Source organism: Anas acuta, chromosome 18, assembly GCF_963932015.1.
Source record: "Anas acuta chromosome 18, bAnaAcu1.1, whole genome shotgun sequence".
NCBI lineage: Eukaryota > Metazoa > Chordata > Aves > Anseriformes > Anatidae > Anas > Anas acuta.
Window position 1 is genome coordinate 1,150,006 of NC_088996.1, and position 70,231 is coordinate 1,220,236.

Consider the following 70,231-nt stretch of genomic DNA (forward strand, 5'->3'; position numbering starts at 1 on the left):
ATTTTGGGAATTTTGGTCTGACTTCCTGAATCAAACAGGTGGCAGGATAACCCTTGGTTCATCCCTGAGTGCAGCATGCCCAGAAGAAGGCGAGGCCTGCTGACACGGGAATGAACCACATGGTCAAGACTGTTGTGTCTTTGGAGTTACTTTCATGCCTCTTTCCTTGTATTCGTGCTCATCTCAATGAGTGTGCTGCTCCAACGGAAGGGTGCACATGGCCATTCTCCAAGCAATACTTACAGCCTCCTCAGCTTGTCTCTTGTAGGATTTCACCTTCATCTGCAGCTTGTCCACCAGATCCTGGAGCCTGAGAATGTTCTTCCGGTCTTCCTCAGACTACAGTGGTTGGTAAGAAGGAAAGACAGAGAGTTGGTTTCCCCACACCTCCAGAAAACATGTCCTCTTGGAGTTCATGGGAAAATGCTTTGGCTTTCTGTGAGAAGGGTGTGTCAGCACAAAGATGCCTCTTGCCTTACCTGGTAGGTCAGCTCCTTCACCCTCCTCTCGTACTTGCGCACACCCTTCACGGCTTCAGCACTGCGCTTCTGCTCAGCATCTACCTCCCCTTCCAGCTCCCGCACCTGCAATGAGAAGCTCATGTTTGGAGATTTCCAGGTGGCTCCCTTCATGACATGCTCCCTTGTGCACAAATACCAGCCCTACGCACCCTGGCCTCCAGCTTCTGGATTTGCTTCTTGCCTCCCTTCAGTGCCAGCTGCTCAGCCTCATCCAGACGGTGCTGCAAGTCTTTCACCGTCTGGTCCAGGTTCTTCTTCATTCTCTCTAGGTGGGCACTGGTGTCCTGCTCCTTCTTCAGCTCTTCCGCCATCATGGCCGCCTGGAGAGGCAAAGCAGCAAAGCCAAGGTGGGGCCAAAGATATTTTGGGAAGAATGCATCCATCACCCTCAGTGACAGAGTTCCCCAACTCACATCTGTGATGGCCTTCTTGGCCTTCTCTTCAGCATTGCGGGCTTCCTGGATGGTGTCTTCCATTTCACTCTGAATTTGGGCAATGTCTGTTTCCAGCTTCTTCTTGGTGTTGATCAAGCTGGTGTTCTGTGCAAACAGAGATTGTAAGACTTGTATTCTGAGGCCTGAAATACCAAAGCTACAGCCTGAGCCAACTCTTTCCTCTTCAACCTTTAAATTCAGTGTTTGGAATTCTTTATTAGAGAATTGTTTACCAAATATCAGTGGTGCACTTAGGTGATGGGCTGTGACCCTGTTTCCATTGTGGACAGCAGTATAGAGGCCATTGTAGACCATTGTCCCGCGTCACTCTCTACTACTATAACAGTCATCTGTGTTAAATGTCTAAACAACTGGTTTGGGCAACAAAGCCTTTACCTGGGTATGGAGGAGCTGCACACGCTCGCTTGCATCCAGAAGCTCCTGCTCAGCCACTTTCCTTGACCGCTCCGTCTGCTCCAGGGCTGCCCGCAGCTCCTCAATCTCAGCCTGTAAGAGGTTTGCTCTGCGTTCCACCATGGCCACCTGCTCCTTCAGGTCTTCCTGCGTCCTGAGTGCATCATCCAAATGTATCTGGGTATCCTGTAAAAGAGGCAAGAGAAATGACAAGGCAGCACAGCACACTAGGGTGCCAAAAATGTTAGAGAAGCCTTTCTTGTATGTGTAGCTTTGCTGAATTGACCTTGAGCACTGCCTGTGTGTTTCTCAGGTTCTTTTGTGCCTCTGCAGCCACACGGTTGGCATGGCTCAGCTGGATCTCCATTTCATTCAGGTCTCCCTCCATCTTCTTCTTCAGCCGCAGGGCTTCGTTCCTGCTCCTGATCTCAGCATCCAGACTGCTCTGCAAGGACTCCACAATTCTGAGGTGATTTCTCTTCAGCTGGTCGATTTCCTCATCTTTCTCTGCGATCTTCCTGTCAATCTCAGACTTGACCTGGTTGAGCTCCAGCTGGAGGCGCAGGATTTTCCCCTCTTCATGTTCTAGGGAGGCCTGGGCAAATGGTCACAAACATGTATAACATGGGTAGAGCTACTTCTTGTTTGCTTGATAATTACAGAATTTTTCAGAGAACCTGGTGTGGATGTGCTCCACAGCTAGAACAGAAGGGGGACCGTCCACTACTTAGCCACGTTTCCCCACTGCTAACGTTTCTAGTGTGGACAGCAGTGACTATGGGCACATACCTCAGCTTCCTCCAAGGCAGCCTGGATTTCAGATTTCTCCTGCTCAATCTGCTTCTTGACTTTCTCCAGCTCGTGGATCGCCTTTCCTCCCTCTGCAATTTGCTCCGTGAGGTCAGAAATCTCCTCTGTAAGGAAGGGTGAAACAAGGCATGGTCAGACATAGGGCATAAAGGGAAAGGCCCTGACGCACCAGGCTGACAGGTCTCTTCTCATCACTGCGGGCACTCACGTGTGTGGAGTGGTGGGTAGACAAGCTTGGGGGAAAGCCTGGCCAGCAGCAGAGGGCTAGGGACTTACGCTGCAAGTTCTTGTTCTCACGCTTCAGCGTTTCCAGGTGGTCCAAGGACTCCTCATAGGCATTCTTCATCTTAAACAGCTCCGTGCTGAGAGAGCGAGACTCCTTCTGGGAAGCTTCCAGCTCAGCCTGTGTTTCCTCGTACTTCTGCTTCCACTCTGCCAGGATCTGAGGAGCAACAGAGTGTGAGTATGGATGTGGCAATTGTGAGGAGATGCCCTGCCCGTGAAGCACAGGGCCAGAGGCCAGAATACCTTGTCAAAGTTCTTCTGCTTCTTGTCCAGAGCTGCGCAGGCAGCATTTGCTCGCTCTACGTCAATCATCAGGTCTTCCACCTCGTTCTGCAGCCTCTGCTTTGTCTTTTCCAGGGAAGCACATTTGGCGTTGACAGCTTCAACGTGTTCCTCTGCATCCTGCAGGCGCTGTGCCAGCTTCTTCCTGGGAGGTAATAAAAAGCTCGTAGTTAGTGATCAAAGAGGAATGAGTATGCTCTTTACAATTGCACGCTTAGTCATTTTGCAGTCTGTGGACTCCAATCCACAAGGTCCATAGATAAAGTTTACCACATCTGTCATCCTTCCCTAAAGCAACCCCATGACTTATTTCTTTGAATATCTTGCTCTTTGTTTCCAAGGTCCTTTCTGAATTTTTATTGCCCCTCCTGCTTGTTTGCATCCTGTCACCACCTACTTGGCCTCCTCCAGCTCTTCTGTGCGCTGAATAGCGTCTGTCTCATATTTGGTTCTCCACTGGGCCACTTCGCTGTTGGCTTTGGACAGGGCACGCTGCAGCTCACCCTTGGCTTCCTGCTCCTCCTCATATTGTTCCCGGAGCAAGTCACAGTCGTGACGAGCAGACTGCAAGCCATGGGCCAGGGCATTCTTAGCCTGTGAAGATAATTAGATTGGGACAATGACTACCTGTGATACAGTGTAATTGTAATAAATGGAAAATTACTGAATGCAGTTTGAATTCAAAAGTCAAAGTCATCCCAGTGAGAAAAGGTACTTGTAAAATATAGATTGAAAAGGATCTTAAGGGTTCATTTATCAGAATTTCTAATATTACCTCACTAGATATGGTGAGTAAATTCCAAATGACAAATATAGTGCTGGGAATTATTGAATCCTTTAAAATCTGTTATAAATATCATACTGCATTTGAGAAAAACAGGATTAGAAACTCAGTTTTCATAGCTATGTCTCAGCCTTGCTTATACATCATTGTTAATCCTAGTGAAGACCTAATGATGTTCCTTCTTTCTCAGTATCCAGGCTGGACATTATGCCTTCCTTTCCTTTCTTCCCATACTAGAGAGGAAAATGTCAAGATTGTCCAGCTAGTTTGTAATCTGGAAAATTAACATGATATCCTGTTTCTTTGTAAGATCAAGAAATTTCTAAATCAACAAACAAACAAAAAAACCACCATGATCTGGATCAAAAATCTACCTTACTACAGCAAGTAACTACCTTTATTTCTTCCTCTAGATGTCTCTTTAATTCTTCAATCTGTTGAGTAAATGCCTGCTTGCCTCTTGATAGCTGAGATATTAAAGCATCTTTTTCTTCCACTTGGCGTGAATATTCCCCTGAGAACATTTACATATAGACTATAATTTAAAAAGCAACACTAAAACAAGGTGTCTCAATATCACTGCATATCAGCTTAGAGAGGATAGGCCAATCTGAATAAAACATCTTTTTCTTTGCAGCATTGGTTTCATTTTTATTTATTTGTTTATTTATTCACATTCCATAGGAGTGTGGGGGTACTTCACCTGCTTCCGTCTGAAGACGAGCTCTTTGAGTGTTAAGGTCATTGATCATGCGCTGATGCTCCTCCTCCTTTGTCTTGATCTCACTCAGCTGGTCTTCTAGAGTACGACACATTTTCTCCAGGTTTGCCTGTGCAGATGATGAGGTATGAAAGACGATAAGTATGTAGACTCCTCCTCATTCGGAACAACAGGATTCTCAAAAGAAAATTGCAGCCAAAAGTAAAAGCTATATCATGCTCATTGTTGCCCTCAGATTAGAAATACAGTCCTATACACAGACTTATATGCAACCTGGCCATATTTTGAAAAAGATATAATTCCACAATATTTATTTTCCAGTAGTCTACAATATGTTCTGTACCTTGGCTTTGGAGACAGACTCCATGTTACTGGCCAAGTCATCTATCTCCATCTTCAGCTCACTCTTCTCCTTCTCCAGCTTCTGCTTGACTCGTTGCAGGTTGTCGATCTGCTCCCCAAGCTCAGCTGTGCTGTCTGCGTGCTTCTTCCGCAGGGCGGCAGCTGTGGCTTCGTGCTGCAGTGTGGCCTCTTCGAGGTCGCGGCGCATCTTCTGAAATTCTGCCTCACGCTTCTTGTTCATATCGATCTGAGCTGCCGTAGCCCCTCCAGCTTCTTCCAGGCGCTCGCTGATCTCCTCCAGCTCTCTGGAGAGGTCAGCACGGTGCTTCTCTGCTTTTGCCCGAGAGGTTCGCTCTGCCTCAATTTCCTCCTCCAGTTCCTCGATACGGGCCTGGGGAAAATGCGAGACCCTTCACACCCATGCCTTCCTTGTACTGATGTCCTTCTGAAGGGTGGAGGGGAAGGACCAGAGACTTGCCTGCAGCTCCTTGATCTTCTTCTGTAATTGCATACCCAGGGCTTGCTCATCTTCAATTTTGCTCTGGATCTGGCTGATTTCAAAGTCTTTCCTTTGCACAAAGCATACAGTATCACACTCTTAACATCTGAATAAAACTACCTAATAAATGCACCTGACCTGCACTCAGGTGTCCCACAACCACACTTACTTCTTCAGTTTCTCATCCAGCTGCTGCTTATCATTTTCCAAATCCATTATGCTATCGTGGGCCAGCTTCAGGTCTCCCTCAAGTTTCCTCTTAGCCCTTTCAAGGTCCATGCGCAGTTTCTTCTCTTGCTCCAGGGACCCTTCCAGCTAAACACAACAACACCATTAATGCCAGGCAGGTTGAACTCCATACCTGTCCTGTCTCGCTGGAGGCACATGTGCTTACATCATCCACTTGCTGCTCCAGCTTGGTTTTTGCTTTGGTCAATGTATTGACTTTGTCCTCTTCAGCCTGCAGGTCGTCCAGTGTCTGCTGGTGGGCCTCTTGGAGGGCTTTCTTCTCTTTTGTCAGTTTCACAATGGTCTCATCCAGAGCTGCCATCTCCTCTGTAAGGTTTTTCACCTTTGACAAGAAGGGAGCAAGCGTAGATAAAAAATGTGGTTTAAAACTTCATGCTGTGTAACAGACTACAATTCTTTCTCGAGTGTGAGTGATGTCTTCTGAGTCTTACCTTGTTTTCGGTAGCATGTTTTTCTTTCTCAACCTTGGCCAAGGTTAACTCCAGGTCATCAATGTCTTTCTTCAGCTCTGAACATTCATCCTCCAGTTTCCTCTTCTTGGCTGTCAGCTCAGCATTAATTTCCTCCTCATCCTCAGCCCTCTCAGTCACCTCCTTTACTTTGGCTTCCAGCTGGATTTTGGTTTTGATGAGCTGGTCACACCTTTCCTCAGCATCAGCCAAGCTGTCTGCTTCCTGATGGGAAGAGACAGATTTTCTTGGTTTATATTATAAAGTTTTCAAAGTATCTGTTAAAATGCAGACTGAAATTTTCCTGCAATCAAGCAACTCATTAACCTTGAGAGGATTTTTTTTCTGGGAAGGGCTATACTGTTTCTCTCTGGAAATAATATGGCTTCCTAATTTTGTTTTTCCTCTCCTAAATGTCTTGAATGTAATAGGTGTGTGAAATTTACTGTCACCTACCAAGAGCGGAAAGGGGTTACAGACATTTTTCTTCAGAAATGCAGTATTCAATACCTTCCTTGTAACTGAATCCTGCTGAACACCTTATTATATGGGGAGTAATGGCTTTGATAGTCTCAGGAACAGTTTAATGGATAAAGATGGTTCTTTCTCTAAATTTAATATTTTAGATAATAAAGACTGCTCCTTTTGCAAGTGGTCTCTCACTATTGCATATCATCTACCTATTTCTCACCTTCCCTCAGTATATCTGGTTTCACACATGACAATACCAGGTAATCACTATATCTTCTTACTCTGGTGGGCTTTTTGGTATCGTGAATGTGCTTTTTCCTAAATAAGTATGATAGGAAAATATAGGAAAATAGAATGGGATATTTATTTTTCTTCACATACTGGATAAAAGAGGTAACAAAGGTTTCCCATTTTCTATGGAATGCTCAAGTAACTGGGTAATTAAGTACTGTCTATTGTTTTTAGTTTCTAGTCTGTGTGATCTAATGAGTAATTTAAGATGATTTTTAAAGTGATACTTGAATACCAAGTACTTTTGTGATTATTTTTAAGTAACATTCTATTTTGTGAAGTGTTGTGTGTCTACAGGGTGCTGTTTAAAATAAGTTACCATACAACCCATACCAGAAAATCCAAGTTAAAGTTGAAAACACTGCAATGTTCAAAAAAAAATTATTTTTCATTATAAATTTAATTTATGAAATTGATTCATAATAGTTAAGTCTAAAGCATAAAGAGCTCTTTTGTTTAATTAACAGTGGAGGGAAGAAGAAACACCCCTGCTTGGTGTGACTATTTTTCAGAAACAGGAACTGTGTTTCTGTATCTTCTCAGCCTAGAAAAATTTTTGAAGATGTATTTCCCAGTTTCTGAGTAAATGATAACCTTTAGTTATTAAGAAAATGGTGGATGTATTTTCCTGCAACTGAATTTACACTAGTTTCAACTCTGGCTTGCATTTACCCTCCAGAATGAATTCTTTTGCACCTTGGTGCTATGGAGATAGTTTTGCCCCTGCAGAACTCATAGAATCATAGAATATTTTGGGCTGAAAAGGACTTTAAATATCATCCAGTTCCAACCCCCTGCCATGGGAAGGGACACCTTCCCCTAGACCAGGTTGCGCAAAGCCAATCTGGCCTTGAACACTTCCAGGGGAAATCACCTGCTCAGGGGAATTTAGGGTTCAGGCATAACTCTGAGTATTTCATGTTCCCTAGCTGTAGATGTCTTATTCATCTGAAAGCAAAAGCACTGACTCCAATTTGATGTTCCCTCTCTTTGCACTGACTTTTGGCAGTGCTTACTATATAACTTGCAGACACCTGATTCTTCAACTTTGCATTTCTGAATTTTGCTCTTCTATAATCTGACCTTTTGCTTGGTAAAGAACAATCTGAATGTACAAAATCATTTTCTCAACGATAAACGAATGTTGATAAACTCACAGCCTGCACTTGGAGCTGCAGATCATTTTTCTCCTGCACAAGCTTCACCATTTTCTCCTCCAACTCCTTCCTCTTTGCCTCAGACTTTGCAAGTTCTTCCTTGGTTTTCTCAAATTCTTCCTTCATGTTGGCCATCTCCTTCTCAGATTCTGCACTCTTCAGCAAGGGCTTGATTTTAAAGAACAGCTTCATCCAGGGCCAGTGCTTGACATTCATGAATGCACGAATGTTGTACTGGATGCAGAAGATGGACTCCCTGAAGCGTAATTAAAATGTACATAGATTATTTTGAATGTGATGATTGATGACACTTTCCCCACACAGGAAAATGACTCTAACTGAAGATGAGCAATGTCTACCTCCTCTCCACCATTCTCTGGTACTCCACTCTCATCAGGAAGCCCCTGCACCTGGCCTGTGTGCGAGTGATGAGCTGTGCCAGCTTCTCATCCCTCATTTCCTCCAGGAGTCCCAGCAGCCCAGCTTTGAAGAACACCTTGAGAAAGGGAATGTTGCAACACATCACTGCCAGGTAGAACAAAGCAAAGGCACATAGTGATTGAGTCAGGAAGAGTTTGTACCTTGGTGTGACCAAATTTGTACTGGGTGTGATCCACATCAATAGATGCAAGGAGTTTCTCGGAAGCTTTCTTGCTATCAATGAACTGTCCCTCTGGTATGGCACTGGCATTAAGCACCTTGTATCTGCATTAAAAACAGATAAGGATGTATTCAACAAGCAGACTACTGTTTTTATTGAATGCCTTGATATTTTTATGGAAGAAATGATAGTTTTATAGAAACTATTTTAATGCTAATGAGCTGTCACTCCTTCATTTGGATGAAACAGCATGTATGCATGTATACTAGTAAAGCTGATGTTTATGGAAATACATCCATTCCATTAGTCTTCTTGTTGAAAAAAATAAAGAACTGGATAGTGTAAGTTTTAATTGGTTGGATGTACAAGGTGCTCAGCACAGATAAAATTAGTAGGAAAAATGAGCCTTCTTACCTCTGTTTAAAGTCTGCATAGAGGACTCTGCTGGGGAAACCTTTCCTGCAAATTCTGATCCCTTCCAGCACACCGTTACACCGCAGTTGGTGCAGTACTAGTTCATGCTCCATGGCACCTAAAAATTCATTGCACAAGTGAATACCATTTTTCAGCACAGAGAAGAATGGCTATTTCAGAGGAAAATCTATTTTTACTTGAGCTTCTTACCAGGTGTTTTCGTTTCATTTGGGATAATGCAGCGGACAAAATGGGGGTGAGTACTCCGTAGATTGGTCATGAGCTTGTTTAAGTTCTCCTAGAGGGATCAGTAAATAATGTGTGTTTGAATGTCTGGTGTTCAATGCATCAAACACATGGCAATAAGTTTATAACTTATCAAGATTAGCTAGGTTTCAGAACACTTAGGTAAAGCCACAGAAATCAAAGATTTATTCTATTTGTAGATATTGAATATGATTATTAAAGACTGAAAGACTGTGCTAAAATAAATAGCTTAAAGGTCTTTCATGTTCTACCTACTAAAGTCAATCTATTTGAGTAAAAATCTGTTTTGTTATGGTTTGGCTTGGTTTTTGAATAAGTCAAGTAACTTATTGGAGAATACTTCTAAGGAGACATTCAATTCACCAAAATACCAGGCTCATAGGAATGCAAGGATACTAAAATTATAGCTGAAGACTGACCCAAAAAAGGTAGAAAACTAAAGATCTATTATCATCTTCTCCAAACATTAATAAATATTAAAAAAGAAAATATATCGATTTTCAATATAATTAAAACCTGATTACTTATTCCAGAGAAGTACATATAAACAATTGATTTAAGATAAATTAGAAAATGATCTTAAAAAACAGGTCATGAGATTTCCAAATAATGTTATCAACTTCACAGTAATACAAAAGTAGCCATTTCATATTTAATATTACCTTTCTCCCTTTCTTCATATTACAAAGAGATAAGGAAAAAAGTACTATACCCGGAAAAGAGCTGAAACAGTCTGGAAGGAAGAACCCTTCTTCTTGCCACCCTTCTTACCACCACCACCAGCCTCTGCAAATGAAAGAAAAATACTGTTAAATATGGATGCCACATAATGGAGAGTGCAGAACATAAATAGCATTAAATGTTTAGTATTTTCTTCTTTAATTCCCTTTGAATGTGACTAAAATACAGAATTTACAGAACTGACCTGCATCTGCTCCACCATAGTTAGCAAAGAGTAAGGCCAGTGTCTTCACTGATGATTTCTGGTACAACCCAATGACAGTTTCATTCAGGGGGTCCTTGTTCTTCTCAAGCCAGCCAGTGATGTTGTAGTCCACTGTGCCAGCATAGTGCACCAGGGAGAAGTGGGCCTCGGCCTTGCCTTTGGCAGGCTTGGGCTTCTGGAAATTGCTGGACTTGCCCAGATGCTGGTCATAGAGCTTGTTCTTGAAAGAGGTGTCAGTTGCCTTGGGGAACATGCACTCCTCTTCCAGAATGGAAAAGATGCCCATGGGCTGGAAGATTTTACAACAAAGAGGAGGAAGAAAGAGAAGAGAAGACATCACTTGATTAAAAAGAGGGTAGAGTCAAAAGAGAAGTTTGATTCTGTGCCTTTCATGACCTTAATCAGAGAAAATTAAGCAAGGCTTGTCTTTTTTTCAGCATTTTTGTAAACGTCTTTGCTTACAGAAAAAATGGTAAATACAACATTGCTAAATACCATATTCCCCATAGAATGTCTTTACTGGTAGCTACATGACCGTATTTATTTAACTTTATTTTGTAATCTGGAAGTACTTTCAGGAAAAGTTCTGAAATCTCAGTGGGGTCTTTAAAAACACTTCTACCCTATTGCCACTTTCACAGGGTATGTATTTGAAAACCAAACCAAAACAAAACAAAAAAAACGTGGAAGATCCAGCATTAATGCACATAAGCAGGAAGGATACCTTCTCAATCAGCTCAATACAGGCAGCCAGGTCCATCCCAAAGTCAATGAATGTCCATTCAATCCCTTCCTTCTTGTACTCCTCCTGCTCCAGCACAAACATGTGGTGGTTGAAGAACTGCTGCAGTTTCTCATTGGTGAAGTTGATGCACAGCTGCTCAAAGCTGTTGAACTGTCAAATGCAAAAAAAAAAAAAAAAAAAAAAAGAAGGGATACAAAATGTTCTTCATGGGTGATAGTTTAAGTACAAGGTCTCTTCCTGTTTGCTTTCCCTTTGTTCTCTTGTTGGAAAAACTTTGCATTTAGCAAATTCAGTGTAATTAGGTTATTGGGGGAGGAAGGGGTGAGAATTTCAGTTCAGCGAGTAATTGTAGGAGGATAATAACTTTTCTCAATTGTGGCTCAGAAGTCCCTTTACTCTCAACTGTCCTATTAAGAAACTGCTAGAAAAAACATCCTTACATCAAAGATCTCAAAGCCAGCAATGTCCAAGACACCAATGAAGTACTGCCTGGGCTGCTTTGTATCCAGCTGCTGGTTGATACGAATAACCATCCACAAGAACATCTTCTCATAGACAGCCTTTGCTAGAGCACCAACTGAATTTTGCACCTAAAGCAAAAAGAGAGGCTTGGAGTATAGAACAGAGGAGGATTAAAGGGACCTTAATTCAAAACATGGTTATGTATTACCACACTTCTTACCTGCTGCACAGTTTGACCCTTGGTCACATATTCATTTCCAACCTTAACTCGGGGGTAACAGAGTGCTTTGAGCAGGTCTGCTGAGTTCAGACCCATCAGGTATGCAGCCTTGTCAGCAACTAAACACAAAGAAAGAGTGAGAGGAAAAATAGATGATGGACAGTGCCTAAAATGTTGTTCTTGAGGTATCATCTCAAAAATAACAGCAGTGTTCACTTTAAGGAGTTCACAAAAATATCTGTCAAAGCCATGAAGCTACTGTCTCTGTCATTAGGATGGAGAGTATACAACTCTTTTTGAGCTTTGGTTTCTACAAATGTTATTAAGGTTAACTCACTGCTTTCATCCTTTTTCAGACATTACTATGGTGCTTCATGCTTTCTAGTCCTGAAGCAAGAGGAGTTATCACTCAGGGAGTTGAAGGAATGGATTTTAGCTCTTCCTGTACCTGAGAGGAATCAACTACACAAATCACATCAGCGTTCTTTCCTAGTAGGTGAGGGTGAATGGGAACATATACTCCCACCTTGTTAGAGCTGGATCACTTCACTGTACCACAATATGGCAATGATTGCTAGGTGTATTCCAAAAAAAAGAAAAAAGTATGACTAATGATGTTACAGAAATTGACATCCATGGCTCCTGGCTTCCAGGCAGTGAGCAACAAATCTTTTATTTTATTAAAGTACTCACAAAATTAAAATGCAGGTATGATGATAGATGAGGTAGGTGTCTCAACTGTTACACAACTATTGAACATAATTGATTTTTTTTAGTTTCTACTTTTGCATACTAAAAGCCTGAAATCTGCCTAAGGCCCTCTTTTAGTAACAATGACAACATCTTTTGGAAAATTTGTTGAATCTGCTGATACCTTCTGTGCCATCTGGCTCTGCCTGCTCCTCTCGCTGTTTCTGCTTGAACTTCAAGTTGCCATAGTGCATGACAGCTCCTGTCAACTTGTAGATGGCAGTCTTTTCATCAGCAGTGAAGCCCAAGATGTCAATGGCACTCTGGTAATATAAAATAAGTGCATGTATACCAGGGCTCTTGTCCACAACATGACCTGTTTTTTATGTTACTTACATCTGTAGCCATCAGTTCCTCCTGGTCATCAATGCTGGGAACAGTGATCTCACCTTGACTCACATAGTGGTAGTCATATGGGTTGGTGGTAATGAGGAGCATGTCTAAAAGCAGGAAATAGGGAAAAACAAGCTTACTTCAGTCATCTGGGAGACAAAATGAGTTGCTTTTTGGTGATCCTCCTGCAAAAATATAGGTAATCTTCCTACCAATTAGCTCTGGCTTCTTGTTGGACATGATCTGATAAAATATGTGGTAGCTTCTTTCTGCCTTGAGCTGGAAAGTGACTCTGGACTTTTCCAGCAGATCTGGCAAAGCAGGAAGAAAGAGCTAGGAATGAGACAGCACACAGAGGTAGGAATTTGGGAAGGGATGTGATCATGCCAGGATGTCACTTACAAGTTTCAATGTCAGCAGAAGCCAGTTTGCCTGTGGCCCCAAAGTGGATTCTGATGAATTTGCCCTGTTAAAGAGAAAAAGAACCATTTCAGCCTGGATGTATTTCATTGCCCCTGTACAAGAAAGGCAGAGTTTTACAAAATTTTTAAGGGACTGGAGCACCATTCCTGTCTATTGTCTATTAACACCTTAATGCAAAGTGAAAAGAAGTCGGGCTCTTTTCAGTGTTGCTTACTGACGGGACAAAATGCAATAGTAAATAAGTAATAAATAATAAGTAAAAAATTTAGCATAAGAGGTTCCATCTTTTCTATGTAGGTGACTGAGCATTTGGACAGGTTACCAGAGAGGTTCTGGAGTCTCCCTCCTCAAAAATATTCAAAAGCCTCCTGGGGCTCCAGAGGCCCTTCCGACCTCAACCATGCTGGGATTCTAAGGGATTTTGTCCAAAGCTACAACTCACAAAGCGCGAGGAGTTGTCATTCCTCACAGTCTTGGCATTTCCAAATGCCTCCAGCAGTGGGTTGGCGCTGATGATTTGATCCTCAAGAGTTCCCTACAGGACAATAATTATTCCTTGATATACTTTCCAAAAACAAGGAACAGAAACAAAACATTGATTCAAGCCACTATCTATTAATATACCTGCATTTTGCCAGGCTGCTCCTCCTTCTTCTTCTCCCCACTAGCTGCAATTGTTGCAAAGTATTGGATGACACGCTTTGTGTTCACAGTCTTCCCTGCACCAGATTCTCCACTGCCAAATGAAATAGAGAAGCAGGGAGAGTGTGGTCAGGAAGCAGGTCTCCTGGTACCAGGTAACCCTGCAGGGACCTGAGCAGGAAGCGTACTTACGTGATCAGGATTGACTGGTTTTCACGGTCTGTGAAAAGACAGAAATTAAGAATGATTTTCCTGGTGCTCATGAATTAGAAAGAACACAAAAGCTAGGAGACAAATATGAACTGCAGTTTCCACCAGAAGGTGTAAGGACAGAAGGCAGTGAAGAACCCTGGGAATTCCAGCTGATATGTAGCAATGCTATACAGCAGTACTACATGCATTCTAAACAAGATCAGTAAAGACACCACTTCAGAGTAACTTTTATATAGTTTAGCCTTTCAAGATATCCTCTTTCCATCTGATTTCTCTCTTACTAGATAAGTACATGTGACAAAATTACTTAGATTGAGGGTTGATTACATTTAAATTCTTCTGGAGCTAAAATCTTCCTGAGGAAATCTGGAGACCTCACAAACAACAGTAAAACCTAACCAATTTTTTTCACTACTTTTCATCTCTTTTATTTTTACTCCTATATGTACATAAATTATATATTTCTGAGTTAATAGGTAGACAGTTTATTTTTAATCTTGCTATTCATAATTTGTTTTCCAGTTTGCAACAAAAGAACATGAAAATAAGATATAAATCCTGCACATCATTGACTTCAATATACATACTGGGAAGAGAAAATAAGAGGTGGAAAAAAGAGAAGAAGACAGAAATATTTTTTTTAAAATCTATTCTGTTTGAACACTAATTCTTTTTGTTTTCTTTTGACATTGTTTTTCTGAAAGCATTACTTGTCTGATGCTTACTTTTAACTATAATGAGCAATAGGTCTACAGTCAGTAAAGTCTAGACCAAACACTAGGTGTCTTCTTGCCGATTAATTTACTCCTTCTGAATGACATTCATTACATGGTCCAGGTCTCTATTGACTGTAATGGGAACACAGCATACACAGATCCTTAAAGTCAAGCACTTTAGTCTTCGATTAATTTCACATATGGTATTTTAAGTGTTGCACAGGATTTCCAGAGATAATTCCTATATTTCCATCTACTGAGAGATCATTGAAAGAGCAAGTCAGAGGAGATCAAGCACTTACCAGTCAGCATGAACTGATAGGCATTGTCAGAGATGGAGAAGATGTGTGGAGGGGCCTCCTGGCGCTTTTTGCCTCGGTAGGCCAACACCACCTCCGGGTTGTACACTGGCAGCCACTTGTAGGGGTTGACAGTGACACAGAAGAGACCCGAGTAGGTCTGCGAGGAAGGGAGACAGCACGTTGGCTTCTGCTCAGCCTGGCACAGCAGGCCTTCCAGCTACCCAAAGGAAGAGAGCTGCTGGTACTTACGTAGATCATCCAGGCTGCATAACGCTCTTTGAGGTTGTACAGCACAGCGGGTTCGTGGAGGTGGGTCATCATGGCCATGTCCTCAATTTTATCATACTTGGGAGGGTTCATGGAGAAGACCTGATCATCCTTCACGGTCAGAGTCTGCCAAGGAAATGAAAGAATATGTCTGCATATGTCAGCTAGAAGTTCAGTGTGAATCAACTGTTGATCTGAAGTTTCATTTTCTCTTACCTCTCCACCTTCAGTTTTCACAGTGACCTTCCCTGTTTCCCTGCTCTGGATTGTCCCTTTTACAAAGGATTCCTTGGGATGGGCCACAAAGACGGATGACTTGGCATCAAAAGGTTTGTTCTGGGCCTCAATTCTTTCCTTTTCTGACTTTCGGAGGTAGGGAGCCGCCTCCCCAAAAACAGCCATTTCTGAGTCTGCAGAGGCCATTTCTGCACGTTTACTAAAGGAACGTCAGCAGAGGACACTGGTGGGGAAAAAAAGGTTGTTGCTCACTGGGAAAAATAGAATCTGTGTCAGTGAGAAAACTCCTTGCTCTTTAGTTAGTACGACAACATCTTAAATCTACTTTGATTTGAACTTAAAGGTACTTAAGTCCCACTCGAGTGAGACTTTAGTCTCCTAGCAATAAATAGAATATCTTCAATACTGCCTACAATTTGGTAACTCAGGTTGGTGAATTTTGACCAGTTTTGAGTTCTTCACATAAAACAACCTACAGAGAAAATCACTATCTGTTCTGGTACTTAACTAGAAGAGATGTATCTTCAAGACAACACTTCCTTGTTAGAAATATGTGCTATAAATGAAAAGCAACTTCACTTTTTAGATATTCCCTGTTTCAACAGTCTATCCTAAGCAAGAGTTTACAGAAATATAGGAGGATTTACAATAAAAAATTCATGCAGTTGTGAAAAAATCCTGTCTCAGTCTGTACTGTAGAATTTCAATATTCAGTATATTACCCTTTGAGAATAGCTTGTATCTTGGAAACTGTCCAATCCTGTAAAATAGGAATGGCAGGTGTTTCTTATTTTGGCAAGGAGTTCTAGACACAAATTATAGATTGAAGTTATAGACATGCATTGAAATTCTATTTAACATTTTTGTTCACATGTACAGCACCTCACATAAATGTTTGCCAGAGGCAGGAGAAACTGAATGGAATATTGAAAGGACATTGTCCTCTTTTTCCAAGCTCACAAAACGCGTGCACTTACCTTGAAGCTTTCTGTGGAGACAGGTCAGACTTGTCTGTGAGAGATTTTATAGTGTCTCATCTGCAGATGCTGCAGATGCTCCCCCTTTCTTCGGTCAAAACATTTCTGGCAAAACTTATTTGGCAAAGCATTGTCTGGCAAACTACAGGCATAATTGTCATTTGATTTGAATGATATAATCAGAATGTTTTTATATCTTACTGACTATGTGAATACATCTATAAATAATTTATCAAGTGTGTTAAGGAGAGAATCTAGACTACTCAAGGCACTTAGAGAACTTGGATGCAGGAACTTAGTGTTTCTATTGCTGGCTTTCTCCATGGTTTGCTGCTTGACCCATGGCAGTTTGCTTGGTATGTTTATACCACAACTTTTCAGTCATTCTGTGGAGATAATAATATGTCTATGACACTTTAGGAACAGATGCATTGAAAGTAACAGGAAAAGTAGGTCAAAAAACTGTAAGTATTTTTCTAAGAGATACTTTGCAGTACTATGTTCTGAAAAGCAGGAAGTCAAAAATTACTACAGCTGCAGTTTCTGTATAGGACAGTTTCAATAGCTGAGAGAACTTGACATACAGTAAGGTGGAAGCCTCAGCCCAGGAGGCTGTTCCAAGTAACAGTAGACTCTGTTTTGAAATGGAGCTCTTGAACACATTCCTGAGCTGTTTTTTTATTTACTGAATTTAAAATATATACTTTGACAAGTATAGATAATATATGCTTTTGTGCCCATCATTAAAAAAGGGATTCCCTGAGAAATTTTGCTTCCTCATTGTTCACTCTCTTAAACCTTTTGCTTGCATCTGCTATATATATACTCCTATTATCATCTACATAAATAACCAGTCCCCTCTTGTCAAACCAGAAATTGCATAGATCCACAAAGCCTTTCCCTACCTGTTACTCCCCAAAACAGTATCTCCCACACAGCCATGCGTGTACACACAAGCACATGTATTAACTCAGCACAAAGCTCCAACTACTGTGCATTCTTATAAATCCTCAGTCCTTCACTGCCTCCCATGAAAATGTGCATATTTGCATGTTCATGACCACAGAAAAAAAGTCCAACAGCACAATATTATCTATACCAGAGTTATAGAGGTAGCAGCAGTCTGGCTTAATCCTGATGGTATGGGAAAAGTTTTGTTGGTAATCCAGGAGAGTAACTGATCTAGTTTTAGGAAAGGGTGTCTTCACTTACACTTCTTCAGATCACCCATATGTAAACACATCCTTCTTTATGTTATTGCAGTGGTTTTACCTTGCTGGGCAGCTGAACTCCACCACAACCACTTTCTCACTCCCTCTTCTCAAAGGGAAGGGGGAAAAACTATGATGAAAAGGGCTCAAAGGTTGAGATAAAGACAGGGAGATCACTCTACAAATATCTTCATTGGCAAAAAAGACTCAGGGTAGGAAGATTAACAAAATTAGTTAACTATTACTAACAAGCAAGAGCAGTGAGAAACAAGCAAACAAAAAAAACAAACTAAAAACACTTTCCTCCCATCCATCCTCTTCCAGCTCCTCCACCCAAGCAGCATAGGGCAACGGGGAATGGGAGCTGTGGTCAGTCCATGACATTTTATCTCTGGTGCTCCTTCACAGTCTCTCTCTGCCCCTGCTCCAATGTGGGGTCCCTCCCATGGGATGCCGTCCTTCCCTTACTGATCCATCATGGGCTTTCAAAAGCCAGCAGCACTTCAAGAACTGCTCCAATATAAGTCTATAGCACAGGGTCCTTCCGTCAGGAGCAAACTGCTTCAACATGTGTTCCCCATATGCAGCAGCTCCTCCCAGATCCCCTTCTCCTGCATGGTCTCCTCTCCACGGGCTGCAGTGTGGAGATATGCTCCACCATGGTACCCATGAGCTGCAGGGGAGACAGCCTGCTCCACCACAGTCCTCTCTGCAAGTTGCAGGGAAACTTCAGTTCCAGTGCCTGGAGCACTTCCTGCCCTAATCTAATACACAGCTATTCTCAGTTACCTTCTTAACCTTCACATAGAGTCATAGAATCATAGAATCATAGAATCATAGAATCATAGAATCATAGAATGGTTTGGGTCGGAAGAGAACTTAAAGACCATCTAATTCCAACCCCCTGTCATGGGCAGAGACACCTCCCACTAGAACAGATTGCTCATGCCCCATCCAACCTGGCCTTGAACTCTTCCAGGGATGGGACATCCACAGCTTCTCTGGGCAACCTGTTCCAGTGCCTCACCACCCTCATCATGAGGAATTTCTTTCTAATATCTACTCTAAATTTTCCCTCTTAATTTAAAGCCATTATTCCTTGTACTATATCACTACATTTCCTAGTAAAGAGTCCCTCTCCATCTTTCTTGTAGGCCCCTGTTGGGAGACCAATATAAGGTCTTCCCAGAATGCTTAGGAATAAATATGAAGAGGGTGTATTTTTGGATCTTTCAAATAATGAAAGTGAGACTGAGTAGATCATAGTTTCACTGGTTCTTCTTGTCTTTTTTAAAGAGCCATATAATACTATTTTTTTTCCAGTCATATGGGACCTTCCCTCTGTGTCATCATTTTTCAAAAAGAATGAACATAAGCATTACAATTACACTGGTGAACTCCTGTATTTTTTTTTTTTTTGATGAGTTGCACCCAGCCCTATAGATATGATTACATCCAACTTCTTTTAATAATTCCAGCTTCACTACGTAGTAAGCTCAGACTTCCCCACTGTTGGTTATCCCTTACCTTCTCAAACACTTTTGGAAGATGTGGTTGCCTGGGTGGAAGCTTTGTCTATGAAGACTGATGCAGAAAAGGTGCTGCATACTTAAGTGCTTTCTGTATCATAGAATCATAGAATCATGGAATCATTAAGGTTGGAAAAGACCTCCAAGATAATCTAGTCCAACTATCCCCCTACCACCAATATTACCCACTAAACCATCTTGCACTAGGTCGTCTCTCACATTCATTGGTAGACACACATTTTCCGAGCTTCCTTGTGCATCATTCCTGCAGAATTCTTATGCTTAATGTCTTTAAGTACCTAAGCAAAGCTTTTGTATTACTATTTTATTGGCAGCCTTTGTCTCCACCTCTTGTATACTTTTTAGCTTAGTTCATCAGCAAGTTCAAAGCTAGGATGAAATTCTTAGTCTTTTTGCAGAGAACAAGGTGGTGTGTTCCTGAGGTTTCATTAGCTTTCTTTTCAACACTCACCATCTCTCCCAAGCACAGCTGCTTCCAAGTATATTCTAACTAGTGATTTTGTGAATAAGATGAATTCTAGTCTTATGAAATCTAGAGTACTAAATTCTGCTGCTTACCTCCCCAGCTTTCCACTAGATCCTTCACAAAGTCAGTATGTGTTTGCTGCAACCTGAAATGCCATCTGGGATCATATTCATCAGTAGTTTATCCCTGCTTCCAGAAGTCAGCATTGCCCCTCCATCATTTACATTAGGTTATTGTCATTAGAACAGTCTTAGCATTGCTTGCCCAGTGCTGTTGCCCTCCCAGCAGATGTCCACATGGCTGAAATCCTGCCTAAGGAAGAGGAGACTTCTGCTAGTTGTTTGCAGACATCCTTTTCCAATACTTTGTCTTGATCAAGTGGTATATAACAGACCCCATTACAAGATGACTCATATTTATCTCATCTTGATGCACATCTACAGTTTAACTTTGGAACACTGCATAAACAAGGAGTACCTTAAGATAAAGCATAAATCCCCTTCCTCATTTTCCCTGCCTATTCCTCCTAAATAGCCTGTACTCTCTCATGACCATGTTCCAATAGTGTACACTATACGACCATATCTCCATGATTCTGACCATGTTCCCCTTCTCCCTTGGGGAAATTGTATTTGCAGTTTCTTCTATTTGCAGCTCCTTCAACAAGTCCTACGAGGAGCAGCTGAGGAAGCTGGGATTGTTCAGCCTGGAGAAAAGGAGGCTCAGGGGCAACCTTATCACTCTCTACAGGTACCTCAAAGGAGGCTGTAGCGAGGTGGGGGTTGGTCTGTTCTCCCATGTGCCTGGTGACAGGAATGGGGGAATGGGCTTAAGTTGCGCCAGTGGAGTTTTAGTTTGTATCTTAGGAAGAACTTCTTTACCGAAAGGGTTGTTAGACATTGGAACAGGCTGCCCAGGGAAGTGGTGGAGTCACCATCCCTGGAAGTCTTTAAAAGATGTTTAGATGTAGAGCTTAGGGATATGGTTTAGTGGGGACTGTTAGCATTTGGTCAGAGGTTGGACTCGATGATCTTGAGGTCTCTTCCAACCTAGAAATTCTGTGATTCTGTGATTCCTCTTCCTGTGATGAAGTGAACTTCACTCACCCCTCACACTCTTGTCATCAGGTTAGCAGTTTCATTGCAAAGACCTTTCTTCTTATTCCTCAGATGCAGATGTCCAAAGATCTAGAGGAATTCAAAGATGAAGTTACGTTTCCAAACTTGGTGTGGAAGCTCCTACTTTAAAATCCATTTGGATATCACAGGACTGCCAGGCAATGAGTGTAATCCTATGGTATTAAAAGGGCTCATAGGGAAATCAAGGGAACTACAATGAAGTCTGATGTTTGTACTTGGCAAATCAGAACCACTGTAATATCAAGTAAGGATAATAGACACAGGAAAAGGTGACAGTCCTTCATTTGTATTTGTAAAGGGAAGTCATACTTCTCAAACTTGCTGGGTTCTTTGAAGGTCAGATGTATGACCTTTGAAGTATGTAGATAAGGAGATTTAACTATTAAGACAGCATCTCCAATGCTAAATAAATCTAGTCCTGAGTGCAAACTCTGGCATCAAGAAAAGTGATATCATCAGTCTTGCATCCAGCACTCAGTGCTTGTGAGTGACCACCAGAATTGTCTGGCTGTGTCAGCACAGCCTAACACTTTGCTTGTGTCTCTTCTTTTTAGCAAATGTCTACTTTCCATTCCATACCAACTAAATAAAGTATAAATCTGCAGCTTCTCCTCTTAGGTTTTTAATAAGTGTTATAAACAATGGTGTGAAAGGAAAATTGTGAACTGCAGCACTGAGATCTATGTCAATGTTGATCACAAAAAATAGTTCATTAGCTGGCAGAGCAGTTTCAAATGGAAAAACCCTTGTCCTTTGGACTAGAATTGAAGGTAGCAGAAACTGATAAGGGCATTGACAGAAAATAGAAAAAGAGTGTGAGGACAATGTGGGAAGCTCAGGAGAACTCTCAGGAGAAACCATACCAAAACTATTGGTTTTCTGTTGTTGTTGTTTTGTTTTTTTACTGTATCCTCCAGTTGTTCTTTCTGGAAGATAAAGATCATATTATATTATACTGGCAGGCAAACTATCTTGAAGAATTTCCTTCCATAGATTTAAAAATCTTAGCCATAGGGGTAAAAAACATCGGTCTACACACCATGGGCTTCAGATTTGTTTTCATTTATAGAGATAATCAGTCCTACACAAGTGACAAATTTCTGACAAGACCTATTGGGCATTCTAGCTTCTTGCATAGGAATTACACAGTAATCTGAATTACTGTATCTAGACATCACATGACTTTATCTCCACAGGTTTTGGTGAGATAGGCCACAAAAAACTCGACCATTTCCTCTGTTCAAGTGTAGCTCAGCCAAGAGATTACCTGTCTTTGGGAAAGGAGGGATCTGCTGAAAGAGGCAGCAATTAAAATGGAGGTTTGTGTAATTGCTAAATGACAAATCAAAACACAAATCAACAGAATATATGTTATCTTTTAGTTGGCTTTGAAAGTATTTTATTATTTTTAACTCCTTCAAAGAATTTCTGCTCAGCAAACCCAAGGCAATGTTTTGCTAAGCTTCAAAAATGGCACCTATAGACATGCACAGATCTATTTTTGTACTTCTCTGACCTGTAATTTCATTTTATATATATATATATTTATATATATATATATTCATTCAATAGGTAAGAGCTAGACCTGGAGAACACTTCTCTGAACACATCCTCTTGTCTCCTTGTGAACCTTCAAACCCTGTCCCGTCAGGCAGTCAAGTTCACACAAGGTGCACTTGACCTCTTGCATTGGGTGCTCCAGCCCTCAATACCTCAGCATTTTGAGCAACACAAACCCAATCCAGCAGCTCAGCCATGTGCAGGCTTTCAGAAGATGAAGGGCCTGCCACTGATCATCCTCTCTCCCTGTCATGTAGTTCCTTGGCACTTGTATTTCAGACACAACCCAAGTTTGTCACAGTCCACCCAGCATGGCAGCAGCAAGAGCCTCACTACGGCCACACGAAGTTTGACTGGCTCCAGTGCCCCTCACTTGCTCATATCCTATTTTCACAGGACAGCAGATTCCTGATGCTGTAATGGCCATATGCTATGCAGTACTAGGAATTTCCTCTAGAAGGCATTCACTGTGGCCATGAGTCCTTCACTACTGCATCACAGCTCTTCCTGGAGCACAGAGTAATTTGCTTTTCCAACTCTAATTCCTTGAAAAGCAAAGGAAAATTCACACAGCAGGGAAAATAAATAAATAAATAAATAAGCAAATATTGGTCTAATTCCCATTGACACTACTTTGTTCGGCCCATTTTTCATGCTAAAATCCAGCAGAAACAGCCAAACACATCTTTAATGACTGTTATTTTTCAGCACCAAAATAACTCATTCCTCACAAGCACTCAGAGGCCTTACCAAACACAACTGTGCTATTCTAGAAATACCAGCTTTTGTCTATGATATGAATTGCCTTGCCTTGTGTTCAATGAGTATGAGCTGAGAAGATACAGGCACTCATGAGCTCTGGTTAAGTACGAAGGTGGAGCAACATCAAAGACTTCTGAGCTTGTGGCCCAATGCAAACTACTTTCAGCTCTGCTTCTTAGAACAACAGCATTAAGCTTGCAATCTGTTTTGTAATCTGTAGAAGGAAATTCCACATCCAGTATCTCCATGTCTTTATCATGAAACCATCTACAGATTTCTGTTTTGGTCCTCTTCTCCTTCTACCCTGAACCAATCTGAGCAGGACCGCCTGGCTAGTTTCAATGACAGGAGAAGATGCATGGCTGCAAGTCACTGGCCTGGCCTTCTCTTCAGACCCATTGGTCTTCTTTTCTGCTCAGAGAGAAGCAAGCAAAGTCAACCCAGATGGACCATGTGGGAATCAACAAGAAAAGTTCAAGAAGGTGAGAAGGTGTCTTCTTAGGAGTCAACATGTTTGATGTAAGATTTAAACTTAGCAGCTGGTTAATTCCAGTAGAAAAAAGAAGCTATTGATGAGGTCTCATCTAAGTCTGTGAAGGAGCACAGCATCAAGGTCACCATCACACAGTCTGTGCTTTCACAACAATATTGGGTACCTTTGATACAGTCATAAGATTCCTTTAGCCATGCAGCCATCCTAAAGTAGCTGCATAGTGGACATTTTGAGGATATATATTCAAGCCAGGTGGGCATCCAGTCAAGGACTGGAAAAAGGGGCATCCTGATCCATGAAGTCTCCCCAAGAAATGGAGGATGCTTTTCAATAGATAACTAGTTTCTTCCTTTGCACTGAGATCCACAGGGTCTCCCACACTCTTTAATGAAGCTTTTCTTGATCAGCACCAGGGGTATAAATATTTCACCTGACTTCAAAGATAGAGGGAATTCATTCACGTCAGAAATGAACAGGAAATCTGAAGATGGCACTGATTTCACCCTGTCCCTTCAAAGTCGTATCACCAGCAGTTCCCCCTGGCAAGAGATGTGGCAAATTTTGCTCTTGTCCAAATGGAGCTTGATGTAGGAAAAGTAAGAGAGACAAAGAGTGCCTAATGGTCACAGACTGCAGCTGTGACCATGGTACCCCACCTGTACTAGTGAATGGTATTAATTTCTTGGTCTTCTCACTTGCAAGTGATCTGCAAGCCTCCTATGCAAAGCCTTTAATGACTCTTTAAATATAGATCCCCTTTCATCTCCTGCTAGTCAGACCTTAAAAGACAGAAAAAGCTCAGAGGTGCTTGGCTTCTGCTCCAATTGGAAACATCCCATGGGAGTGCAAGTGTCTGCCTTGACACAGCTCCAGTTTGACCAAGTACTGCCTTTGTGAGAGTAAAGACATGCAGGTTCCATATAGCAACAGTGTAATGAGCTTCCACTTTCTGAGGTAGTACAACTAGATTGTCACAGTTCCACACAGCTGGATGAGTGCTTTTCTTAGCTCAATATCTGCACTTCCAAGGGGTGGCAGATCACAAACTCCCTCAGCAGCCTTCACTATATCTCATTCATAAGAACAAATATAGGAAGGGAAGCTGAAAAGATCCACAGAATCAGCACAGCTATGCCACAAGCAAGAAGCAACCCAGCTGTCCTCCAGTTCCTAACAGGGGTTTGAGCAGTTGTTATTGCATCCCTTAGGCTGTTATTCCCACAGCACCTTGCAGCCCCTATGCTACTTCACTATTGTACTTAAACCCTGGTAGGCAGGTAATTGCCACACAGCTGATTGTTCACTCTCCCAGTGGGATGGGGGAGAAAACTGGAAAGATAAATGTGTGTTGAGATCAAGACAGTTTAACAGATAACGTAAAAACTGCACACAAGTTAAAAGACAAATAAGGTATTCATTCACTACCTCCCATCATTAGGCAGATGTTTAGCCACTTCCAGTAAAGCAGGTCTTGGGGCGCAGTAACCCCAAGCAGAGCTACAGGCTGGGAGATGAGTGGTTGGAGAGCTGCCTGGCAGAAAAGGACCTGGGAGTATTGGTTGATAGTCGGCTGAATATGAGCCAACAGTGTGCTCAGGTGGCCAAGAAGGTCAACAGCATCCTGGCTTGCATAAGAAGCAGTGTGACCAGCAGGGCTAGGGAAGTGACTGTCCCCCTCTACTCGGCTCTGGTGAGGCCTCACCTCGAGTACTGTGTTCAGTTTTGGGCCCCTTGCTACAAGAAGGACATGGAGGTGCTCAAGAGAGTCCACAGAAGGGCATCAAAGCTGGTGAGGGGTCTGGAGAACAAGTCTTACGAGGAGCGGCTGAGCAAGCTGGGATGGTTCAGCCTGGAGAAAAGGAGGCTCAGGGGTGACCTTATCGCTCTTTATAGGTACCCTAAAGGAGGCTGTAGCAAGGTGGGGGTTGGTCTATTCTCCCATGTGCCTGGTGACAGGACGAGGGGGAATGGGCTAAAGTTGCACCAGGGGAGGTTTAGGTTGGATATTAAGAAGAACTTCTGTACTGAGAGGGTTGTTAGGCATTGGAATGGGCTGCCCAGGGAAGTGGTTGAGTCACCATCCCTGGAGGTCTTTAAAAGACGTATAGATGTTGAACTTAGTGATATGGTTTAGTGAAGGACTTGTTAGTGTTAGGCCAGAGGTTGGCCTAGGTGATCTTGAGGTCTCTTCCAACCTAGAAATTCTGTGATTCTGTGATTCTGTGACTCCATCACATATAGCAGTTACTTGGGAAGACAAATGCCATAACTCCAAACCTACCCCTTTCCTCCTTCTTTCCCCCATCTTTTATTGCTGAATATGATATCATATGATATGGAATGTACTTTTGGTCAGTTGGGATCAGTTGTCCTGACTGTTTCCTCCCAACTTCCTGTTCACTCCAACCTGGCAGGGCATGGTGAGGAACAGGGAAGACCTTGACTCTGTGTAAGCACTGTTCAGCAACAGCTATAACATCAGTTTGTTATCAACAGTGTCTGTCACCACAAATCCCAAACACAACATCATATGAGCTACTGTGAAGAAAATTACATTTGTTCCAGTTACACTTGTTCCAGGAAAACAAAATAATACACACACACACACACACACACACACAAAAAAAAATACCCTTATCAAAAAGATTTCAAGGAGAACTGTTCTAAAATAGTGACTGTATTACTAAGAGATGTGCACTCAGAAATACGGAATGGTGTCTGATGTTATTCCCACTCCATTAACATGTGGAGATCGAGCACCTGTAAACTATTGTTTTATTGTTTGTAAGAATCACAGTTCCCTCTTCTACAGCATCTGAGTGGTGAGCCCAAGGCTTCTGCCTCCAATGAGTCCACACACAGACAGCCTGGGTTGTCAGAGATTTTGAATCATCCCAGTACCAACTAAAGAGTAAATTGCCTCACAAGATGTATGGCACTCTAGAGTTTGGGTTCAGCTTCTAGCATTAGCCTCCTGCTATTTTTGAGAATGCATGCAAAGTGGGAAGGGTGAAAGCCAGCACAAAGGATAATGAGTTCAGAGTAGAGCAGAGAATCTCTTGTCTATAAAAGTCAGTCCCAACATTAAATACCTTCTGCCTGTTAGCCCCATGGATAAAGCATTTGCCCAGGAAGTCAGTCTGTGTTCATCACTCTTCTCAGCATAGAAAGGATGTGCATGCTCAGCACCCTTAACTTGCCTCTGAAATCTTGGTCCTAGTTTCCACAGAGGCAAGTGCACTGAGAGGTATTCCTCCTGTCTCATGCTTACCATTTTCCTGGGTAGCTAGCTCTATCACTAGCTGGCTTCATGATTGCCTATATCATGTGAAGTGATTTCCTGAGGTGTTTCCAAACTTGAATGGTTCTGGGTGGTGAACTTGTTTGGAGCTGAAAAATCTCTAAGTACAGTGTGGAAGTTTTCCATGCTCTTAGGTGTACTGAAGAGGACTAGACATCTGTTTCTTAAACACAGGTGTCCAAAAACTTACTCTGTCTCTTCTGGCCTTTCTGCCACCCACTGTGCACATGTCCCACTGGATGCAAGAAGGCCTTCTTTGAATTTAGCAAAAATCATAAAATCATAGAATGGCTTGGATTGGAAAGGATGTTAAAGATCATCTAGTTCCAATACCCCTTGTCAAGGGCAGGGATGCCACCTATTAGATCTGGTTGCTCAGGGCCTCATCCAACCTGGGCTTGAACACCTCCAGGGATGGGACATCCACAACCTCTCTGGGCAACCTGTTCCAATGCCTCACCACCATCTGAGTGGAGAAGACCTGGATGAGAACAGCACCCATCCCTTTCAGCCTGTCTCTTAAGTTTCTGCATTATTGTGTAGAGGTTGCTGTGTGTGCAGTGGGGCTGTGTGGGCATATGGGTCACGTAGAGCATATTTGAGGACTGTGCTAGGGGAGAAAGGAGGGGCTCTACATCCCTGCTGCCTTGGCCATTCTCATTAGCTGCTTCTTTCCCAGGAGCTCTTCCATCTATTTAGTTCTTCCTCCACCAATTTCTTCAGCTAGGTCTTCCTTCTTTACATCCACATCCTACAGTTGCTTATGCCCTGCTGTCAGCTCTAGCTAGCTGCTTCAATTAATCCCTTCAGCACTGATGACCAAGTTGCTCCTTCAAGGTCTTCTGACTTGAGCAAGACCCGTGGAGTAACCAGAAAGGAAAAAGTCTCTGCTACTGAACGGGTGTAGGTGAAAGAAACTGATGAATCCCCACAAAATAATAACACCTCTCCATGCATCCTGAGGTACTTGTCTCTTCACAATGCCACCACATTATTCCAGCTCACTTACTTCAGGCAGATGGCAGAGCAGAAGATTTTCAGCCTGCCCTCTACCATGAGTGAGGATGTCTGGCTTATTTCATGTGAGGAGCACTCAGGAAGAGGTCAGGTCAACCGGGTGTCTGCTTACAAACCTGGAAAAATGATGCAGATAAATTAGCATGATATTTTGTCCTCGTCTGGGCTGAACTTGGGCAGGATTTTCACAGGTTTACTCTTCTTCATCCTTGATCCATCAGGTGTGTTGCAGCTACTAAAGCTAACAGCAGTCTTTTGACTCCTGCCCTCTTTTTGGAGCCAAAAGCTACCCTGGTAAATTGGCAATATCATTCTGTATAGGGTCAGCCTTCTTGTGGTACTTCCACCAAGTTCTTCCCCTCCTTTCTTTGTCTTTTCATCCAAAATTCACCTACCAGAAAAGTTGAGTTTCTGCTCCTCATTTAGTGCAAAGGAAGCTTTCTCCATTGCTTTTAGGATGTGACTGCTGATGTAAATCCTGCCACTGGTTTTGCCCAAGACTGTATGCCTTTGAATCTTTCTTCAGCCTGAACCAGGCTTCATATCCCTGATTCAGCTTATTTAGCATTTTAAGTAACTCTCCCCAGCTGATCTGGGATTGTTCCTCAAAAGCTTCTGAAGCCAGAATGGACTCTGAAGTTCATAGAATCATAGAATGGTTTGTGTTGGAAGGGACCTTAAAGATCATCTAGTTCCAAGCCCCCTGCCAAGGGCAGGGCTGCCACCCACTAGGTTGCCCAAGTCCTCATCCAGCTCAGTCTTGAACACCTGCCCCATGCAGGCATGGGGCATCCACAACTTCTCTGGGCAACCTGTTCCAGTGCCCTATCACCCTCATAGTAAAAAACTTCTCCCTTATATCTAATCTAAACCTAGCCTCTTTTAGTTTAAAGTCATTTCTCCTTGACCTATATCACTACACTCACTGACGAAGAGTCCCTGCCCAGCTTTCTTGTAGCCCCCTTTAGGTACTGGAAAGCATAAGGTCTCCCAAGAGCCTTCTCTTCTCCACACAGAACAACCCCAGCTCTCTCAGCCTCTCTTCATGGGAGAGGTGCTCCAGCCCTTTGATCATCTTTGAGACCCTCCTCTGGACTTGTTCTAATATGCCCATGTCCTTTTTGTGCTGGGGGCCCCAAAGCCGAACGCAGTGCTCCAGGTGGGGTCTCACAAGAACAGAGTAGATGGAGAAAATCACCTCCTTCACCCTGCTGGCCATGCTTCCTTTGATGCAGTCCAGGATATGGTTGGCTTTCTGGGCTGCAAGCACCCACTGCGAGCTCATGTTGAGCCTCTCATCAACTAGCACACCCAGGTCCTTCTCATCAAAGCTGCTTTCAGTTCATTCTCTGTCTAGCCTGCATTTGTGTTTGGGATTGCCCCAGCCCAGATGCAGGACCTTGCACTTGGCCTTGTTAAACCTCTTGAGGTTCACACCAGCCCACCTCTCAAGCCTGCCCAGGTCCCTCTTGATGGAGTCCCTTCCCTCCAGCATGCCAGCTACACCAGATAACTTGGTGTCATTGGCAAACTTGCTGAGAATGCACTCAATCCCACTGTCCATGTCACTAAGATATTAAATCATGCCAGTACCAATACTGACCTCTGAGAAGCACAAGTCATTACAGATCTCCACCTGGACATTGAGCTGTTGACTGCAACTCTTTTGAGTGTAATCATCCAGCCAATTGCTTAGCCACCAAGTGGTCCATCCATCAAATCCATGTCTCTCCAACTTACAAATATATCATGGAGGACAGAGTCAAATGCTTTGCACAAATCCAGGTATATGATATCAGTTGCTCTTCCCCTATTCACCAATGCTCTAATCCCATCGTAGAAGGCCAGCAAATTTGTCAGGCATGATCTGCCCTTAGTGAAGCCATGTTGGCTGTCACCAATCACCTCTTTAACAAGTTCCCTGTCTTGGTCATGATTTAATAATAATAATAATAATAATAATAATAATAATAATAATAATAATAATAATAATAACAACAACAACAACAACAACAACAACAACAACTCTTTGCAGGATTTCCAGCTTGCAAGTGCTGTTGTTGGGCATGCTGTCATTATGCTAGGATTTTCCTAGACACATCAGTTGGCTCTGTAGCTCCTGCTGAACGTTATGACAGAATGCCCAAGCTCTGCTCTAGCAGCATTTCTGCTGCCCTCAGTGTAAAATGAGATCTTACAGGAATGTTAGCACAGGACAAGCAGAAATGTCAGAGCACTGCCCTGTAGAGAAACGTCTCATCCCTACACTTGCCTGTGGTTTGATGCAACACTGGAGATGGTAAGAGCACATTTTCCATATTAAAAGGATATTTATCAATTCAGTGTAGAACTCCTAAATTGCATGCTTTCAATGTTCCCTGCAGATTATGCTTAGCCCATATTTTTGATGTTGCCTGGTTAGGAAATGTGCCATTAAACTAACATTTCTGGTAAATGCATCTGAAGAAATGGGGTGAGAGAATTGCTGGAAGCAATAAATACTTTCCCACAAAGAGTTACTTAGGATCGTAATGAATGAGACTTAAAACCAAATGTTGAAAGTAGTCTGTGTTGCCCATTCTTTACCATGGTGAATACAATCATAAATTTCTGTTTACACATGAGCACTTGTGAAGACAGGCTAAAGTCACAGGCTGGTTATGAAGGAATGGTGACGTCTTTGTTATCCTCTCACCTTTGTGCTCTACTTAGAAACTAATTTCTGCAGTTCCTAATGCAGTTGTGATTTACCTTCACTGCATGTCAAGGAAGATGAATGTGTCTGTCACAGGAGGCACACTGGTGACAGATTTGTTGGTAAGTAGCTTCTGACAGAGTGCTACTCTTGGAAGTTCCTAGAATGAGTTAACCAAACATTAAAGGCAAGTGAACCACACAGCCAGTGATTAGAGAATGGGCAGCTTTCAGATACACACTGCAGGTGCACCGTTATTCAAATTCCTCTTGTCTGCACAGCTAACTTTAGTGGAAGAGATCTGGGCAGCACTTTCTGGAAAACAAAATTATATTCAGGGTGCCCGTTCCATAATTCAACAAAGCAGCTGAGGGGCTCCTGTTACAGAGCAGGTTAGTGGTGTTCACAGGCTGGGAGACTACTTGATAGAAAAGTGATGGAAACAGCAAGTGGCAGGAATCAGAGAGGAGGAAGGAAGGGGAAGGAAAGAAGGGAAGGAGCATGACATTAACCCCTGCAGGCGACATAAAATAAGTGGTACTAATGATATCAAAAGTCCATGTAGCCCAACTTTCTGTCTTTATAAGCCAATCACAGAAAGGAGAGGCATCTTGCGTAAGGCAACATATAGTGGCCTGAAAAAATATATGCCAAATCTACTTGATCTCTAGGTGCAGTGCCAACTTCAGTCAACTACTGCTTTGTCAAGCAATACAGGTGTATGTTGCCTTGTTTCCAAATAAGTCTTTCAGGTCCCTCAAAGTGCCTGCTTCTCCCTGAGAAGTCTTTCCAGATAGTCTTCTTGGTTGTAGGATCTAAGAGCAGAGCCATCCCAAAACACTGCACTGCATTCTGTCTCATGTATTTGCTAAGCTTGGATTTTAACTCTTAGTACCTTGACATACATGTATATATGTTTTTCATAGTCCTATCTATTGTGAAACTCTACTTTTAGAAGCACAGTTCTGAATTCAAGGGAAATTGGAGAAAGAAACAACTTCTTTTTGTAGGCCTTTTTCCTGACTGCATGTTGTATTAGTTGGTAAATGCAAGGAGAATTCTGCTGTTGAATTGATTTTTTTTTTTTCTCAAATTGTCAGGAAGTTTCTTCCTCAAATACAGAGAACTTTCAATACTGTTTCAATACTGTTATTGGAATAGTGCTTACATACTCAGGAGGAACACATCCTTCTAGCCCAGGAGTTCACAGATCAGAGGTCCTCTGCAGTGGGGCAGAGGCTCTGCCAGAGTATATGCACTATATCTATTTTAAACTTTCTCTCAGAGATAGTCCTTTATGGCCATTTTGGAGCCGTGTTTTCCTCATCATCAGTTAACAGCTGTCAACTGACAAGCAGCCCAACTCCATAAATAGCATGTCAACACAAAAGGCTATCCTTCTGCAGTTATGGCAATAAGTATCTAAGAGGAAGGAACCCTTGGTTTCCCTCGCCTTGGTATGGTATTTGGACCCTGATAATTTATCATAATTTATGGCCTCCCCCACACAAATAGTACTGTTAGTTCATCAAAAAACAAAACATGAGAATATGATTTTTTTCCCTCATGTTCTATCTATATGTGATGTTTGTTGTTTAGACTAACACACTGACATATGGTACCACTAGAGAGATTCATTTTTACTAGATAAAATATTCTGAAAAAATAAGAAAGAAAAAAAAAAAAGAAAGAAAACAAAACCAAAAACACATTAGCCTAACAGGTCCATAAAAAGAACAAAGAGTTCTCATTTTCAAGGACATTTACAGTCTTTATTAAATTAAATGTAAATGATTAAGTTATTGATTTTGAAAGTTGATGTTTTTATATACCTCAGAGTGTACTCCCCAAACTATCCTTGCTATTCAGGTAAGCAAGTAAACAGAACCCAAAAATGTTAATTCTTTCTATCTGGAAAAATAAGCTTTTTATAGATAAAATTAATATTTCAGAAATTAACACTTCTACAAAATTTTGATGGGTATTGCAAGGCAAAGTCAGACATATGCACCTTCTCAGAAATTATAGCAATTCTTCTAGACAGGAATAGTAACTATGACATATAAGCATAAAAATAGACAAGAGGATCATCATAGTTTCAGTTGCAAGAAAGCTATTGAATTACTTGTTATTTTTCTATAAAAGTTCATAATATACCATTTGTTATCTATACAGTCCTTGAGAGATGCTTGTCTAATCCTTTAAAGCATAGGCTAAAGGAGATTATGGAAGACCATGTTAATATATTCTGTACTAATATACAGTATTGCTTATTCAGAGGTTTCCTAAATCTTTGCTCCACATACTCTTTACTGCAAATACAAAAGTTATGGTCTTGGCCATAGAACCACCTATGTCCCTTAAAAAAATATTTTTTTCCATGTGAGAAAATTATTTTCATACTTCCATACCCAGTCTTCACATCTCTCATTTCTTAACAATGAACATCTGTCTATAACTCTTCATACATGTTCTCTTTATATTTGTCATTCTAGCTCCTCTCCTCCCTACAATGTGGAAAGATTTTCTCTCTCAGAAAAGTTTTACAAAAGTGCTCTATGCAATGCATCATATACAATCACTAAGATAACCCATTGCTGAGGAAAGCAAACATTTACTTCTAGCACCACAGAAACAGTACTTAGACTAATATAATAACTAATATAATAGACTAATATAATTAAAAGACTAATATAATGAGATATACTATTTTTGCAACTGTTTGACATTCATAGACGTGTATAAGCTTCTGTCCCCACTTCCTTTTCTCCCTGGCTCAGCTGAAATAATGCATGTATGTCTCTGTCTGCTGTTATCCTCCCAAAAGCAATTTGTTTCCATTTAGTAGATTTCCTTCCTAAAATTTTAGACAATTTCTCCAGTTTGAAGAGCTAATTGTTCTGATTGCATTTTGTCCTGCCAAAGTGCTCAGATGCCCCTCTCACAGAAGCTCTAAAACTCTTCTTGAGGTATACAGTGTAACAGCCATCTGAGGTAATAACATCAGGTAATCATAAAATCATAGAACAGTTTGGGATGAAAGGGACTTTAAAAACCATCTTAGTTCAACCCATCCCCACACAGCCCCAATAAGCCCGGATGCAACCCACTAGATCAGATTGCTGAAAACCCCATCAAACCTGGCCTTGAACACCTCCAAATATGAGTCATCCACAGGTTCTGTGGGCAACCTGTTCCAGTGCTTCACTTTACTCACTGGGAAGAATGTTTTCCTAATATCTAATCTAAATCGCTCCTCTTGTAGAATAAAGCTAGTGCACCTTGTCCTATCACTACACTCCATGATAAAGAGTCCCTGACCAGATCTGTTCTGTAGTCCTCCTTTCAGTACAGGAAGGATGCTATAAGGTCTCCCTAAAGACTTCTCTTCTCCAGGATGAACAACTCCAGCTCCCTCAGACTGTCTTTGTACAAGAGGTGCTCCAGTCCTCTGATCATCCTCATGGCTCTCCTCTGGACTTGCTCCCACAGCTCCATGTCCTTCTTTTCTTAGGGGTCCCAGAGCTGAGTGCAATACTCCAGATGGAGTCTCATGAGAGCAGATGGAGGGGGAGAATAACGTCGCTTGAACCCTTCCTTTGATGCAGCCCAGGATATGGTTGGCTTTCTGGGCTGCAAGCGCATATTGCCAGTTTGGGTAGTTTTTCATCCACCAACACCCTCAAGTTTTTCACCTCAGGGCTGCTCTCAATCTATTCTCCATTCAGTCTCTTTTTGTTCCTGGGTTTGTCCTGATCCAGGTACAGGACTTTACACTGCCATCTTGAACTTCATGAGGTTTTCAAAAGCCCACCTGTCACGGACCCTCTGTATGGTATCATTGCCATCAAGCATGTCAGCCACACCACACAACTTGGTGTCATCAGCAGACTTGCTGAGGGTGTTCTCACTGTCACTTGCTGAGGGTGACCCTCTGTCTATGTCACCAACAAAGATGTTAAATAATGCTGGTCTCAATACTGACACCTGAAGAATGCCACTTGTCACAGGTCTCCACCTGGCAACAAATTGTTGACTGAAACTCTCTATGTGCAACCGTCCAGCCAATTTCGTACCCACTGAGTGGTCCATCCATCAAACCCATGTCTCTCCAATTTAGAAGTAAGGATGTCATGCAGGACAGTGTCAAATGCCTTGAGCAAATCCAGGTAGATTATATCACTTGCTCTTGCCTTATTCACATATACTATAACTCCATTGTAGAAAGCTACCAAATTTGTCAGGCATGATTTTCCCTTAAGGAAGTGACATTGGCTGTCACCACTCACCTCTCTGTTTTCCATGTGCTTTAGCACAGTTTCCAGGAGGATTTGCTCCATGATGTTACTTGGCACAAAGGTGAAACTGACTAGCCTGTAGTTCCCCAGGTCTTCCTTTATTCCCTTTTTTAAATAGGGAGTTACGTTTCCCCTTTTTCAGTCAGTGGCAACTTCAACAGGCTGCCATTATTTCTTGAATATGATGAATATGCTTAGCAACGTCATCTGTCCAGTCCCTCAGGACCCTTGTATGCACATCACCAGGTCCCATGGACTTGTGTACCTTCAGGTTCCTTAGATGCTGTCAGACCTATATTTTTATAAACGATCTGGATGTAGGAATAGAAGGTATTTTGAGCAAGTTTGCTGATGACACCAAACTTGGAGGAGTTGTGGACTCGAATGAGGGTGGAAAGGCCTTGCAGAGGGATCTGGATAGGTTGGAGAGCTGGGCGATCACCAACCGCATGAAGTTCAATAAGAGCAAGTGCCGGGTCCTGCACCTGGGACGGGGAAACCCTGGCTACACGTACAGACTGGGCAATGAGACGCTGGAGAGCAGCCTAGAGGAGAGGGATCTGGGGGTCGTGGTAGACAGCAAGTTGAATATGAGCCAGCAGTGTGCCCTGGCAGCCAGGAGGGCCAACCGTGTCCTGGGGTGCATCAAGCACGGCATCGCTAGTAGGTCAAGGGAGGTGATTGTCCCGCTCTACTCTGCGCTGGTGCGGCCTCACCTCGAGTACTGTGTGCAGTTCTGGGCACCACAGTATAAAAAGGACATGAAACTGTTGGAGAGTGTCCAGAGGAGAGCTACAAAGATGGTGAAAGGCCTGGAGGGGAAGACGTACGAGGAACGGCTGAGGTCACTGGGCCTGTTCAGCCTGGAGAAGAGGAGGCTGAGGAAAGACCTCATCACAGTCTACAACTTCCTCGTAAGGGGGTGTTGAGAGGCAGGAGAACTTTTCTCCATTAACACCAGTGACAGAACCCGTGGGAACGGGGTTAAGCTGAGGCAGGGGAAATTTAGGCTTGACATCAGGAGGGGGTTCTTCACAGAGAGGGTGGTTGCACACTGGAACAGGCTCCCCAGGGAAGTGGTCACTGCACCGAGCCTGTCTGAATTTAAGAAGAGATTGGACTGTGCACTTAGTCACATGGTCTGAACTTTTGTGTAGACCTGTGCGGTGTCAAGAGTTGGACTTGATGATCCTTAAGGGTCCCTTCCAACGGGTCCCGTCCAACTCAGAATATTCTATGATTCTATGATTCTATGATTCCTTCAGTGAGCAGGTCTTCATTCTCCCAGTCCCTGTCTTTTGCCTTCTGCAATTTGAGCAGTGTGGTTACTATATATTAATACTATATATTAATATATTAGTCATTTGCTGGTGAAGAGTGAGGCAAAAAATCATTTAAAACCTAAGTCTTCTCCAAATGCTAGGTAACCAGGTCTCCTGTTTCTGTCCCATTCTGGACCAGAGACATAAAAACTCCTCCTTGGAGAAGGAATCCACACAGCCAAAACCACGAAGCACTGCTCACCTAAATAAGACGGGCACCTCTGCCGTGCTCCCACTTCAAACTGGCATTTGGGTCTTGGAACCCCCACCCCTGCCCCTGGAACCCATTGAGCCTAGGTGTCAGGTCCTCAACACCTGATTCTGCCCCACTGATGTTCTCCTATTGTGCCACTTGCTAGAGGAGAGACAGTCTGTGGTTCCAGTGTCTGTTAGTGATTGACCCTACCTCTCACAGCATCTCTGTCTCCCAGGGAGCTGGTCCTGCTCACAGGTCTCAGAGGGCAAGGGGAACCTCATACACAATTCTTCTCAACCCCCCTCACTGGGCTTCCTCTGCAAGACGAAGAAGAGGGAGATGAGAGACAGGCTGTCTTTTCCCGCTGGGGCCCTGTTCTGCTTTTGTGTGTGAACAGTGAAGGTCCAGGTCAGCTTTGGTTGAGTTCACAGTCACTTACTTCTACCGGGACAATTACTTTGATGATGTGTATTTTGATCCTAGAGTCAGCTTAAAGGTAGACCGTGGGAAACACTTGCTTACCCTTCAGGCTGCAAAGGGCTTTCTCTGTTGCCCTTTGTGGCCTAAGAGTCTAAGAGATCCTCACCTGTGGAGGCAAGATCCTCATGGCCATCCTAAGATGAGTGGGGCACTCCAGAGTCCTGAGCCTCCCCTGGTGCCTGCACTCTGAAGGTCCAGCCAGAACACAGCTGTCAAAAGAGGTGCAACAGTCGCAGCCCTCAGACTGTACAATCAGGTGTGTGTGTTGGAGTTGGCAGGTCTATCGGTGCTTTGTGTTGGCCTTTTGACAGTCACACACTTCAGAGCACCTACATGGAGGCTTTCTCAGCAGAGGGCCCTATGCAAACGAGGCTCCGCACAGCGACCAGTGGCTGCTACTGCCAGCCCAGAGTCCTTTGTATCAGCATTAACGAGCCACAAATTTCTAGGCCTTCTTTGGCCCATTCCACCTGCCTTTGACCTGTTCCAGTGAACACAGAATATAGATAGACACTAGATAAGTTGACCTAACTAGTTAAATTTCATCCCATTTGGTTGGGTTTGGCGATAACACGTAGGTCAGCAAGTTTCACCAGCTTTAAATGCATGCCATTTTAAGCGAGTCCTAGCTGCTGTTTTGTAGCAGGGAAGGCACCCAGTGGAAGGACCACCTCTGAGGCTCCATGCTGCCACCCGCTGGCAATTCGTGCTTTCAGCACAAATTCTGCTCTGAGCACAAATAGATGAGGTCAGGTGTTGCCTGTCTGAGTTCCCTGTGACTGACAGGAGGCTGCTGGAGTCCAGTGCTGAGAGGAAAGCTGATGGGGCCTGTGTCCTTCATGCAACAGGCCAGGTGGAAATGGGACAGGCACAGCCACCCTCCCAACTGATGTCTGCCTTGACTTCCTCTAATTGATTTCCCGTGGCGACTGTACTGTACTGGGATGCCTCCTTTCCTGAGCTCTCCAAAGAGCTAGTGAAGGCAGGCTGCAGGCAGAGTGGGGCCTCCATAACCAGCATGTTATAGCCACTGACTCGGCCAGAGGTTCTTCTGCAGTCCCCATACTGCAATGGGATTCCTTGAAGGATCTCCGTTGAGCAGCCCTGCTACTTTCCCTCAGTGAGTGCTGCAAAAGCACAGTCTGAGCAAGGGGAAGAGTCTTTCTGGAAGCTTCTGAAGGTTGGAGTAAGTCCTGCCTCTGGCTTCATCCTCGCCACAGAGGGAGGCAGTTGTAAAATTGTACGCTTTCAGGGCTACATACCATCTTTTCATTTGTTGATGTCCAAGGGAAGGGATGTCCCCACCCACCCCAAACAGACCGCTGAAGCACCTGTGCAGCTGCCATGTTCCCAATGGGACAGCGTGTCCCAGGAGAGCAGAGTGAGCACCCAGGCACTGGTTTCACTCACTGTCATTCCACTGGCTTCAGAGGGGTCACTCTTGATTTATACTCTTACAAGTGGGAGCACACTCAGGCCTGTTTCTGATTTTTCACATTTCAGCTGACAAAGGAGCTGTGCCGGAGCAGGCCTTTCTGGGATAAGAATAGCATCTGCCATCTTAGGACACAGCACAGTTGTCCAGCTCCTACATGGCAACGCATTGCAGTGAGATATAGAAGGCAAGCTACCCGCTGAGGAATGTCTTCAAGCGCTATTAGTGGAAGCATATCATCTACACAAGCAGGCATGGCTTCACACAGGAGTCTTGCAAGAGGCAGCTATTTTTAGCTTTTGACACTGCCGATGAAGGGAGACAAATGGCAAAGTGATCCTCCTGGCACAGGCAACCTCCAGAGCTCTCTGAGCAAGCCCCTTCTGGGAATGACTCTTGTCAAGGCTGCAGGGCCTGAGGGTGCAGGAGATGGGGAGTGCTGGTGCACTCCCAGGAGGGAGCTGTGAATTTGCTGGGGACACGAGGCCTCGGTCCCACCAGCACTGCCCAGCTGCACTTACAGCAAGTTGTCCCTGAGGGCGTGCACCTGTCCCTGAGCTTAGGACATTCCGCTGCCTGATTTATCTCCAACCACATCCCTGAGCGCTAGGGAGAGAACAGGGGGCATGGAACTTTGTGTAAGTGAAGGTTACGGTAGCTCAGAAGAGAACAGACACAGTTATGATCTGAGAGTTGCTTCATCTTCAGTGAATCGCTCGCACTTTCCTATCAGTACCTCTTGTAACATTTTCTTTTGTACAAGTCATCAAAGAAACTTTTCCAGATGCCACGCTTACCAGTGTGTCCAGGAGTCATCCGTCGGCTCACTCTTCTTCTTGGCTGCTGTCTTCCCTATGGCTGGCTTTTGCTGGCTACCTTGTTTTGTTCTGATGTCATGACACATCCTTGAGCTCCCACAGTGGAGCCAATGCAAAGCAAAGGAGAGTGCAGGGTCTGAAAAGTAGGTTTTCAAAGAGTCTCAGAATTTTATGCTTGTACAGATTAGCCCTGCCATTACAGCTAACAGAAATGCTCATGCAATGTGGTGTGCCATCTAGACTCTACCCATCCCTACCTGAAGCTTTGGAGAAGCCTGCAGGTGTGTGTGGACAGGGATTCTAGAGCCACACAAGAGGAGCACTGAGCTGAGATATGTTTGGACAGTCCAGGCTCACCACAGAGACCCCATCCATGATGGCAGAGCCAGGCACTCTGTCAGGCACAGAGCAAGACTGCAGAGGATGAGGAGGCATGAGAAAGATTGAAGTCTGCTAGGAAGCCACGGGGAAAAAGTATGCAGTGTCTTGAGAAGGGAGAACTAGTCTGGCATCTCTGCAAAGTATTGGGTAGCTTTCTTAAGGTCCTTGTGATTGAAAACCTAAAGAACCATCTCCCATCTCCCCTTGCTCTCTCAGACAGTAGTGACAGCAGTGGCAGAGGTTCTGCTCACCAGTCCTCCCTAGTGACACTGGAAGCAAGCTAGGCTTCCTTGCAAGAGCTGGTGTGTTGGTGAGGCTGCACTTGGGAGCCAGGTTGGGTGGATATTCGTCCATCCATTGGATAATGCTGTCACAGACATACAGCTGTCAGTTGAAACTTCCCAGTGGTGTGAGTGCCTGCTTGGAGGCAGAACCCCCTGTATGGACTTCTAAAGCTTGGACCAAGAGGCCAGTCTCAGTCCTTATCACTTCCCATCACCCTTAAGGAGCTCCAGTGGCAAGCTCTCCATTGTAAATATCGTAAGTCAATCAGGGTTGAAAGCATTCAGGGGCTACCCGCTTGGGCACAATTGTTTTCTGCACAGCTTCCATCCCTTCAGCCCACAGCACCAGCCTCACCCCCATCCTTTCTCACCTTTTAGGCTTAGTGATACATGGAGGATCCACCTCTGCTTTTGAGCAGCAGCCCTTGTACAGTAGACAGAGGTGGAAGCACATGGACCCTCGCGAAACATCAACACATACATTGTCCTCTGCTCCTGCATCGGCTTCTTGCTTCCCTTTAGTGCCAGCTGAACCTCACTCCTCAGTTACTGCTAATGTCTTTCTCATCCACTCTGCATCAGTCCACACCAAGGGCTCCTGCAGTCGGGAGTCAGTCAAGGTAATGGGCTGCGAACACTTCAGACAGGGGCAGTGTGGCAACAGCGGGTGCAATTGTGCAAATTTCTACTCCTTAAAGGATCACCAAATTAACTTAGTAGTCCTCAGTTACTACTAACCTGTCTTTGATTCACAGTACAGCCCTGCAGAGCCTTCTGACAGAATCCTCCAGGGTTGTGTGGTCTTCCTGAAAACAAGGGACAAAATTTGCTTGGAAGTACAGAACTGTCAGTTATGTGAAAGCATTTGTTTAGGCAGACATCTGTGTGCATGCCTTTAACGTACCATCGCAGCCTCCACGTGCCTTTTCAGCCAAGGCCTAACATTTCAGAATGCTCCAGCTGAGATGGCTGATAGAGCACATGAGACTGTACGTGCAGCTGTACATGCCCAGCGGTCCTCTTCTATTCAGATCAGGGTCTGAATGGAAGAAAAATTATTTGCCAATTTCCCCCTTCCCTTCTGACTCACATTGACCAAAATATTGCCAGCTTAGCATGTATTTAGGCTGAAGGGGAGCTTCAGGTATCTGAGGAAATAATGGAGGAACACAGCCATCAGCTTTCTTCTTTTCCCTTGCCTGTGGACTTGCCACACACGGCCTGACCTTTGAGGTGACATGCTGAGGAGGAGCATTCTTGCCACACAGTGTAAGGGAAATCAGCCCTGAGGAGGCCTCTTTCCACCCGATTGGCCCCTGGCAGGGCTCAGCATTTTGCCACACTGCAGAGAAACTATGAGCAGGTGGTGACAGCAGCTGAGCAAATCTAGAGTAAGAGAAATTGCACAATTTAGAGGCACCGTGGAAGAGTCATTACAGTGTGACAATTTCAGTGTCTGCTGAAAATTGTCTCTGCTGAGGAAATGTCTGTCCCATTGTAGTGTGATGCACTGTGACATCTGATAGCTTACTCAGAGTCTGGTGGTTAGGATTTGTGATTGCCAAGATCAGAAACAAAAGCAGGCGAAGCAAAGAGGAAAGGGATCGCTCCCTCTTGCAACTCACGTGGGCTGTAAGCTGTGCTGAAAGGACAGTAGCAGAAACATGAAGAATATGTAAGGGCAAGAGCAGTGCTTGAAGCTTGAAAGCATCTGTAGCAGATTCACCAAAATCCTAAGCTTATTCAGGAATAAAAAACAAAGAAGCCACTGTTCATAGTGTCTGTGCAAATTAATCTACGGTCTTTATTCTCTAGACATTGACATGGTTACAAATACATTGCAAAACAAAGCAACAGAGGGTTCACATTTTGTGCACCCCTCAGGCCACTTTGCTGCCATGTGACATCTTCACTCTTCCTCTTCTATCCTCCTATGAAACTCCCTGCTCTTCGCTCGTAGTTTGTTGACCTGTGACTCTGCAATGTCAGCCCGCTCCTCGGCTTCCTCAAGCTCGTGCTGGATCTTGCGGAATTTGGAGAGGTTGACATTGGACAGCTCCTCCTGTGTGGGGAGAGGAAGTTGGTGGTGAGGAGCACAGGTTAGTGGTTGTTCTGACTTGGCTGTTCATTTCCTTCCACATAATTACAAAAACATGTCTGATTTGCAAAGTGTTCCAGGTGTGTTTCATAAAACTGTTTATTTATAATTTTTTGTGTATGAAAATTTTAATCAATGTACATGTAGTATTATTAGAAAGAATTCCTTCTTAGAAATAACATCAGTTCAATGCCCCCAGAAATACTGCATACATTTGCCCTTTTATTTCCCTCATTTGATCTGATTCCTTTAGTACTTAACCACTACAAAAAAATATAAACATGTCAGAGAATATTTGGAGTCCTTCATTATTGACCTGTAGACATCCCAGGTTTCCCATATGCTTTTCCTCAATTAATCCTCTTACCGTCACTCAGAGTAATACTTACAGCCTCCTCAGATTGTCTCTTGTAGGATTTCACCTTCATCTGCAGCTTGTCCACCAGATCCTGGAGCCTGAGAATGTTCTTCCGGTCTTCCTCAGACTACAGTGGTTGGTAAGAAGGAAAGACAGAGAGCTGGTTTCCCCACACCACCAGAAAACATGTCCTCTTGGAGTTCATGGGAAAATGCTTTGGCTTTCTGTGAGAAGGGTGTGTCAGCACAAAGATGCCTCTTGCCTTACCTGGTAGGTCAGCTCCTTCACCCTCCTCTCGTACTTGCGCACACCCTTCACGGCTTCAGCACTGCGCTTCTGCTCAGCATCTACCTCCCCTTCCAGCTCCCGCACCTGCAATGAGAAGCTCATGTTTGGAGATTTCCAGGTGGCTCCCTTCATGACATGCTCCCTTGTGCACAAATACCAGCCCTACGCACCCTGGCCTCCAGCTTCTGGATTTGCTTCTTGCCTCCCTTCAGTGCCAGCTGCTCAGCCTCATCCAGACGGTGCTGCAAGTCTTTCACCGTCTGGTCCAGGTTCTTCTTCATTCTCTCTAGGTGGGCACTGGTGTCCTGCTCCTTCTTCAGCTCTTCCGCCATCATGGCCGCCTGGAGAGGCAAAGCAGCAAAGCCAAGGTGGGGCCAAAGATATTTTGGGAAGAATGCATCCATCACCCTCAGTGACAGAGTTCCCCAACTCACATCTGTGATGGCCTTCTTGGCCTTCTCTTCAGCATTGCGGGCTTCCTGGATGGTGTCTTCCATTTCACTCTGAATTTGGGCAATGTCTGTTTCCAGCTTCTTCTTGGTGTTGATCAAGCTGGTGTTCTGTGCAAACAGAGATTGTAAGACTTGTATTCTGAGGCCTGAAATACCAAAGCTACAGCCTGAGCCAACTCTTTCCTCTTCAACCTTTAAATTCAGTGTTTGGAATTCTTTATTAGAGAATTGTTTACCAAATATCAGTGGTGCACTTAGGTGATGGGCTGTGACCCTGTTTCCATTGTGGACAGCAGTATAGAGGCCATTGTAGACCATTGTCCCGCGTCACTCTCTACTACTATAACAGTCATCTGTGTTAAATGTCTAAACAACTGGTTTGGGCAACAAAGCCTTTACCTGGGTATGGAGGAGCTGCACACGCTCGCTTGCATCCAGAAGCTCCTGCTCAGCCACTTTCCTTGACCGCTCCGTCTGCTCCAGGGCTGCCCGCAGCTCCTCAATCTCAGCCTGCAAGAGGTTTGCTCTGCGCTCCACCATGGCCACCTGCTCCTTCAGGTCTTCCTGCGTCCTGAGTGCATCATCCAAATGTATCTGGGTATCCTGTAAAAGAGGCAAGAGAAATGACAAGGCAGCACAGCACACTAGGGTGCCAAAAATGTTAGAGAAGCCTTTCTTGTATGTGTAGCTTTGCTGAATTGACCTTGAGCACTGCCTGTGTGTTTCTCAGGTTCTTTTGTGCCTCTGCAGCCACACGGTTGGCATGGCTCAGCTGGATCTCCATTTCATTCAGGTCTCCCTCCATCTTCTTCTTCAGCCGCAGGGCTTCGTTCCTGCTCCTGATCTCAGCATCCAGACTGCTCTGCAAGGACTCCACAATTCTGAGGTGATTTCTCTTCAGCTGGTCGATTTCCTCATCTTTCTCTGCGATCTTCCTGTCAATCTCAGACTTGACCTGGTTGAGCTCCAGCTGGAGGCGCAGGATTTTCCCCTCTTCATGTTCTAGGGAGGCCTGGGCAAATGGTCACAAACATGTATAACATGGGTAGAGCTACTTCTTGTTTGCTTGATAATTACAGAATTTTTCAGAGAACCTGGTGTGGATGTGCTCCACAGCTAGAACAGAAGGGGGACCGTCCACTACTTAGCCACGTTTCCCCACTGCTAACGTTTCTAGTGTGGACAGCAGTGACTATGGGCACATACCTCAGCTTCCTCCAAGGCAGCCTGGATTTCAGATTTCTCCTGCTCAATCTGCTTCTTGACTTTCTCCAGCTCGTGGATCGCCTTTCCTCCCTCTGCAATTTGCTCCGTGAGGTCAGAAATCTCCTCTGTAAGGAAGGGTGAAACAAGGCATGGTCAGACATAGGGCATAAAGGGAAAGGCCCTGACGCACCAGGCTGACAGGTCTCTTCTCATCACTGCGGGCACTCACGTGTGTGGAGTGGTGGGTAGACAAGCTTGGGGGAAAGCCTGGCCAGCAGCAGAGGGCTAGGGACTTACGCTGCAAGTTCTTGTTCTCACGCTTCAGCGTTTCCAGGTGGTCCAAGGACTCCTCATAGGCATTCTTCATCTTAAACAGCTCTGTGCTGAGAGAGCGAGACTCCTTCTGGGAAGCTTCCAGCTCAGCCTGTGTTTCCTCGTACTTCTGCTTCCACTCTGCCAGGATCTGAGGAGCAACAGGGTGTGAGTATGGATGTGGCAATTGTGAGGAGATGCCCTGCCCGTGAAGCACAGGGCCAGAGGCCAGAATACCTTGTCAAAGTTCTTCTGCTTCTTGTCCAGAGCTGCGCAGGCAGCATTTGCTCGCTCTACGTCAATCATCAGGTCTTCCACCTCGTTCTGCAGCCTCTGCTTTGTCTTTTCCAGGGAAGCACATTTGGCGTTGACAGCTTCAACGTGTTCCTCTGCATCCTGCAGGCGCTGTGCCAGCTTCTTCCTGGGAGGTGATAAAAAGCTCGTAGTTAGTGATCAAAGAGGAATGAGTATGCTCTTTACAATTGCACGCTTAGTCATTTTGCAGTCTGTGGACTCCAATCCACAAGGTCCATAGATAAAGTTTACCACATCTGTCATCCTTCCCTAAAGCAACCCCATGACTTATTTCTTTGAATATCTTGCTCTTTGTTTCCAAGGTCCTTTCTGAATTTTCATTGCCCCTCCTGCTTGTTTGCATCCTGTCACCACCTACTTGGCCTCCTCCAGCTCCTCTGTGCGTTGAATAGCGTCTGTCTCATATTTGGTTCTCCACTGGGCCACTTCGCTGTTGGCTTTGGACAGGGCACGCTGCAGCTCACCCTTGGCTTCCTGCTCCTCCTCATATTGTTCCCGGAGCAAGTCACAGTCGTGACGAGCAGACTGCAAGCCATGGGCCAGGGCATTCTTGGCCTGGATTTAAAATTATTGCAATTAGGAGTAGCTGTATTCTGGGAAATATTTTCATACTGGTATTTAAACACTGGAATATCTTCCAGGAAAATAGCAATCTACACAGTGCACGGAAATATCAAGCCAAAGACTGATCTAGTGCAGGAAGCCAGGAGTGTGCACTGACAGAGCAATGATATATAAACTTTATAAAATAAATATACATGAAGTGTCTTCACCTTTATCTCTTCCTCTAGTTGTCGCTTCAGTTCCTCAATCTGTTGGGTGAACGCCTGTTTCCCTCTAGAAAGCTGAGAAATTAAAGCATCTTTCTCCTCAACCTGGCGTGCATATTCACCTGGAAAAGTTTGTATTTAGAATTTTTTTAATGGCCAAATTAAATAAATTTGAAATGAAATAAAGCCATGTAAAGGATTCTTCCATTTCCAAACTAAAGATTTGTTGCCTTACCAGATTCTGTCTGTAGACGAGCTCTTTGAGCACTGAGATCACTGATCATGCGTTGATTCTGCTCTTCCTTTGTTTTAAATTCACTTAGTTGGTCTTCCAGAGTGCGGCACATCTTCTCCAGGTTTGCCTAGTTGGAAAACATACATTTAAAAATGTGTTAATACCTGGACTCTGCCATATTTACAGCAAGAAAATGTAGCCAGGAGATGCAATTTACATATCTATGGACAATACGCATAAACCCAGGATGTATATATTAATTTAGAAGAAAAAAGTTGTATTGTAACCCAGTGATGTTTAAGTATAAAAATAAAAATAAGTATTACATAGTTTACAAAGTACTAATTAAAGTATTTCAGTACCTTGGCTTTAGAAACAGACTCCATGTTACTGGCCAAGTCATCTATCTCCATCTTCAGCTCACTCTTCTCCTTCTCCAGCTTCTGCTTGACTCGTTGCAGGTTGTCGATCTGCTCCCCAAGCTCAGCTGTGCTGTCTGCGTGCTTCTTCCGCAGGGTGGCAGCTGTGGCTTCGTGCTGCAGCGTGGCCTCTTCGAGGTCGCGGCGCATCTTCTGAAATTCTGCCTCACGCTTCTTGTTCATCTCAACCTGAGCTGCTGTAGCCCCTCCGGCTTCTTCCAGGCGCTCGCTGATCTCCTCCAGCTCCCTGGAGAGGTCAGCACGGTGCTTCTCTGCTTTTGCCCGAGAGGTTCGCTCTGCCTCAATTTCCTCCTCCAGTTCCTCGATACGGGCCTGGGGAAAATGCGAGACCCTTCACACCCATGCCTTCCTTGTACTGATGTCCTTCTGAAGGGTGGAGGGGAAGGACCAGAGACTTGCCTGCAGCTCCTTAATCTTCTTCTGCAATTGCATGCCAAGAAGTTGCTCATCTTCAATTTTGCTCTGGATCTGGCTGATTTCAAAGTCTTTCCTTTGCACAAAGCATACAGTATCACACTCTTAACATCTGAATAAAACTACCTAATAAATGCACCTGACCTGCACTCAGGTGTCCCACAACCACACTTACTTCTTCAGTTTCTCATCCAGCTGCTGCTTATCATTTTCCAAATCCATTATGCTATCGTGGGCCAGCTTCAGATCTCCCTCAAGTTTCCTCTTAGCCCTTTCAAGGTCCATGCGCAGTTTCTTCTCTTGCTCCAGGGACCCTTCCAGCTAAACACAACAACACCATTAATGCCAGGCAGGTTGAACTCCATACCTGTCCTGTCTCGCTGGAGGCACATGTGCTTACATCATCCACTTGCTGCTCCAGCTTGGTTTTTGCTTTGGTCAATGTATTGACTTTGTCCTCTTCAGCCTGCAGGTCGTCCAGTGTCTGCTGGTGGGCCTCTTGGAGGGCTTTCTTCTCTTTTGTCAGTTTCACAATGGTCTCATCCAGAGCTGCCATCTCCTCTGTAAGGTTTTTCACCTTTGACAAGAAGGGAGCAAGCGTAGATAAAAAATGTGGTTTAAAACTTCATGCTGTGTAACAGACTACAATTCTTTCTCGAGTGTGAGTGATGTCTTCTGAGTCTTACCTTGTTTTCGGTAGCATGTTTTTCCTTCTCAACCTTGGCCAAGGTTAACTCCAGGTCATCAATGTCTTTCTTCAGCTCTGAACATTCATCCTCCAGTTTCCTCTTCTTGGCTGTCAGCTCAGCATTAATTTCCTCCTCATCCTCAGCCCTCTCAGTCACCTCCTTTACTTTGGCTTCCAGCTGGATTTTGGTTTTGATGAGCTGGTCACACCTTTCCTCAGCATCGGCTAAAGCGTCAGCTTCCTGATCGTGAAAATGGACTTTTTTCAGGATATGACTTTTGGGGGGATATTGTGGTTCTCAGCTTAAAAATTTAGAATCTTAATAGTTATTTTATGGTTAAATATCTGTTTTATGTTCCAACAGAAAGTATGTGCTTGTAGGAGTTTTAAGTAGCAGACCAAAATCTTTCTCGATGCAACCGTTTGCAGCTTCCTCACAAGAGGGAACAGCAGGGGAGGTGCTGATCTATTTTCCCTGGTGACCAGCAATTAGACATGGCATGAACCTGATTCAAGGGTGGTGCAGACTGAGTATTAGGAAAAGAATCTTTTCCAAGAGAGCGGTCAGGCACTGGAACAGGCTCCCCAGGGAAGTGGGAACAGCCCTGAGCCTGCTAGAGTTCAAGAAGTGCTTGGACAATGTTCTCATACATAGGGTTTTATTTTTGGGAGGTCCTTTGTGTAGCCAGCAGTTGGACTTGAAGATCAACTATATGAAATTCAACAAGGCCAAGTGCTGGGCACACCTGGGGTGCAACAACCCCAAGCAGCACTACAAGCTGGGAGATGAGTGGTTGGAAAGCTGCCTGGCAGAAAATGACCTGGGAGTTGATAGTAGATAGGACCTTGGTTGATAGTCAGCTGAATATGAGCCAGCAGTGTGCTCAGGTGGCTAAGAAGGCCAACAGCATCCTGGCTTGTATAAGAAGCAGTGTGGCCAGCAGGGCTAGGGAAGTGACTGTCCCCCTCTACTCGGCTCTGGTGAGGCCTCACCTCGAGTACTGTGTTCAGTTTTGGGCCCCTTGCTACAAGAAGGACATCGAGGTGCTTGAGCAAGTCCAGAGAAGAGCTACAAAGCTGGTGAGGGGTCTGGAGAATGGTTTACGAGGAGCAGCTGAGCAAGCTGGGATTGTTCAGCATGGAGAAGAGGAGGCTCAGGGGCAACCTCATGACACTCTATAGATACATTAAAGGAGGCTGTAGTGAGGTGGGGGTTGGTCTATTCTCCCACGTGCCCGGTGATAGGACGAGGGGGAATGGGCTAAAGTTTCATCAGGGGAGGTTTAGGTTGGATATTAAGAAGAACTTCTTTACTGAGAGGGTTGTTAGGCATTGGAATGGGCTTCCCAGGGAAGTGGCTGAGTCATCATCCTTGAAGGTCTTTAAAAGACTTTTAGATGTTGAACTTAGTGATATGGTTTAGTGAAGGACTTGTTAGTGTTAGGCCAGAGGTTGGCCTAGGTGATCTTGGAGGTCTCTTCCAACCTAAGTGGTTCTGTGATCCTTGCGGATCCTTTCAACTCAGGATATGCTATGATTCTATGATTGTTTGATAAGTCTCACACATGATATACATACAATCATAGAATACCCTTACTTGAACTTTCTGACAGTATCTAGTTATGTTTTTAAAAGCATCATTTAATGAAGTACAAAGTAATTGATTTAACTTTTACTTGGTATGTGTCTTTTGAAAATTTAATTGTAAACATCAGTCTTGTAGCCCCTGTTAAGTTAGAATGAGGCACACTAGCCCTACTCACAGCCTGCACTTGAAGCTGCAGATCATTTTTCTCCTGCACAAGCTTCACCATTTTCTCCTCCAGCTCCTTCCTCTTTGCCTCAGACTTTGCAAGTTCTTCCTTGGTTTTCTCAAACTCTTGTTTCATGTTGGCCATCTCCTTCTCAGATTCTGCACTCTTCAGCAAGGGCTTGATTTTGAAGAACAGCTTCATCCAGGGCCAGTGCTTGACATTCATGAATGCACGAATGTTGTACTGGATGCAGAAGATGGACTCTCTGAATGGTAAGTGAAATAAATATTAAAAATTTAGGCACAGATGACAAAACATACATTGAACTTGATTTAAATAAATGTTTACCTCCTCTCCACCATTTTCTGGTACTCCACTCTCATTAGGAAGCCCCTGCACCTGGCTTGTGTGCGAGTAATGAGCTGCGCCAGCTTCTCATCCCTCATCTCTTCCAAAAGGCCTATCAGCCCGGCTTTGAAGAACACCTTAGGTAAGAACATAAAAATAGGTACAGTCTATGTGCTTGCTGTTCACAGTAGCCCATATCCTGTCTGCCATGGCAGATTATATGGGAAGTTAGAGAAAAAGCAAAACCACGAAGAATGTAGGCAGTGATGGATATATTATATCCATTATATCCATTATATCCATTATATCCATTATATTATATCTTCAAGAATCCTGGTCTGGTTATTACAGTCATATTACTGCAGTTGAAGAACTATAATAGCCAGATTTATTCATTTGTTTTTATTAATCCTTGATTCTTCTATTCTACAACTTTGTCTTCAATTAGGAACCCTGAATTAGAATCATCCTATGACAATGAATTTCACTGTTTTATTGAAGTGGTGAGTCAAAAAGTATTTAGTTGATATGTTTTAAACACGTCAGTGTTTGATGATTTCACGTGCTTTCTAAAATATCTCTCTTAAGCTATACAAAACAAAAACATGCAGTACTTGAAATAAACAGTTTTGGTACCTTGGTGTGACCAAACTTATATTGTGTGTGGTCTATATCAATTGATCCAAGAAGTTTCTCACAAGCCTTCTTGCTGTCAATGAACTGTCCCTCTGGAATAGCACTTGCATTTAATACTTTGTATCTGGGGGAGAAAATGGTAATATAAGGAGGTCTGTTGTTGAGACTAATTGACTGATACACTACAAGAAAGAGAACATAACTCCACTGCTAAATGTAAATGTTAGAGAAGGTTCTATTCACCAGAGGTGAATTTTAAATTTCATAAGCTACTTAAGATGGCCAAAATGATTCAGGAAGGGGAAGCAGTCTGACCTCTGTTTAAAATCTGCATACAAGACTCTGTTGGGAAATCCTTTCCTGCAAATTCTGATCCCTTCCAGCACACCGTTACACCGAAGCTGATGCAGCACCAGCTCATGTTCCATGGCACCTAACAATTCAGAGCACAAATGAATGTTGTATTCTGTAATACATCAGGGAAGATCAGCACCATATTGAAGACTTCCTGTATGTGAGTCTCTTACCAGGTGTTTTTGTTTCATTTGGGATGATGCAGCGTACAAAATGGGGGTGGGTGCTTCTCAGATTTGTCATCAGCTTGTTTAGATTTTCCTGGGAGAGTCATTAACAAAAGTTTATATCAGCAAATGTAATTTCCACTGTAAGCATCAAGCAATCTGTACCGAAATAATGTGTTATCAAATATTAGCTTGCAGAATCCTGAACTGAAGCCACCTGCACCAGTTTTCTGACTTTCCATGTATCTTTGTTATTATTAACGTAAGGTATTAAGTTTGTCTGTTTAGTCTGTAGGAACTCTGTACTCTTAAACATACAGTTTTATGACATTTCACTGACTCTAGTGAAATACCTTCATTAGAAATTATATCCATCTTCCATTATACATTCCAGGAGAGATATAGTGATACTTCTCAGATGCAGTTTGAAGCATACTACAGTAGACATTTAAGATGAGTCATATGGTTCACACTACATAGAACCTTCCTATTTTCTCCACTAAAAGCAAAAGGAACAGGCTGAATTTTGTGTCTCAGTTTCATGTTTTGTTTGTAAGGTAAGGTGAGATGAGAATAAGGTAAGATGAATCCCAGGGCTGGTCTGTAACTAGTATCTGTATAATTATTTATAAATAAATAATTATTGTCTATAATTAGAGTAGGTAACCCCAGAGGACATTTCGGACTACCTAAATTAAGTAGTCCAAACCTTAGCACGTCTAAACTTTAAGAAAGTCTGAAAACTTAAGAGCAATGCAACCTAAATGCAGCAAGGATCACCTCTTATTTCTTAAAGTATTACTAGCTTAAACACGGGCTTATTACATTATTTTTGAATGATATGTGCTGGCAATAATTTCCCACTTGCAAGGCAAAAGCCTTGAAAACATAGCCTAGATCTATGATTATTTATCCTAGGTTGTATACACAAAGTCCATGTCATGTTTCAGAGAACTGGCTAGAGGTTATGTCAGGTAATCAAGAATCATATGACAACAGATATGTAGGACAAATTAGGCTGGATCAAGAAGAGAGCCCTAAGTGAATATCATAATAAGTGAATATCATAATAAGTGAATATCATAATAAATAGCCTCAGGAGAGACTCAGCATATTACCTGACAGAAGTGTATAGAACAGCCAGGCAGCAAAGCTTGGCTATGAGAAAAAACTGCCAGATATCTCACATCTTAAAAAATCGTATCCCAAGGTTTATTTCAATCATAACTGATGCATGAATCATGAAAAAAATGCTAGAGATACAATCGGAGCAAACAGCTCACCTCCAGGCCTCTGAGCAGAAACAATGTTGTTAAGGGGTAATAAAAGGTTCTGAAGCAGAGGTAGACATCTAAAGGAAATTTGTGTCTTCTAGGTATATTTTAGAAGTTTTCTGGAGAAGTGGACACAGCCATATGTTGTGCATTCAATAGAAAAGAGCATAAATAAGTTACAGTGGGTTTGCTCCTCTGGCCCAAGAACATCTTTTTTTTTTTTTTTTTTTTTTTTTTTTTTTTACACAACTAAGCCAAAAAAGGCAGGTTATTTTAAGTGATGAATTTCCTCCTTATATTAGGAAAAAAAATATTGAACTTTGTACTGCACCCGGAAAAGAGCGGAGACCGTCTGGAATGAAGAACCCTTCTTCTTGCCACCTTTCTTGCCAGCACCAGCACTAGCCTCTGCAAAAATTAAAAATATATAAAATAGATTTTATATTTTTTTTATTGCCTCTTACAATTCCTTTTTCTAAGCTGTACATCACTGAAAATATGACTTTCATAGATCTGACCTGCTTCTGCTCCACCATAGTTGGCAAAGAGTAAGGCCAGTGTTTTCAGTGAAGACTTCTGGTATAACCCAATAACAGTTTCATTCAGGGGGTCCTTGTTCTTCTCAAGCCAGCCAGTGATGTTGTAGTCCACCGTGCCAGCATAGTGTATCAAGGAGAAGTGGGCCTCAACCTTGCCTTTGGTAGGCTTGGGCTTCTGGAAATTGCTGGACTTGCCCAGATGCTGGTCATAGAGCTTGTTCTTGAAAGAGGTGTCAGTTGCCTTGGGGAACATGCACTCCTCTTCCAGGATGGAGAAGATGCCCATGGGCTGGAAGAAATACACAGGAGAGACAAATTGCTATTTAGTTTTATGGGCAATTACGGTCTTTATCTAGTAAGAGTAGCAGAACACAGACATAAGTGTTCATCAGAAAAAGTTATTTTTCAGTCACATTTTATGCTAGAAAATGTAATTAAACATATTGACAGTTATGTTTGTTTTGTTTTTTTTTTACACCAAATGATTCATAATGATAAATTGAAGTTCCTTTAGTTTGTGTTGAAAAGTTTCTTTATATAACCAGGACACTACCTTCTTATTCAGAGGAACACAAACATATACAGATGTCATAAAAGTAATTGAACCAAAATGAGTATACAGTACACCCCTACAGAAAGGACAGGCACCTATTCTTTGTTGCATTAAGAAGAATATTATCAGCAGGTTGATGGAGGTGATCCTTCCTCTCTACTCAGCTCTGCTGAGAAACATCTGAAGTGCTTTGTCCAGTTCTGGGCTCCCCAGCACAAGAAAAGCATAGACATACTAGAGTAAGCACATTGAAGGGCCACTAATATATTTAGACTGGAATATCTGACATACAAGTAGAGGCTGAGAGAGCTGAGACTGTTCAGCCATGAGAAAAGAAGGCTCAGGAGGATCTTACTAATGTGTATAAACACTTAATGGGAGGTGGGAAGGAAGATGAAGCCAGTCTCTTTTCAGTGGTTCTCAGTGACAGTACAAGGTGCCACAGGCACAAATCGAATTACAGGAAATTCCATTTAAATGTAAGAAATGCTTTTTTTTTACTGTGAGAGTGGTCAACAGTTGGAACAGATTCCCCAGAGTATCTATTCTTAGGGTATCATCTGAAATATTCTAAACCAAGCTTTACATGGTCCTGAGAAACCTGTCCAGTTAACGATGCTTTGACCAAGGGAGTTAGATTAAATGATCTCACAGTTCTATGATTATAATTTCTTATCATCCTGATAGCCAATGAACGTTAAATTCCATGCTCAATATGAATACCTCCTTATTCTAAGTCAAAGGATGCCCATTAAGTGTGACTGTTTGTAATCAGTGATGCATTTCCATCTTCTATGTTTATTTTACGAGTGATATATCTATTTTGCTGTAGGAGCACAAGTCAGTTGGAGCTGAAAGGTGAGCTGCAGAGTTTTAACTGGAAACTGTTTCTATCTGTTTTGGGAAAAAAAAAAAAAAAAAAAAAAAAAAAAAAAAAGTTTTATTGGGAGTTTAACAATCTTTTTGCACTTCAGAAAATACCAGTTCAAATCTGCTCTGTGACATCACCACACCACCTTAACGTCTCATTTGACAGATAAAATAAACTAAACAGCTAAGTATTCTTGAATAACAAAATCTGAATATTTGGACATGAACATGAATGATCCCTTTGAAAAATTAGACCAAGTAATTATAATATTCCCATGCCCATACCTTCTCAATGAGCTCAATGCAGGCAGCCAGGTCCATCCCAAAGTCAATGAATGTCCATTCAATCCCTTCCTTCTTGTACTCCTCCTGCTCCAGTACAAACATGTGGTGGTTGAAGAACTGCTGCAGTTTCTCATTGGTGAAGTTGATGCACAGCTGCTCAAAGCTGTTGAACTGGAAATAGAATGAGAAAGATCCATATCTGCAAGATGCAGAAGTAATTGCAAAACCTTACCCTTTAAAAATAAGGAATGCAGTTACTCTGTTTTCATAGTGACTGAGCATTTCTTCAGTCAGCTTTATATCTATATAACAAAATAGAGAAACGCATGACATTCATTGTTCACGATCATATTTTTCTCCTTGATAAAACTGTGAAAATAGAATGTATTTCCTATATTATCTTAGAACAAATTACAGAAAAAAAAATACAAAGTTAGGCCTATTATGATGTATGTGCTTTATACGGTCTTTAACTTGATCTTTTAAACTAAGAAATTTTTCTGCTTAGGCCTTTCTGCTCTTTTGAGCTTGCACATCTTGAAAATGAGGCTATTGTTATAAGAAAAGTCCTTTCAAATGTCATTTCTTACTTCATGGCAAAAAAAAAAAGGCAATTAGCTACAAAAAAAAAAAAAGTGTTGATCATATGTGTTCTTTAAAAATATGTCTGAGAGTTGTCAGAACACCCAGCTGTCATTTCTAAGCAGCTCTCTAAGCAGCTCTTACCAAATCTTTGTTACTCACATCAAAGATCTCAAAGCCAGCAATGTCCAAGACACCAATGAAGTACTGCCTGGGCTGCTTTGTATCCAGCTGCTGGTTGATACGAACAACCATCCACAAGAACATCCTCTCATAGACAGCCTTTGCCAGAGCACCTACAGCATTGTGAACCTAAAACAAAAGTAAATACCTGAAGTTACAACACAGAGCAGAGGAGAATCAAATGCATATTAATTAAAAGCATGGTTCCAGGTTACCATGTTTCTCACCTGCTGCACGGTTTGACCCTTGGTCACATATTCATTCCCAACTTTGACTCGAGGGTAACACAATGCCTTCAGCATGTCAGCTGAATTCAGGCCCATAAGATAGGCAGCCTTGTCAGCAACTAAATGGCAAAGATAGATAGAAAAAAAAAAAAAAAGAAAAAAAAAAAAGAAAAAAAAAAAGAATTTTGTGTCATATAGATTTTGCATCTCTAAGGGCTGCAGTGTTCAGGTTTCCATGCTTTGAAATATGTTGAAAGAATGTCACAGATATAATCTGTGTAGCATCAAAGTCATAATTATACATATTGAACTTTTCTGAAAGAACTTACATTTGAAGGTCTTCATTGAAGCATGCAAAATGCAATGAAGTTTTTTCAAAAAATTCCTAGCACAAAATTGAAGCCTGCAGCTTGTTAATCTGAATATTTCTTGTATGTGTGTAGCTCAGAAGTTGCAGTGACCTCAGTCAGATAATGAGCTATACTCAGAAGGTGACAAAAAACACCCAAATATTTAGAGTGGAACACAGAGGATTTATCTGTACTCTTTAGGATTCAGCATCTACAACCCTTTCTGAGCTTTGGTTTCTACTTCTGATCTTCTGTAAAATTCATAGGTTTTCATCCTTTTTCAGACATGACTATGGCACTTCCCAACTTCTGCCTAGTTCTTTAAAACGAGAAGGCTCAGAAAACTGGAGGCATGGGTTCTAGCTCTTGCTCTGACAGAGAGGAATCAAATCCACCTCTCTCATCAGAGTTCCCTGGACATCAGACAGGTGAGGGTGAATGAAAATATGGCCCTCTATCCTTTTAGAGCTGAATATCTTTATTGTTCCACAATGAGTGCAAGGCATTCTCAATAAAAATATGACTAATAATGTTACAGTAAAGGCATCCACAGCTACTAGCTTCCTGGCACAGTTTAGAAGGCAGTTTAAACTGAAAATTTTTCATCATATGGGATACATAAATCCAGAGATTATACATCAGAGAAAATGATGTACTGTGAGAAGTAAGATTTTTTTTCTTACTTGCTGTTTTCCTTGAAATCCTAAAATCTAATTTTAGATCACTCTGTGTCTTTCACATACAGAGTGTCTCAGAGTTATAATTTCTGAGTTTGACAATACCTTCTGTGCCATCTGGCTCTGCCTGCTCCTCTCTCTGTTTCTGCTTGAACTTCAAGTTGCCGTAGTGCATGACAGCCCCTGTCAGCTTGTAGATGGCAGTCTTCTCGTCAGCAGTGAAGCCCAGGATGTCAATGGCACTCTGGTAATAGAATCAGTAAAGTGGAATATTTGCCTGTTATATGATGTATGACCTGTACCAGCTTACCTGTTTCATAAATTACTTACATCTGTAGCCATCAACTCCTCCTTGTCATCAATGCTGGGAACAGTGATCTCACCTTGACTCACAAAAGGGTAGTCATATGGGTTGGTGGTGATAAGGAGCATTTCTGAAAACAAATATTGATGGGTTAAATTTCATTGTTTCTATAGTGTAATTCATTGTTGCTCAGTGATCTTTCTCCAAAAAAGCTCACTGATGCCTCCTACCAATTAGCTCTGGCTTCTTGTTGGAGGTGACCTGATAAAAAATGTGGTAGCTTCTTTCTGCCTTGAGCTGGAAAGTGACTCTGGACTTCTCCAGCAGATCTGGCAAAGCAGGAAGAAAGTGCTAGGAATGAGACAGCACACGGAGGTAGGAATTTAGGAAGGGATGTGATCATGCCAGGATGTCACTTACAAGTTTCAATGTCAGCAGAAGCCAGTTTGCCTGTGGCCCCAAAGTGGATTCTGATGAATTTGCCCTGTTGAGGGGGAAAAGAACCACTTCAGCCTAGATGGATTCTTTTGACATCTCTTTATGTAAGAATGTCGCTAGGCTCATCACTACTGTTAGGAGGGATTTTGTCCAAAGCTACAACTCACAAAGCGCGAGGAGTTGTCATTCCTCACAGTCTTGGCATTTCCAAATGCCTCCAGCAGTGGGTTGGCGCTGATGATTTGATCCTCTAGTGTTCCCTACAGGACAATAATTATTCCTAGTTATTACTTTTCAAAAATGAGGAACAGAGAAAAGCATTGATTTGAGCCCCTATCTATAATTTTACCTGCATTTTGCCAGACTGCTCCTCCTTCTTCTTCTCCCCACTAGCTGCAATTGTTGCAAAGTACTGGATGACGCGCTTTGTGTTCACAGTCTTCCCTGCACCAGATTCTCCACTGCCAAATGAAATAGAGAAGCAGGGAGAGTGTGGTCAGGAAGCAGGTCTCCTGGTTCCCTGTAGCCCTGCAGGGACCTGAGCAAGAAGTGTACTTACGTGATCAGGATTGACTGATTCTCGCGGTCTGTGAAAGAGGTAGAATTAAAGTTTTTAGCCATTGTCCTGAATAGAACTGTGTTAGTTGACTGAAAAGTAAATCTGTAAATGTAAGTTGGGGCTTCTCCAGAAAGTCCAAGCGGTAACTTATAGAAGACAGTACTGAATTTCCTTCTAACAGTAGTAAGTATAAGCTCTGCTGGACCCATACAACTCTCAGATGCACATGGTCCTCAGACAAAGTCTGTAGGCACTTGCCCTTCACACAGTTCTCATCAAGGAATCAAATCAAACTGACTACCTGTGCTCAAAGCAAAGATTGTATGGTGTCATACAATCATACATACCATATTGTATGGTATGCATACAAAGATTGTATGCTTTCTGTTCTCTCATTGAAAAAAAAAAGAAAAAAAAAAAAAGGAGGGGGGGGGAAGGATATTATGAGCTCAGTATTATGTCTGTGGTGGGAAAGTGTAGAATAGGGTACAATAGTACACAGTGCTGAATCTATGCATGTTTCTGGTACAGTTTGGCTTGCAGTTGTCAGTTTCTCTCACTTAGCTCCATGGGATTTGTAGCTGCCTTGTCCTGTGCTCCAGTAAGAGCCACGAGGCTTTTTGGTTCAGATTGCTTTGAATGAGATCAAGCACTCACCAGTCAGCATGAACTGATAGGCGTTGTCAGAGATGGAGAAGATGTGTGGAGGGGCCTCCTGGCGCTTTTTGCCTCGGTAGGCCAACACCACCTCCGGGTTGTACACTGGCAGCCACTTGTAGGGGTTGACAGTGACACAGAAGAGACCCGAGTAGGTCTGCGAGGAAGGGAGACAGCACGTTGGCTTCTGCTCAGCCTGGCACAGCAGGCCTTCCAGCTACCCAAAGGAAGAGAGCTGCTGGTACTTACGTAGATCATCCAGGCTGCATAACGCTCTTTGAGGTTGTACAGCACAGCGGGTTCGTGGAGGTGGGTCATCATGGCCATGTCCTCAATTTTATCATACTTGGGAGGGTTCATGGAAAAGATTTGATCTTCCTTCACGGTCAGAGTCTGCCAAGGAAATGAAAGAATATGTCTGCATATGTCAGCTAGAAGCTCAGTGTGAATCAACTGTTGATCTGAAGTTTCATTTTCTCTTACCTCTCCACCTTCAGTTTTCACAGTGACCTTCCCTGTTTCCCTGCTCTGGATTGTCCCTTTTACAAAGGATTCCTTGGGATGGGCCACAAAGACGGATGACTTGGCATCAAAAGGTTTGTTCTGGGCCTCAATTCTTTCCTTTTCTGACTTTCGGAGGTAGGGAGCCGCCTCCCCAAAAACAGCCATCTCCGCATCTGCAGAGGCCATGTCTGTGCTTTACTGAAGACACGTCAGCAGAAGACTCTAATGGCTAGAAGTAATATGGCATTGATTATTTATGTCTATTCTGTAAGATTGGGAAATCTTTTATATCCTGTTCTTTGTTTTCTCATCACAATCTAATATTTAGAACAACTATAATGACCTAACTGAAGATCCTAATCTTTAGGTTACTTAGAAAATGAGGATATAATTGATGTAACTTAGGTCTTCAGACTTCTAGGAGAGCAATATTTAATCACCTTTCACAACTGAAAGTTTGGCATTTTAAGAATATCATGTCTGTAAGAACTACCGAAGCTACTCAGCAAGTTTTAATGACATCACTATCAGAAGTAGAAATACAGGTGGAACATTTTGTTTAAAAGAGTAAATGTGAAGAAACGTTTTTGAAAATCTGTAGTATAGGAGACCTACGGTCCTGGAAAATATTGAACCAATGGGGCATTTGCTTATTAACTAGGATGGTAAAAGGAAGGCCTTGGGAAATTAATGAATTTTGCTACTGAAGTTGCCAACAGAAGAAAAAGGCAAGTCTTGTATATTTTAATATTCTGCCATAATTTAATTTGTTTATACATTTGTTGTTCTTAAGTACAATATCTAAATAATCCCAGCCCCAAAGTTCTGACTTGAGTAAAACAAAATTCAAGCACTGAAATTGGAATTGCTATGCTTGTATGAAGCTCCCAAATAAACACTTCCTTAAAAAAACATCCAGGAGCAGGTGAGTTCTCCAAATTTTAGAAAATAAAAATATGTCTTTAGATGCCTTGTTAAACATGTGGATAGCTAAGTTAGCCAACTGCAATTGAAAATTCCCTAGCTACATTAGTGAAATTTATTTCATCTGTTCAACAGTTAAGTCTCTTTTTTCTTCTTTTTTTTCTTTTTTTTTTCTTTTTTTTTTTTTGTCTAGATAAAGAAAATGTGTACCTGAGAGAGCCCTGCATTTTACAAAGATGGTTAGAATCTCTGTATGCTCAGATGATGTATTAATTCATACTTTCTGAGGTAGGATGTACAGTTTTGCACTTTTTCCACCTTTGTTCATCTTGGTACCGTTCTATTGCTGCCACAAAAATGATGTGAAGCCAGCACGCCTCACTCCCTGTTTGGTCAGTTAAGTAAGGTGAAGAATATCCCCATGGGAATTTTCTGGTCTTACATCAGTTGCCAGAGGATTCGAACATGGCCACTTGAAAACCTTACCAGCTGTGGGTACCCCACCACCTGCCTACTGTAATCATCCTGGTTTTGAATATAGGGTGAAACAGTGACCATTCATGCAGCCATACAGAAATCCCACCCAAAAAGATCTTTCTCTGCCCTCTAAGAATTAATAAATCAAATTCTTACCTCTCGTGACACCAGGTGGGTGTCTTGCACCCTGGCAGCTGGTCAGTACTGCAAAACACAAATGGCAATTCCCTACTTGATGGTGCACATAATTCCAGAGTGAAAATGTGCAGATGTCTTGAAAGCAGATTTAAAACTTGAGCTGAGAAATTGAGTCCACTCATGGAAATGAGCACTGGAGGCACAAAGAATGCTGTGGTACATAAGGGCACCATCTCCTTCCTGCAAGCCTGCAGACCCCATATGCTTACCTTGAAGCTTTCCGCGAAGACAGGGCAGACTTGCTGCAGGGAGATTATATACGATCTCATTTGCAGATGCTACAGATGCCTACTCTTTCTTCGGTCAAAAAATTTTTGGCAAACCTTCTTTGGTAAAGCATTGTCTGGCAAACTGAACTAAGGGCATAATTGTCATTTGACATGACTAGATATAATTAGAATATTTTGATGTCTTACTGACTATATGAATACATCTTCTATAAACAATCTGACAAGGGTGTTAAGGAGGGAATCTGGACTAGTCAAAGCACTTAGAGAACTTGGATGCAGGACTTATTGCTGACTTTCCCACCGACTCAGTGTATGACCCAGAGAGTATTGCTTGGTATGTGTGTGCTGCAGCTAACCCAGCAATACAATAGATAAAACAGGATGTTAAAAGATAAATTAGCATTTTCAAAAGCTTTGGCAGTTGTGATGGTAAAATCCTGAAGGCAGAAGTGCAGGCATAGAACTGGTTACAAGGGTTAAAAGTACGGCAGCATGTTCAGCCACAAGCCACAGTAGTGAGAGACTTGGTCCTAATCAGGTTTTTAGGCTGGTGTCTCTGAGAGAGATGTGAGGCAGCTTCAGAAGTATCAGGAAGAACACACACTGAGTCGTGTGCATTTGTGCCTCTGTACACGCTTCAGATTGTAAAATTTGAGAGACTATCCAAGAAATGTTTTTGTGACTTTATGCACCAACTTGTACTGTAGAAGTTACAGCCTCCTGAGACTTCTGATGCAATTAGGTCAGTGCCAGTGAGCAAGAGATGCTCCATTCTTTTGCCAAAAACCTTTAAGCTTATCCAGGTGTTACCTGCCTATAACCCAAGGAAAAATAACTCTGATCTAGCAAAAGGCCCCCACAGCTTTTTTCCTACCTACAATTGACAGAAAAATCCCTCTAGTCAGTCACACCTATAATTAGACACATACACACATATTTCACCTCAGCATGCAGTCCCAGATGCTCTGTGCCTGATACATCCTTAGTCCAGCATTCCCATCTCATCATATATGGCTTCCACACATTCACACAGTCCAAAAAAAAAACAGTGTTACCTATACTAGAGTACTGGTGTTGGCAAACATGCCCCTTGAGTGCTGATAGAGTGGGAAAGAGAGATTTGCTGGAAGTCCTGGAAAGTGACTGATATAGGAAATTGGCACTGTCATGTAAGTTGCTTTAAATCCTGTCAGATTTCAACAAACTTTTCTCCTGGTCATTGGCACTTTGGTCATTAAAAGATGTCAGTGGGTAATATGGGGACAAGGTTAGAAAAATGATTCATGGGATCTGATGGAACACCCAGCATCAGGCACTGTTCTGTGCATGAAGGCCTTTTCCAAGGAAGGTTCTGCACTGTAGCACTCACATTTTGGGCATCTTAGCCCAAGCCTGGAGCCCAAACCTAGTCCAAGCCAGGGTGCTAGGTTTCCAATTGGTGCCCAACAACACAGTGGTTATAGGTCATGGCCTAGGAGGGGACAGGAGGGTCTTGGCAGCTCAGAGCACAGAGTTCAGAAGACCTCATGCAAAGAGCAAGGTCTGGGAGGAGCAGAGATGGCTAAGAAGCCTCACCCAGGGAGAGCTGGGGGCTTGCTCCCCTCAGGTTGAGGTGGGAGCTCTAGTCTTCCATTTCCAGGAAAGCTGTAACATCTGCACTGTCAAGGCAGCATCCCGTGGCAGCAGCAGGTGAAGTACTGGTAGCTGCTGTTGCTTTCCTGTGAGGCCCTGCTCTCAGCAGTAGGTCGCAAACCTGTTTTATGCAGTGCTGTCATGCTGGGACAAAGTGCCCATCCTCAGGATGTGCCTTCAGGATCTGTTTGAGAGCAGCTGAGTGTCTTAGGCTAGATGCCTGATTCTGGGGACAGAAAATGTTGAATTTCCAGTTGCCAATGACAAATCCAGTCTCTTCAGTACAGCTCTTCTGTGTTTTTCCTGTTGGGTTGCCCAAATTGTGGACCCAGCTGGCAGGAGTGAGGCACACAGCCAGGCAGCAGTAGGTGTGAAGTCAGCCAAGGGAAGGCCTGGCTTGAGGAGGAAGCAGCTAGCAAATGCACGCATATTCAGTTGTTGATAGTCACTCAGCAGTGATTTGTACATTGAATTTGGTGTCCCTACATCCCTATAATGCATATTTAGAAACCTAAAGCCTTTTATGATAGTGGTCCAAATCTCAGAAAATGGTTATGAACCAGGGCATGGAAATGAAGGAGACAGTCTTGTCTAGATGGCTTTTGAATATCCCCAAGGATGGACACTCCACAGCTTCTCCGGGAAACCTGTTCCATTGCTGAGTCACCCTAACAGTCAAAAAGATTCTCCTGATGTTCAGATGGAGCCTCCCGCATTTCATTTTGTCCCCATTATCCTGTCACTGGGCACCACTGGAGAAAGCCTGGTTTTCTCTTCTCTACATCCTTTGTTCATATATTTATACATTGTGAGATACTCTCCAAGCCTTTTCTTTTCAAGGCTGAACAGTCCACCTCTCTCAGCCTTTCCTCATTGCTGAGATCCTCCAGTACCTTCATAATCTTTCTGGCCCTTAGTTGGATTCTCTCCAGTATGTCCATGTAGTCTCTTGTAGTGGAGAGCCCAGAACTGCACACAACAGTCCGGGTGTGGCCTCACCAGTGATGAGTAGAGGGGAAGGATCACCTCCCTCAACCTTCTGTGACACTTCTTATGCAAACCAGATGACCATCCTCCTTCTTTGTGGAAAGGGCATGTTGCTGGCTCATGTTCAAGCTGTTTGTCCACCAAGACTCCCAGGTCCTTTTTTGCAAAGCTGCTTTCCACTTTCCAGCTGTTCAGTCCCCAGTATGTACACTCACCTGGGGATGTTCCTCCCCAGGTGAAAGACTCTATCCTTCATCTGCATGGTTGGACCCAGTATTGACCCCTGTTTTTTGACTAAGTAGTACCTATTTGTGCACGTACATAAATAGTATAGAGAACACTTTATATTAAATGGGCCTGAGCAACTGCAGAATCAGAAAGACTTCGGGACTCCTCTGGGACTCTGAGGTAGAAGTGACAAGGAAGAGAGAGATAAACATTCATGTAGACATCAGTTCTTGAAGACAAGGGAACACATCTTTGAATGACAGTCAGTTCACATATTTGTACTAAAATATCTTCAAGCAGTACCTCCTCTAACTTTTGGTCACGTAAGTATGGATCTTTCAAGCAAACTACTGCACAGTTCTACCACACCCAAAAAGATGAAGTCACATCCTTTCTGATCTAAAGATAACAGGAATGAAGCCACTCTTTGGTTAAGGTATTATCATAGTTTGCATTGTCTGAGTGCACCGATGGTGAATCGACAAAGGTGAATTCCCAATAGCTCTTCAAATTTACTTCCAACCTGTTAGTCTCTATGTATTTGCTGAAGTTTTCAATGTTTTACCGTTTCTTAAACAGTCCTAAGAATCATCTGCAGGAACTGGTTCTGTGCAGACGGAGTAACAGGATCAACTTAACATCCACTTAGTTAAGTGAAGCCATGACTGTGGTAATGAAGAGCTTGATTTACTGACAGAAGCCAAAGTCAAACTATTTCCTTAGCATGTGCTAGAGCTATTAAGGAGGTAACTTCCAAGAGAGAATATCTCTTTACCAAGGAACCTTGCAGACAGCAGAATGATACAGTATTTACACAAGAGTTTGGAAGGTCTGGGTTATTCTACACAACGCACATTGACACTGAGGACAACATCTCATGAAGAGTCTTGAAACCTGTTATCATAAAGGGGTAAATGACACCATCTCTGGTTGAGGAGAATGGGAATTTGCCTCAAAAGTCCAGAGCCCAACCAACAGTAGGCACTGGTCAAGGGAAGGAAAGCAACTGACTGCCAGGCACATATGGCATAAAAAGAGTTCTTGAAGATTATGTGTAGATGAAAAACATAAGCCTTCAAAGGACAACTCAGAAAACTGCAGGCAGTCTCATCCTACAAGGAAAGCTGGGAATGCTACCAGATTGCTCAGAGCATAAAAGAATTGCAGGAGTTACTTACCCACCTAACTCTGTATCAGGTGTTTGAGGTCCTCCTTTAGCAGAACACTTCTGTGTGCATATACAAATCTACAGTGCAGCTATGTATACTGACATCTGCTCAGAGATGGAGAAACTGTTCTTACCATAGATTCATAATCTGATTTTTGTACCTATCACAAGCATTAACATATATCCACATTAATAACACTTCATTAATATCTCAGTACTAGTATAAAGCCAAATTTAGCATAATGTGGTTATGGTCATGTGGGCTTTGTTTAATATCTTGGAGTGAGCCATACCCTGAAAGGGGATTCATATCAATCAAGACTCTGAAGGTTTACTGAAATCTAGCAAAATTGATGTCATATTACTGAACTTCTGTAAGGCCTTTTACATGGTCCCACATGACATTGTGATCTCCAGATAGAGGGAGATGGATTTGAAGGGTGGACCATTCAGTGAATTGGCTTGAAGGCCACACCCAGAGTGTGGGTCAATGGCTCCATGTCCATGTGGAGGCCAGTGATGTGTGGTGTTCCTCAGGGGTCTGTCTTGAGACCGGTACTGTTTAATATCTTTGTCAATGACATAGTGGGATCGAGTGAACCCTCAGTAAGTTTGCAGATGACACCAAGCTGAGTGGTACAATTGACACAACAGAAGGAAGGAATGCCATCCAAAGGGACCTGAACAAGCCTGAGAAGTGGGCCCACTAAACTGAATGAGGTTCAACAAGTCCAAGTGCAAGGTGTTGCATGTGGGCTGGGGCAATCCCAGACATGACTACAGACTGGAAGAACTCACTGAGACCACCCCTGCAGAGAAGGACTTGGGAGTTCTGGTGAAATAAAAGCTTGACATATGCCAGCAGAGTGTTCTTGCAGCCCAGAAGCATCTTGGGCTGCATCAAAGGATGAGTGGCCAGCAGGTGAGGGAGGTGATTGTCCCCCTCTGCTCTGCCCCTGTGAGGTCCCACTTGGAATCTGGCGATCAGATCTGGGGACCCCAGCACAAGAAGGATGTGGGGCTGTTAGAGCAGGTCCAGAGGAGGGCCACAAAGATGATCAAGGGGTTGGAGTACCTCTCCTATGAAGAAAGGCTGAGAGCTGGGTCTGTTCAGCCTAAAGAAGGCTCTGGAGAGACCTCATTGCAGCCTTTCCATACTTAGAGAGGGCTTATAATAAAGATGGAGAGCAAATTTTTACTCAGACAGGTAATAATAGGACAAGGGCTACACGAAGATGGTGAAGGGACTAGAGCAGAAGGTGTATGAGGAGTGGCAGAGGTCACTTGGCCTGTTCAGCCTCGAAAAGAGGAGGCTGAAGGGAGACCTCACTGCAGTCTACAGCTTCCTCACAAGGGGGAATGAAGGGGCAGGTGCCTATCTATTCTCTAGTGACCAGCAATAGGACCCGAGGGAATTGTGTCAAGCTGAGGCAGGGGAGGTTAGGCTAGACATCAGGAAGAGATTCTTCACCAAGAGAGTGGTTGCACACTGGAACAGGCTCCCCAGGGAAGTAGTCACTGCACCAAGCCTGTTGGAGTTTAAGAAGCGTTTGGACTGTGCACTTAGTCACATGGTCTAAAATTCTGGGTAGACCTGTGTGGTGCCAGGAGTTGGACTTCATGATCCTTATGGGTCCCTTCCAACTAGGGGTATTCTATGACTCTATGATTCTAAGGGGGAATGGTTTTAAATGAAAAGAGGGGAGATTTAGGTTAGATGTTAGAGAAAATTCTTTGCTCAGAGGGTGTTAAGGCACCGGAACAGGTTGTCCAGAGACGTTGTGGATGCTACATCACTGGAGGTGTTCAAGACAACATTGGATGAGGCCTTGGGCAAGCTGATCTAGTGGATGGCATCTGTACTGGGTCTGGCTGGGATGGAGTTAACTTTCCCTGCAGTAGCCCATACTGTGCTGCGCTCTGCATGTGTAGCTCAAACAGCATTGGTATCACACCAGTGTTATGCCTGTTGGCAATGTTGGCAATGTTGGCACAGCATCAGGACTCCCTCCAGCCCCCCAAGAGCCAGCAGGCTGGGGGTGGACAAGAAGTGAGGAAGGAACATCACCAACCAAAGGGATATTCCCTACCATATGATGTCACACAGCAATAAAAGGTGGAAAAAGGAAGGAGCGGGGAGGGGTGGGCTCTCATTGTGAAAATGTCTGTCCTCTCAAACAACGGCTACATGAGTTGTGGCCCAGCTTTGAGGATGTGGTCAAGCATCACTCGTTGGTGGGAAGTAGAGAGTAATTTCTTTCCTCTGTGCTTCCACACAGCCTTTTCTTGGTTTGTTTGTTGTTTTGTTTGTTTGTTTTTCTCTTTAGTTAAATTATTTTTTTTCCTTTTCTTCTTCCCATCCTTTTCTGAGGAGGGGGATTGAGAGAGCAGTTCTGGTGGAGTTCAGCAGCCTAGCAAGGTAAAACCACCACATGGCAGAGGGGTTGGAACTGGGTGATCCTTAAGGTCCCTTCCAACCCAAACCATTCTATGATCCTATGAAAATTCTCCAAGATCTTGTGTACAGAGATGTAGCTCTCATGCTGAGAACTCTTTGCATACTGAGTTCAGCTAAAGCATATGTATTTCACATTAAATGGTTCTACCTTCACCATGAAGCAGCCATTATAGCTGATACCAGGTGTGTCTGCTTACTGTTCTGTCAGCTACACCATAATACAAAGATAATCCTTGTAGCTTAGACCAGCAGGGGTGCAGGGGCCTGACAGTATTCAGCATTAATAATGCATTGCTTCACAAACTAAATTTCAAGGTTATTCTAACAACACCTCTAGAAGAACAAGCATTTTAAATTGTCTGAATAAGAAAACACTTGTGTGAGTGTCATGATGCAAAAGGAAGAATGCAAAGTTGCCTGCCATTCATTAATTTTCTGTCAATCCTGTTTCCATCTCTGCAGGGCGAGACTCTGCTGCGACCAGAAGCAAACCACAGCACAGTCAAAAGAGAAGAGGCAACCTGAAAGCCATCTCTGGATTCAGACTGTCCTGCACAGCAATGTGATGTGGGCAAGGCACTGGTGTGCTGACATTTTCCATGGAGGAGAGAGGATTCAGGCGTACTGAAAATAGATCCCTCTTGATATGGAGATCAGGCAGCTGCCTCACTTTCTGCCAGCCCTTAAGATATGTTATTTTCTTCTCCAGAGCCCAGTGGCTGCTGAGAGACAAAGAGTGAGAAGATGCCTTTTAGATGGGCAACTAGACTGGAGTGAGGATGTGGAAGAACCTACAGACTGCCAAACGTTGGCTACTGAGAACCTCCCTTCCACTCCCATTTAGTGCAGTTGAGCTTACGAGCTGGAAACATGCAAATACACCTGTATGACAGGTACATATGTAAAATTTTAATTTCTAAATTTAAAAGTTGCAGTATCACAAGCTTCAACTATTTACAGCTTTTTTTAGCTGCATTGACTTCAACCTTATTGAGTCAGTCTCACTTGACTCCTCTTTCCCACCAACTTTCCCCACATGCCTATTTCACAAAGACCAGATCACTGTCTTCCTGAGGATTTTTTCCCCTGCAGAATACATATTCAACTGAGAGGAATTCAAGAAGCCCACTCATGATGACACAAAATTCAACTTCACCAAATTTGTGAATGACACTAAATTAGACAGAGTAGATGATATGACAAATGACAGAGCTTCATTCCAAAGGGACATTATGAAACTAAGAAAGAACATTAAGACTGGATCAACAAAAACCTTATGAAAATCATTGCAGAAAAGTACAAAGCTCACATCTGGGAAAAGAGTAAGCCCCAGGTGTCAGTACAGGCTGGGAACTGACTAGTTCAGCAGAAGCCTTGTCAAAAAAGACTTGGAAGTTATGGTGGATGCCCAGAAGAATAATGAGTGCTCTTGCTGCAAACATGACAAAGTACTGGATGATGTTAAAAGCATGTTCAGCTGATTGTAGGAAACCATTAACCCTCTTGCTTGGTACCGGTGGGTTGTCATCTGAAATGGCTTGTCCACTTCTGGGCTCTCCTGTTCAAAAAGGTTGTACACTAATGGGAGAAGATGCAGCAGAAGGCTACCAAGATGATCTAGAAAATTAGTTCTGTGAGGAGATTTTGAGGGTATTTAATCTGAGGAAAAAAGGTCTAAGTTTCATGAGGGGAAGTTACAAGTACAATGTTCCAAACTTTTCTCATTAGTAGACAATGTAACAAGGGATGATGATCACATATAACATCTGGAGAAGCTCCAGTAAGTCATTAGGAAATTTCTTCACTATTAGGTAATGCTGTAATGGCACAGGCTACCCAAGAGAGGTGGCTGAGCCTCTGTCCCTGAGGCGTGGCTAATCAAAGCCATGACTAACCTGACTGATATCAGCAAGACATCTTGAATTGGGAGACTGAATAAAAGCCCTCCAAATGTCCCTTTACAACAGTATTTCTGTGGCTCTAATGTAGAGGTTCCATCTCTTTATCCAAGTGGACAGTAGCTCAAAGCTGGGCAGATATTTGCAGCTTCATCTCTTGTCATGAAGATTTTCCCTGAGGTCTGAAAAAAAAACCTCAGCTCTTTGTCAACATCAGCTCTGCTCTTGGCTTGGACTGGCGCATGCTTCGTTGGGTTAGAAACTGGCTGGATAGCCGGGCCCAAAGAGTCGTGGTAAATGGAGTCAAGTGCAGTTGGAGGCCAGTCACTAGTGGCGTCCCCCAGGGCTCGGTGCTGGGGCTGGTCCTCTTTAATATCTTCATCGATGATCTGGATGAGGGCATTGAGTGCACCCTCAGTAAGTTTGCAGATGACACCAAGCTAGGTGCATGTGTCGATCTGCTTGAGGGTAGGAAGGCTCTGCGGGAGGATCTGGATAGGCCGCACCGATGGGCTGAGGTCAACTGCATGAAGTTTAACAAGGCCAAGTGCTGGGTCCTCCACCTGGGGTGCAATAACCCCAAGCAGAGCTACAGGCTGGGAGATGAGTGGTTGGAGAGCTGCCAGGCAGAGAAGGACCTGGGAGTGATGGTGGACAGTCGGCTGAATATGAGCCAGCAGTGTGCTCAGGTGGCCAAGAAGGCCAACGGCATCCTGGCTTGTATCAGAACCAGTGTGACCAGCAGGGCTAGGGAGGTGATCGTCCCCCTGCACTCGGCTCTGGTGAGGCTGCACCTTGAGTACCGGGTTCAGTTTTGGGCCCCACGCTACAAGAAGGACATCGAGGTGCTCGAGCGGGTCCAAAGAAGGGCGACGAAGCTGGTGAGGGGCCTGGAGAACAAGTCCTACGAGGAGCGGCTGAGGGAGTTGGGATTGTTCAGCCTGGAGAAAAGGAGGCTCAGGGGTGACCTTATTGCTCTTTACAGATACCTTAAAGGAGGCTGTAGCGAGGTGGGGGTTGGTCTGTTCTCCCACGTGCCTGGTGACAGGACAAGGGGAAATGGGCTTAAGTTGCGCCAGGGGAGTTTTAGGTTGGATCTTAGGAAGAACTTTACCGAAAGGGTTGTTAGACATTGGAACAGGCTGCCCAGGGAAGTGGTGGAGTCACCATCCCTGGAAGTCTTTAAAAGACGTTTAGATGTAGAGCTTAGGGATATGGTTTAGTGGGGACTGTTAGCGTTAGGTCAGAGATAGGACTCGATGATCTTGAGGTCTCTTCCAACCTAGAAATTCTGTGATTCTGTGATTCTGTAACTCTTGGGCATGAATCTTTCATCTCTCTGCATATCTGTGTGGATGAGTGCACATGGGTGATAGGATTCCTCTTCTACCTGTAACCATATGAAAGTGATTGATGACTAGCTCTGAGATAGTCTCCTGGGCCACCTTCATAGCTAAAAGAGAAAAACAGATAACTCCAAAGGACAATTAAGAAACCTACCTCAGCTTAGCTTCTTCTGGAGGAGTTCTTTTCTCTCCATTGACCATGGAAGGGAGATCGCA

General features: G+C 43.3%; 2 protein-coding genes across 3 annotated transcripts in view; both read right to left on the reverse strand.

Annotated features, from left to right (window-relative positions):
- LOC137841828 (myosin heavy chain, skeletal muscle, adult-like) overlaps positions 1-16,372 on the reverse strand; it is a 17,029-nt gene extending 657 nt beyond the window's left edge. The window contains exons 1-38 of one of the 2 annotated variants that reach the window (XM_068655202.1): positions 16,225-16,372; positions 15,227-15,470; positions 14,993-15,136; positions 14,744-14,900; positions 13,705-13,732; positions 13,495-13,606; positions 13,313-13,405; positions 12,850-12,913; positions 12,660-12,758; positions 12,451-12,554; positions 12,239-12,377; positions 11,365-11,483; positions 11,123-11,272; positions 10,662-10,832; positions 9,917-10,226; positions 9,704-9,777; positions 8,935-9,022; positions 8,725-8,842; positions 8,291-8,414; positions 8,069-8,205; positions 7,710-7,965; positions 5,773-6,015; positions 5,487-5,663; positions 5,262-5,407; positions 5,072-5,162; positions 4,595-4,984; positions 4,234-4,360; positions 3,926-4,044; positions 3,144-3,340; positions 2,708-2,891; positions 2,456-2,621; positions 2,159-2,283; positions 1,656-1,964; positions 1,352-1,555; positions 935-1,060; positions 671-841; positions 480-584; positions 244-339 (exon numbers count right to left, since the gene is read on the reverse strand). In XM_068655202.1, the coding sequence (XP_068511303.1) occupies positions 244-339; positions 480-584; positions 671-841; positions 935-1,060; positions 1,352-1,555; positions 1,656-1,964; positions 2,159-2,283; positions 2,456-2,621; positions 2,708-2,891; positions 3,144-3,340; positions 3,926-4,044; positions 4,234-4,360; positions 4,595-4,984; positions 5,072-5,162; positions 5,262-5,407; positions 5,487-5,663; positions 5,773-6,015; positions 7,710-7,965; positions 8,069-8,205; positions 8,291-8,414; positions 8,725-8,842; positions 8,935-9,022; positions 9,704-9,777; positions 9,917-10,226; positions 10,662-10,832; positions 11,123-11,272; positions 11,365-11,483; positions 12,239-12,377; positions 12,451-12,554; positions 12,660-12,758; positions 12,850-12,913; positions 13,313-13,405; positions 13,495-13,606; positions 13,705-13,732; positions 14,744-14,900; positions 14,993-15,136; positions 15,227-15,433 (5,670 nt within the window). In that variant the 5' untranslated portion in view covers positions 15,434-15,470; positions 16,225-16,372. Of the gene's footprint in view, positions 1-243; positions 340-479; positions 585-670; positions 842-934; positions 1,061-1,351; positions 1,556-1,655; positions 1,965-2,158; positions 2,284-2,455; positions 2,622-2,707; positions 2,892-3,143; positions 3,341-3,925; positions 4,045-4,233; positions 4,361-4,594; positions 4,985-5,071; positions 5,163-5,261; positions 5,408-5,486; positions 5,664-5,772; positions 6,016-7,709; positions 7,966-8,068; positions 8,206-8,290; positions 8,415-8,724; positions 8,843-8,934; positions 9,023-9,703; positions 9,778-9,916; positions 10,227-10,661; positions 10,833-11,122; positions 11,273-11,364; positions 11,484-12,238; positions 12,378-12,450; positions 12,555-12,659; positions 12,759-12,849; positions 12,914-13,312; positions 13,406-13,494; positions 13,607-13,704; positions 13,733-14,743; positions 14,901-14,992; positions 15,137-15,226; positions 15,471-15,969; positions 16,004-16,224 lie in introns of those variants that run through there. The other variant, XM_068655204.1, reaches the window with a different exon arrangement.
- Positions 16,373-41,403: 25,031 nt separating this feature from the next.
- On the reverse strand, positions 41,404-60,074 carry LOC137841838 (myosin heavy chain, skeletal muscle, adult-like). The gene is made up of 39 exons (XM_068655235.1): positions 60,027-60,074; positions 58,449-58,698; positions 58,215-58,358; positions 57,966-58,122; positions 57,309-57,336; positions 57,099-57,210; positions 56,917-57,009; positions 56,732-56,795; positions 56,542-56,640; positions 56,338-56,441; positions 56,113-56,251; positions 54,981-55,099; positions 54,733-54,882; positions 53,989-54,159; positions 52,260-52,569; positions 52,073-52,149; positions 50,474-50,561; positions 50,262-50,379; positions 49,947-50,070; positions 49,311-49,447; positions 48,972-49,227; positions 47,207-47,449; positions 46,921-47,097; positions 46,696-46,841; positions 46,506-46,596; positions 46,029-46,418; positions 45,667-45,793; positions 45,435-45,553; positions 45,020-45,216; positions 44,584-44,767; positions 44,332-44,497; positions 44,035-44,159; positions 43,532-43,840; positions 43,228-43,431; positions 42,811-42,936; positions 42,547-42,717; positions 42,356-42,460; positions 42,120-42,215; positions 41,404-41,694 (listed from the first exon to the last, which is right to left on the reverse strand). Exons 2-39 carry the CDS (start codon positions 58,653-58,655, stop codon positions 41,542-41,544), a joined length of 5,826 nt encoding a protein of 1,941 aa, XP_068511336.1. The 5' UTR covers positions 58,656-58,698; positions 60,027-60,074; the 3' UTR covers positions 41,404-41,541.
- Between the last annotated feature and the right edge of the window lie 10,157 nt (positions 60,075-70,231).

What these genes read in the sequence shown, in the direction of transcription:
- LOC137841838 (XM_068655235.1), bottom strand. Translation starts at nt 58,655, where the DNA reads ATGGCCTCTGCAGATGCGGAGATGGCTGTTTTTGGGGAGGCGGCTCCC. An exon ending in TGCAGCTTCAAGTGCAGGCT is followed by an intron (nt 47,450 to 48,971) that starts GTGAGTAGGGCT and finishes TTTCACGATCAG; the next exon opens with GAAGCTGACGCTTTAGCCGA. An exon ending in CCAAGAAGGCCATCACAGAT is followed by an intron (nt 42,718 to 42,810) that starts GTGAGTTGGGGA and finishes TTGCCTCTCCAG; the next exon opens with GCGGCCATGATGGCGGAAGA.